This window comes from Musca vetustissima, unplaced genomic scaffold (assembly GCF_032173495.1).
Source record: "Musca vetustissima isolate MV318-11 ecotype Yass unplaced genomic scaffold, APGP_CSIRO_Mvet_v1 utg14742, whole genome shotgun sequence".
In the NCBI taxonomy this organism is placed as follows: Eukaryota; Metazoa; Arthropoda; class Insecta; order Diptera; family Muscidae; genus Musca; species Musca vetustissima.
In genome coordinates this window covers 3385-75473 of record NW_026872500.1, presented here as the reverse complement: position 1 = coordinate 75473, position 72089 = coordinate 3385, and the positions used below count along the sequence as shown (strand labels likewise).

Here is a 72089-nt window from a genome sequence, read left to right as displayed (position 1 = left end):
TGTCCTTCAGGAGTAAATATATACGCTATAGAATACCAATTTTGTCATTTTTCACACAAAAGTCAGGGTCCATTTGACCCGCTAAATATTGACCTATCTTTATCAAAACATGCATGCTTATTCTTTGGCCCGATCCCCTTCTCCATGCAAAATTTCACGATGTTCGGGCCATTATTGCGGCCTCTGGAGCGACCAGAAAAACCGACAAAAATTTAGTATTTGGTCCATTTCATCCCCTAAATATTAACCGATCTTTCCCAAAAACAATAGGGGTCTTCATTGGCCAGAACCCATCCTACATGAAAAATTTCGTGAAGATTGGTTCATAACTGTGGCCTGTATCGTGTTTACAAATTATAATGGAAAGACGGACGGACGGACGGACACACATGTCTAGATCGACTCAGCTAGTCGAGATATGACGATCGGTATACTTAAAGGTGGGTCTAGGACCAATATTTCGCGGCGTTACAAACTTTTGGGGCTGCACAAAGCTATAATACCCTGACAACATAGTTGTGTAGGGTATAAAAAATTACTAAATAAATGTTTAAAAAAAATTTTTTATTATTAAAGTTTAAAATATTCTTAGCCCCAAAGAATGAGAAACATTAAATATACTAACCTTATCATATTTTCCTGAGTGACATAAACAATGTCAAAAAAATTAAAAAAATTGCAACTTCAAAAAAAAAAACATATATAGGGGAGAGGGGGGCACCTTTGAACGTGGGGCACCTTTGAACAGCGCTCATAAAATCTTGGTTTAATATTTTTCCGACCCGCAACCACATTTTTGTATATGACAATCTTGTTCTCTATATGCCTAAACCACTTTGACTTGATTTTTCAGTTGTCGAAAAATTGTGCATGGGTGACCATGTTTTCTCAGTGTCATTGTAAACTTTTATTCATTTGGTTGTAAGGGCGCAGGAAGAATTCTGTGATTGTTTTCCTTCGCCAAGCAAATTTTTTGCATTCCAACAATCATTTCAAACATAACTAATGTAATTTCTTTCATATATATTTATTACAAAAAAAGTTATTTTAAATTTCCGTAAAATGCCATGGGTGGGGCACCTTTGAACATGCCCATTAAACTCGGGTAAAAAAGGATTTTTTAACTTTTCGCTTCGATTTATCAAAATTTCAAATGGGCAAATAAGATTACGAAATTAACTGTATTTTTCACCATATTAATTTTTGTTTTTAAGTCATTTTATGTTTAATAACTTTTGATCTAAATTTTTTTAAATTTGGAACATTTTTTATATATTTTTCAATGAATTAATGCATTTCTGATATGTATGAATAAAATACATACATATTTGAACATAAACACTGTAAAAAACTATGTCGTTCAAAAATGCCAACCCCTGTTCAAAGCTGCCCCCCTGGGGGGGCAGTTTTGAACACTTTGAGTTCGTCCATTAAAACAGTAATAAAATATATTTATCAAGATTATAGTATGTCATATGTATATTCATTTTAAAGGTTACATATGTACCTATTAGTTAAAATTTATAAGAAAACAAAAATTATAAAATAAAAAAATTTATAAGGCTTGAAAGCAAAAAGTGTTCAAAGGTGCCCCCCTCTCCCCTATATTTTTTTTGTTTAACAGAGTAGCTTAATCTATTTTCAACTAAAAAAAATATTACAAAAAATAAAAAACAAAATCTCTAAGCGCTATTAATTAAACGCCGCTAGATGAGCCTTTTCGCCCACTGTGCGTAGTGCACTTTTGTACATGGGTACGTATGATGCATGTGGCATGTATTGCATGTTGCGAATACGCAGGGTGGGCTGTATACACACATACATGAAAATGGGAGTTTTACAATTAGTTAACTACAATCAGAAAATAAAAACATAAAAAATGTTGTGAGGAATTTATTTTTCATATTTATTTGAAAAAATTCTTATAATAAATTGAGACTAATATGTGATTATTATTTTAAACCTTAATTGTGAATTTAAAAGCAAATATTTTTAAAACTTTGTATAAAAAAATATCTAAAAACTGAGGACAAATTGTATAGAAAATCGGTGCATAAAAACTAAAGAAATGAGTTTCTTTTAAAATATTTAGTCTATAGGGAGATTTTACTACATACCAAGTTGTATTAAAATAAATATTAATATAAACAGGAACATTTATCTAAAAATCTGAAGAAAGTGATTTATTTTTTTTTAATTATAGGTATTTATATCATTGTTTAAACCAAAATGGGATTGATTTTTCAAAAATGAAATGTAAATGTAAGAAAATTAATGTTGAAGAATCGATCCTAGTTATTAGCTACAGTTTAGTTTTGATCCGTCCCTTTTTGTGACATCAGTCATTCCAATAAATAGAAATCCGAAATATAAAACTACAGCCAACTTGGTTGAAAAACGTTCCCAAACTCCCCTTAATACCGAAATTTCGGAGGTACTGTTATATGGGGACTACTTTTAAAAATTGACCAATATTGACAGTTTCTGGCAGGAAGATTTGCTACATAATTAATACCTAAATTACATAAAGTCATATACAATGAGAACCCAAATTAGAGCTAATTCGCTTGAAAAACAAACCCTACATCCGCTCGTTTTTTTCACAAATCCATTTCTCTATCATTAGAATCCTATACTTCATATTTGGTGAAGCTTGCTTTTCGGAAAGTATTTAATGCCACTAAAATCGCGATTGCAGCCATAGTGCTATGGTTGTCTAATATTCTAGCCCTCCCTTTTGGAAGGAGGTCGGCAGTCACAAAAAAGTCAAAATTCAGATATTCGGTATAAGAAGTTATAAACGATATATCAAATAAAAACTCAACTGGACCGATCCAGTGACTTATAAAAAAGTTTTTGTTACACTGTTTTACTCGAGAACAATAAGACGGCCAATTCCGAGTGAAACACCATACTTGGGTTGCCTAAATTATTCGGAGAAATTTTAAATCGAACGTGAAAAGTCGAATCATTGTGCCCTGGAAAATGCGAGCTCATACAAATTGGCTCATACCTGAGCCTTTGAACCAGCCATAACGTGGTCATAAATATGAATAAAGAAATTGAAATTTAATTTATCTTCAAAAAAGTTATTGGTCAGAGACCCACCTTTTAGATACCGAGCTCGACTAGCTAAGTCGGTCTATATATGCGTGACCGCCCATATGTCCATTAAAATTTTCAAACAAATTACCAGTCGCATTTATGGACAAATCGTCGCGTAATTTTCGGGTTTTGAGCTAAGAAGACACATATTGTGTTTGTTTTTTTTTTTAGAAATGAACCATAAACTTTTTATACCCTTCACCACACTGTGGTACAGGGTATTATGTCTTTGTGCATATGTTAGTAGCAGGCAAAAGGAAACGAGATAGACACATGGTTCCTTTTAAGAATATGCATAGAATCACTTTCTAAGTCGATTTATGCATGTCCGTCCGTCCGTCTGTCTGTCTGTACAGGTCGCATTTATGATCCGAATTGGATGAAATTTGGCACAGCTCATTTGTTTGGCCCAAGGAGGAACCCTATTGAAATTGGGAAAAATCGGTTCAGATTTAGATATAGCTCCCATATATATATTTAACCGATTTAATGTAAACGGTCCCTATATATCTTTCGATTTGCACGAAATTTGGTACAGCCTAATCATTTAGGTCTAGAATGATGTCTGCCAAGTTTCGTGAAAATCGGTCAAGATTTAGATATAGCTCCCATATATAGTTTCGTCCGATTTCATGTAAATGGTGCCCCAAAGTCCCTATATATCTTTCGATTTGCACGAAATTTGACATAACGTATTGCATTAAGCCTAGAGTGATGTCTGCCAAGTTTCGAGAATATCGGTCCAGATTTAGATATAGCTCCCATATATAGTTTCGCCCGATTTGATGTAAATGGTGCACCAAAGTCCCTATATATCCTTCGATTTGCACGAAATTTGGCATAACGTACTCAATTGAGCCTAGAGTGATGTCTGCCAAGTTTCGAGAAAATCGGTCCTAATTTAGATACAGCTCCCATATATAGTTTCGTTCGATTTTATGTAAATGGTGCACCAAAATCCCTATATGTCTTTCGATTTGCACGAAATTCGGCATAACGTACTGAATTGAGCCTAGAGTGATGTCTGCCAAGTCCTAATTTAGATATAGCTCCCATATATAGTTTCGTCCGATTTTATGTAAATGGTGCACCAAAGTCCCTATATATCCTTCGATTTGCACTAAATTTGGCACAACGTACTGAATTGAGCCTAGAGTGATGTCTGCCTTGTTTCGTGAAAATCGGTTCTGATTTAGATATAACTCCCATATATAGTTTCGTCCGATTTCATGTAAATGGTGCACCAAAGTCTCTATATATCCATCGATTTGCAGGAAATTTGGCATAACGTACTGAATTGAGCTTAGAGTGATGTCTACCAAGTTTTGAGAAAACCGGTCCTGATTTAGATAAAGCTCCCATATATAGTTTCGTCCGATTTCATGTAAATGGTGCACCAAAGTCCCTATATATCCTTCGATTTGCACGAAATTTGGCATAACGTACTGAATTGAGCCTAGAGTGATATCTGCCTTGTTTCGTGAAATATAGCTCCCTTTTATTATAGATTGATTTTAAGTAATTGACGCACCAAGGAACCAATAGGAACAAAACGTTCTGAAATTAGTATAACCTAACCTGTGACAAGTTTGTTTGAAATCGCTTAATATTTGGATAAAGCTTCCATATATATTTTCGCCCGATTTCAAGTAAATTGGGCATCAAACTGCTCATGTTAGTCAGATTGACATCAAATTTTGCACAACTTACAAAATTGAGCATATAATTACGTAGTTGCGTTTTCTATAAATACAGATATAGCCCAACGGATGACCTATTTATATTTGTTTGAAGTCGATTTACATACATTTTTCCCATTGTAACAAACGAATGACATGTTTATGGATAGATCTAGGTAGATTCACATTTAGATAAATATCACATATTTTATTTCATCCAATTTCATGCTAATAGTCCTGTATACCCATAGTGGTGAAGGGTATCATATAGTCGGCCCCGTCCGACTTTACTACTTTCCTTCCTGGTTTAATCTGAAATGTTACATGTAAAGAACAGGCATGACTGTTTTCATGAATATTTAACGGGTCAAATAGATATAGACTTTTGTGGAAAAAATACAAAATATGCATTCATGACATTTATTTTTTATTAGAAAGTATATTGAATATCCATGAAAAGAAGTTGATATTAAAATTTATTTAAATTATATTGATTTATATCGTCATCATATCGGACGTAACTACAGAAAAAATCGATATTGACTTTTTGTTTGATAATTGTTCGTCTAATCAAACTACATGTTCACACAAAAATTTAGACATCTACGTTAAAAATAGTGATCTAATTAAAGAAATACAGGGCGTAAATACAATAGTAGGGTTTTATTAATGCAAATAGACGTAACTACATTCCTGTAAACAACTAAAGCTCGCAATATTGAATTTAGAAATTCTGAACTTCTATTAATGTTACTTCTGGAATATTAGTTATTGAAAATGAGATATATAGGCCAATTTTTTACATATCGCGGTATCCCAAATTTAGGGATTTTCCTCATTTTTCTTAACTAATCAGCTATAATTTGTATTTTTGTTTCCCACTGGGTGGAAAAGTACCCTGTGCAAAGTTTTATCGCTATCGGAGAAATATATAATGCCTTTAGTGCAACATTTAATAAAATCGGTACAAACTGTATATGGGAGCTATATCGAAATCTGAACCGAAACTTCACACACATCACTTTAGACTCAATTCTGTACGCTATGCAAAATTTCGTGCAAATCGAAAGAAATATAGAGGCTTTAATGCACCATTTACACAAAATCTGACGAAAATGTGTGTGGGAGCTATGTCTAAATCTGAACCGATTTCAACAAAACTTAACACACGTCACTCCGGACTCAATTTGGTACGCTATACAAATTTTAGTCTCAATCGGATAAATATTAATAACTTTGTTGTACTAGAATTGTGTTGTAGTTACGTCCTTTTGTTTCCGAAAATATCAAGTCAAAAGGACGTAACTGACATAAAATCTTTAAAAGCCAAAAAAAACTTTTTTTTTTTCAAAAAATAAATACAAAAATATTTCGAGCAATGTTCCATTTATATAGATTTTATACTATAAGGACGGATAGACCCATTGATCGAACATAAAATAAACTTTATAAAAATATCACGATGTGCAAAGTTTCGATCAAATCGAAATGTATAATATTCATAATAGTATACATTTACTTTTCAGCAACATTTTGAGACTTTTTGGAGCAGACACTAGATGGATTGGGCGATACTTTCAATTTTCAAACGTGATTTATGTATAAATATAGTATATTCAAAGTACGGATCAAGTCGATTATTACATGTGATAGTTATCGTCCACAGCGCCACCTGACAACTTCGGGTACAAATCCGATATTTTGAAGTTTATAAACCATTATTATAAATCAATATATCTACATAAAACTTAATATCTTATATCAGTTATAATTTTTAAATATTAGATCTCTTTTAGATATTACATTTTTATTTTAGACAAATTACAACATTTTAATAGGCTGGTGTGTTACCAAACACAATAATACACGCTAATAATATTACTGGTATTGGTTCAATCTAATTTAAACAGTATCGCATTATTTCAGAAATGTAATTATAAATCCCTATTCCATCGCACATACTGTGGCAAATAAAAGTGACACTAAATAATTTAACAGGCAGTTTCATTTTGAATGATACACTATTAGCTAACATATAACCAAATGAAGTTCGTTTTTTAGTTTGCACATAAAAGAAGTATATTTTTATTCAGAAATGAGCTGGAATTGTCGCAAATGTATATATTCTCATTTTTATAAGATATACAGTATGATGAACAAATCAATGGAGTTCTTTTATGTTCGTCACTGTACACATAAAAACACATGTGTATAAATACCCTTATGTGCACCACCTAGGCTACTAGAAGTAAATTAAAATTATTACAATTATGCCATGCCTGTAGTATGTCGGCTGTCATGGCGACAATAAAGATGCAATTTCATATTTTTCTATCACCTATGGCGTCGTAATGCTAACGGCAATCAGACATTCACGTCGCTAATATCATCATTGAAATAAACTTCTGTCTATGAAAATGCAAATAAGCACAAACATGTACATATTTATTTAAAACCTTGCTCTATGTAGTTGCGTTTTTTATTTTGATGTGAATAATGTTGAAAATATTGTATCACTGATGATTGCGTTTTACTGAAATTTTAACAAAGCGTGTGTTAGCATGTATTCACATTAGTGTAATAGTTTTTTCAAAATAATATTTTATACATATTCAATATATAATTTAAAAACCAGTGATCGGAGCAGTATAGTCGGACGGGGCCGACCATATGATACCTTACACAACTTCCACGAAACTATAACATTCTGTGGTTCTATACTCTTAGCTTGGGTAATCTTTCGCGATATTTGCACCCTCTTGACCGACTAGAGGTCATCAAATATTACAAATATTCAGTACAGCCCTTCTAATCACTTGTCCAGATTCCCTTCACCCTGGGTTGTGTTGTGATGTTCGGCTTTCAATTTTGGCCTACATATCGACTCGAAAAAAAACACAAAAAATAAGTTTTCGGTCTACTTCATCCCATAAATATTATCTAATCATCACCGAAAATTATAGGCGTTGTCGGTGACCATTACTTCAACCTCATAAAAAATTTCAAAGTCATCAGTGCTTTATTTCCGCCCTTTGGTGTGGTAATGGTTTTCTAAATAATATATGAATACGTAAATATTTAAGTGTAACTCCCACACCCGAGTACATACGACAATTGGTATCAAGTTAAAGGTCAACCACCCCTCTTGGATATACTATCAACTTCTTTACGCTATAGAACGCAAATTTTGTACTTTTTCACATAAAAGTCAGGGTCAATTTGACCGCCTAAATATTGACCGATCTTTATCAATACATGCATGCTTATTCTTTAGCCCGATCCCCTTCTTCGTGCAAAAATTCGCGGTGTTAGAATCATAATTGCGGCCTCTGGAGCGACCAGAAAAACCGACAAAAATAAAGTTTTTGGTCCATTTCATCCCCTAAATATTAAACGATCTTTTCCGAAAACAATAGGGGTCTTCATTGGCCAGACCCATCCTACTTGCAAAATTTCGTGAAGATTGACCCATAACTATGGCCTGTATCGTGCTTACAAATTATAATGGACAGACGGACGGACGGACACACATGTCTAGATCGACTCAGCAAGTCGAGATATTACGATCGGTATACTTAAAGGTGGGTCTAGGACCTATATTTCGCGGCGTTTATGTTTAATTTATCCAAATGTAATTTGGTTTGGGAAGTAAACATTGAAATGTTTATTACCTTGAAACTCGTAATAATCCTAATATCTGCGACGAAAATAGTTATCTACATTATAAACCCAAACCCGAAAATTAGTAATTCCAAAACCAAAACAAAATTGGCAAAATTGTGCAAAAATTAATTTTATAACATCATGCGAACGGACTATCCGATTTGAACCAAACTTTGTACAACTTTACCAAGCCTAGATCAAGTCCGAACATGGGATCCATTGGTGCACTATATTTACAAATCCAATATTAGGCGGATCGAATGTCTGATTTCAATCAAATTGTGATCAGCCTGCTATCTTTACATTGTCTAGATCAGGTCCAAAGATGTGACCCATTGGTCCACTCCATCTGGTACCTCCCCCACACATGGTCAAAATGTTCAATATTTATAAATCCAATATCAGGATAGTGGAATGTATGATTTGAACCAAACTTTGCATAACTTATTATCTTTACCAAACCTAGATCAAGTCAATTCCACTCCTTCCGGTACCTCCCTCAATAATTGTCAATATTGTTTAAACTTATACATTGAATTTGAAGCGAATTGAATATCTGATTTTATGAAAATTAAATCCGAAACCTTTTTGTTTTTGCAAAATAGTCAGGCTTAATCCCAATTTGTTGTTTTTATAAAAAACAACTATTTATTAGCTAATGATAAAATTCCCTGTTTTTGTGCCCCAGAAGCTATTAATAGCTTCTTTACAAAAAACCTTTCAAACCCAAATGTCTCTTGTGACAATTCAAAACCTATCAAGCTAATGATAAAATCTGTGTGCAATTCCGAAGACCTTCGCAAACCATACACTGAGGGTGTATATCAGTCAGCAACGACTACTGACTCTTTTTTACTTATTTTTTACATTTTTATGTGAAAAATGTTAACAAACCATTGAAAACATTGCATCGCTGATGATTACGTTTGATTGAAATTTAAAAGTGCGTGTGTTCATATCGTTATATTTGTGTAGTAGTTAGTTTTCATAATAATAGTTTATGTATATTCAATACATAATTTTAAAACAATGTTTATTCGTATATAGTACAATGTTTAATTAATAGGAATATGGGAAATATTTCTAATATTTGTAACGCAAATAGGATATTGTTGGGAAAGTAAATATTTAAATAAATTTATTTTGTTGCATTAAAAACTCGTTTTAATCCTGATATCCGCGACAAGAGACTGAACGGACACGAAAATAGTAATCTACATTATCAACACAGCTATTCATCGTGCATATTGAATCATTCTCGGTTTCAAGAAACAACAAAATATATATATTCTAAAAAATATTTTTTGCCTCTGTATATATGGCATGAAAAAAATTTAATAAGCAATAAACAACAATGTTACATTACGACATATTAAAAAATAATTTTATGTGCAGCGTTTAGTATTTCATTTCGATTTTTTCATTCCTCAACGACACTCTAGGGGTGCCAGAAGTGAGAATAAAGCACAACGAATAAAAGGAAAAAAATCTCCGAATGTTTAATTTCAATTTTATGGCATTTCGAATGGAGCTTCTCTGTGGGTATGTTAGAATACAAAGCAATTTGAATCAGAACGTCATTGCGCATTTTACCCCACCGGGAAATTCACATTGGGTATAACTTAAATTTGAATTTTTATTTCATTTGAAATATGACAGCATTGGTAGTTTCTTATTCTTCCAACGGAGCGGATATTTAAATGTTATATTTATGTTGAATAGAAAGAACAATAGATGTATGTTTGCTAGGAATGTGATGTTGAATGTTGTTAGTTTCATAATGGCCGTTAAAATTCAAATGATTTCTTTTACATTATATCTCGGTAATATTTGAATAATGTTATGTTATTGAAAAAAGGGTGGTAAACGGGATATGACGTTAAAAGATTTGAAAGGCAGAAATAATTCTTTAAATTTTTGTAATATTTTAAAACAAAAAATATTAGAAAAATATATACCTAACAACTGTCGAGACCTTTATATGGGATGCCTTTTCATTTTTATTTCCTCAGATAATACGAAATACACCGAACTTCAGTGGACATTTATACGCGGCCTTTGTCGATATAGCTGTAATTTGACATATTTTCATATCGATCGAAAAATGCACATTGAACCATCAGAATACATTAAATGGGGAGGGACCCTTACATGGGCGCTACAACAAATGCTAAATCTATAATCAATTTATTCTGTCGAAGATGTTAAGTACTCACTAATAATATGGAATGCCAAATTACAGCTACTTCAGTTGAAAATTCGTCAGGTCCCACAAAAAACTCCTAAAATTGGCTTCGGAAAATCAATTCCAAAGGTTATCGCAAATATCAAAGACGTTTTTCCCAACATATAATTTTATTCTGATCTATATGGACTTGCCGACGAACATTTCGAAGTGCTTCAAACGGAAATCGTTTTTATTATGTGGACCCATCGTATTGACAAAATGATCCTTAAACTTTTAACTCCTCCAATATGAAATTCACTTCAAATGTTCTATCAACTTTAATTCTCCGATCAATTTCATCTTGGAAGAATGTAAACTAAGAACCATAGCAAAATTCATCATAAAGTGGTCTGGGCGATGTCCAATTCTTGAAAACGCTATAAAATTATTTGATTTGACTCGTTTGCTACCCAAGTATCAACGTCATCGATAAAACGTTTAAATTTAATGTGTGAAGTCCTTTTTGGAAACCGTTTTATTGTTTCCGAAAGAGGAACATTTCAATGTTACTTTTTATAGTACCATTAAATGTGACCTATTTTTTCAGTCTTCGACGAACTTCATTCGGAAAACCTACATTTCGTCAGAATACCCACTTTAAAAATATATTTTTTATCCCATAATATTTAACAAATTGTTCGATTACTCATTTATTGTTTTATAAATCTCCATATTCCTTTGAGAGATTCATAAATTAACTAATTAAAATTCTATATAACTGCAATCGTCCATAATTGCCATTGATTGCCATAAATAATTTCTCCGGTATCCCCAAAAACCAATTTCATTCTCCAGCAAACACACAATTTCATTTATTAACCATAACATCATCATTTACTGGGAAAATTTATGGAACGTTTACTTGTCATTTGTCGCATATGAAGCGATTTGATAATAAAATATTTGGTCATCGATGCATGACACAATCGTAGCAACAACAACTGAGCATCCACCCTCAATATGTTCGAACACAAATTCATATTACGGTAGATTTCCTTACCAAAAGAAAGGAAAGGATAGGGAACCAAATTCTCTCCTTAATTATAAATATAACCAAACAGCAAAATCCCCAATCCTTCTACGAACTCAACCGACCAACCCTATAATAATATTATGACAAATAACCACACCAAAAACCCTTGGCCTATAACTTCATTGCGGTTGGCATACATATAGTGTGGACTTATGGCACTAAGATTAAGGATTTTAATAAACGGATTTTTGTGCAAATTAAAGCATAAACAAAGGCCAAGTGGTAGAATGAAGTACGGGGGTGGAGAACAACATATAGTATGAACTTGCACTTGGCTGTAACAGCACATGCTGGTTTAATATGCTTGTGTACGAAAAAGGACGAAGGACAACAAATCACATATTTTAACAGTTCTCTTTGTATTTCTGTGTGAGTGTGTATGTGTGCGTATGAGTGTCTGTGGCACAGATTCCGGCTATTACTTATTATGTGGCTGCAGGATAATATTTCGGTTGATATAAACATAAATACGTGCTTGTAATATAAGGATTTCGTTTGTCAGAAGGACTTATTTTGGTTTCGTAGTGTTTCTCTTTCCTTGCTCCATATGTTGTAGTAATAATATTTGCAAAATTATAAGTGTATTAAGTTCGGAATATAATAAGCGTATTCAACTAGTTTGAATAGTTACATATCAAATTCTGTACATAGGGGGAAAAATTATCATAGTAAGATTCCAGTTGCTTAACCCATTTAAGCCCAAGTTTTGAACACAGGCAACATAATGTCGCATATTTTCAATAGATATTTTGTTGATTGGATATGTGGGATTTAATGTTGATGAAGCAACAAAAGCTCAAGTTGTTCGCATTGGAATAATATGAGGAATACTTTTGAATAGAAACGTTTTGTGTTTAATATCGAAGTATACAGATGTCACATCAATTTATAAAATTATTTTGAAATCGATTCAGATTTAGATACAGCTCCCACATATAGTTTCGTCTGATTTTATGTGAATGATGCACAAAACTACCAAAATTTGTCCGATTGGTACAAAATTTTTCACAGAGTACTGAACTAGGTGCAAACGAATGTCTGCGAAGTTTTGTTAAAATCGGCTCAGATTTAGATAAGCTCCCATATATAGTTTCGTTCGATTTTATGTGAATGACCAAACTCCCAATATTTGTCCGATTGGGAAAAAATCTTGCATAGCGAATGCAATTGAGGAAAGAATAATGTGTGAAAAGGTTTGTTGAAATCGGTTCAGATTTAGATATAGGTCTTATATATATTTTCGTCCGCTTTTATGTAAATGGTGCACCGAAGAGCCTATGTTTGTTCGATTTATACCAAATTTGGCAGAGGGTATTATATTTAGTTTCGAGTGATAACAAAAACAAATGGTGTATGCAATGGTTGCTGAATTGTGTCCATGTGTTTGTATGTGGATCCCATACATAATTTTTCTCGATTTCATACAAATGGTACACCAAAGAATCCAAGTCTGCACATTTAATTTCGCCCGATTCCATCTCAATGGTCCTCCAACGATGTCTGTTCTATCTACAGGATATCGTATATATCATCATCATAAATGCAAACGGACGGTACTACACTTTGCTAATTTTACAGGAGAAGCAATTCAGTCTAGAGTGATGTGTGTTAACTTTCGTGAAAATCGGTTCAGATTTAGACATAGCTCCCACACATATTTTCGTCAGATTTTGTGTAAATGGTGCATTAAAGCCCCTATATTTCTTTCGAATTGCACGAAATTTCGCATAGCGTACAGAATTGAGTCTAAAGTGATGTGTGTGAAGTTTCGGTTCAGATTTCGATATAGCTCCCATATACAGTTTCAACCGATTTTATGTAAATGTTGCACTAAAGACATTATATATTTCTCCGATAGCGATGAAACTTTGCACAGGGTACTTTTCCAGCCAGTGGGAAAGAAAAATACTTAATTATAGCTGTTAAGTTAAAAAAAAAATGAAGAAACCTTAAATTTGGGGGGCTACCGTAAAAAAAAATTGGCCGATATATCTCATTTTCTATATATAACATTCCAGAAGTAACATTAATATATGTCCAGAATTTCTATCTTCAATATTGCGAGCTTTAGTTTTTTACAGGAGTGTAGTTACGTATTTTTGCATTAATAAAACATACTATTGTAGTAACGTCCGTTTGAATTTGTCCATGATTCTGGGATGATCTTTTAAAAGCCTTTTGAAGCACCAACAATGGAATTTTATGGGTGTCCTTCGTCTTTGAGCTAGCCATGGCTGAGAAAGTTATTAAAAATAATCGCACGGTAGTATTCGAGGTTTAATTCCATTTTTATCTTTCTGAATCGGTTTATACATGTCTGTCTGTCGATATAAAATCGTAAAAAAAGTACAGGTAACATTAATTGCCCGAATGATATGAAATTTAGTACAGCTCACTTATTTAGCCGAACCTTATTGTAATTCGGTTCACATTTAGATATGGCTCCCATATAAATTAAATAGCTCCCATATAAATTAAATTAAATAGTTCACATAAATCATAATTTTTGCCCGATTGACACGGAATTTTACATAACGTACCAAAATGAGTCTAGAATAATCTCTGTTGAGTTTTGTGGAAATCCGATCAGATTATGATATAGTTCCCACATATATATTTGTGTCCGATTTAATACAAATGGTGCACCAAAGGCCCGTAGTATGTCCGATTGACACAAAATTTCAGTGTACCTAAATATGTAGAATGACGATATATCTAATTTAGATATAGCTCCGATTTGAGCTAAATTGTTCCGCAAATACTAACGTGCGATGGCCTGTAACAGAGACGAAGATGGGAGTGGTAATCCCAACCGATGGAGATCTTAATAATTAAGATATAAGTTGCGCAGGCATTGCTAGTACTTCTGATCGCTTTTGCATATGAATATATTGATCCACTGTTTGGTATAGCCCCATATAACGGTACTGCCAATATGCCGTATTTGGATTTTGGGCATCTTTTAACTACATTAGCTGTTATTTGGTATTTTGTGCTGTGATTGTAAAACAAAACAACAATTATGGACCTTAATTTCGAGATTTTTAAGATTTTGGACTCGTTTCTCAAACGAATTGGATTTATTTCAATATGGTGATGCTGTCGAAAATTGATTGAAAAAGAAAATATGGAAAAACGGACTGTGGTATTTTGGATTCTCATTGGATGCCAAATATTACTATCACAATTTTTTCCCCCGTTTTAGTATATCCCCATAAATCGATAACCACATTTGGTATTTTGAGGATATATAAAAAATTTCGGTATGGTCATGACCATGATCCTAGTCAAGCGCGAGTTTTCTCCTGTAAGATTGATTTTAGGTCGACAACTTTAGTTTTTATTATAGAAAACTGTGTTTATACTTAAAATGCATTTCGACCACTACAGTTTTATATACTTGAACCAATTTATCATATCTATACCATTTACAATTATGTGACAATTTATTTTCAATTACTACACTGAGTTTCAACATAAATAAAATTATTTTTAATTTTAAATAATAAAAAACAACTACAATACAAAATATGTTATTAAATTCTTCACGCACCAGTACACACACACATTTTCCCATGACCTTTATTATCATCCTTTTTCAAGCGTCCTGTGTTAACGTACAAAAGAGTAATACCATCATTTTTTTATGTGCCCAAGAATGTTTTCATAATATTATTGTCTGTATGCGTTTATGTGTCAATATTTCTAATTTCCCTCCAGCAGAGAAATTCTTAGAAATTTCTTTACTGCAATTCAACAATAAAAGAAAAGATTTTCATGGCTCTCTCATCTTGGCATTCTTTTCTGACACATTTTTCATTTCTCTCATCAGCACATTTTGTGTTGTTTTGCAATTTTTTATTGTTGTTGCTTTTCATTTTTTTCATTATTTTAATGTTTTTTATTCTTGTTATTGTTGGTTTGTTTTATTTATGTCGCCATGCAAAAATGTTCACACATTGCAAATTAAAAAAATATATAAAAGAACAAACCGAAATATATTTGGCAAGTGAAAATTAACTACAAGTTTTGGAAAGAGAATTTTGTAAATATTTTTTAAAACAATTTATTTGTTTTAAATATTTGATTTTTTATCGAATTATTACCAAATTTAACGAATTCGGTTTTAAAACGTAATAAAAATTCACAAAATATCGACAATTGAGGAGTACTTTTATTTAGGTGCTACCCTAAAAAGGGGACCAATATTGATCATTTTCTATCCAATTAGGACCTACTGAATAAAAAACTTATCCTTAGAAAATCGTTAATTGGTTTTGGGGACTATCCCATACAAAGGTTTCGCTTAATTTGCAGTATCTTGAAGTTTCCAGTTGAGTTGACCAAACTAAGTGTCTGAAAGAAGACATTGACAAACATATTTAATAAAGCCATGCCTAAGAAAAAAAGGCCATGGGAAATATTTAAAATAGTTTAAAAAGTCATGCCTATCATAAGAAGGCAATGGAAAAATATTTTAAAAAGGCCAGGACTATCATAAAAACACATTGAGAAAATTTTTATTAAAACCTCTACGTCTACTACAAAGAAGTTTTGAAAATATACATTTAAAAATTTTATTTTTAAATATTGTAAGTCTTTATTCTTTAAAAAATAATCGCCACCATAGGTCTTGAAAAATATGTCTAAAAAAAGTATTATAAAAAAAAAATATATATATATTAATTTAAAAATCCACGACAGGATATGCATTGAAAAAATATTGTTTAAAAATACACGCTCGCCATAAACCAAGTAAAACTATTTTTAAACTACCCATCCTAAAACGGCTATATAAATATCATTAAAAAAATCCTGTCTATAATAGGCATAGAAAAATATTTTTTCAAAAATCCATGCCTATAATGGGATTGGTTGAAAACGGCGATTTTCAAAAAAAAATGTGTGTGTGATGTGTGTTAACTTTCGTGAAAATCGGTTCAGATTTAGACATAGCTCCCACACATATTTTCGTCAGATTTTGTGTAAATGGTGCATTAAAGCCCCTATATTTCTTTCGAATTGCACGAAATTTCGCATAGCGTACAGAATTGAGTCTAAAGTGATGTGTGTGAAGTTTCGGTTCAGATTTCGATATAGCTCCCATATACAGTTTCAACCGATTTTATGTAAATGTTGCACTAAAGACATTATATATTTCTCCGATAGCGATGAAACTTTGCACAGGGTACTTTTCCACCCAGTGGGAAAGAAAAATACTTAATTATAGCTGTTAAGTTAAAAAAAAAAAATGAAGAAACCTTAAATTTGGGGGGCTACCGTAAAAAAAAATTGGCCGATATATCTCATTTTCTATATATAACATTCCAGAAGTAACATTAATATATGTCCAGAATTTCTATCTTCAATATTGCGAGCTTTAGTTTTTTACAGGAGTGTAGTTACGTATTTTTGCATTAATAAAACATACTATTGTAGTAACGTCCGTTTGAATTTGTCCATGATTCTGGGATGATCTTTTAAAAGCCTTTTGAAGCACCAACAATGGAATTTTATGGGTGTCCTTCGTCTTTGAGCTAGCCATGGCTGAGAAAGTTATTAAAAATAATCGCACGGTAGTATTCGAGGTTTAATTCCATTTTTATCTTTCTGAATCGGTTTATACATGTCTGTCTGTCGATATAAAATCGTAAAAAAAGTACAGGTAACATTAATTGCCCGAATGATATGAAATTTAGTACAGCTCACTTATTTAGCCGAACCTTATTGTAATTCGGTTCACATTTAGATATGGCTCCCATATAAATTAAATAGCTCCCATATAAATTAAATTAAATAGTTCACATAAATCATAATTTTTGCCCGATTGACACGGAATTTTACATAACGTACCAAAATGAGTCTAGAATAATCTCTGTTGAGTTTTGTGGAAATCCGATCAGATTATGATATAGTTCCCACATATATATTTGTGTCCGATTTAATACAAATGGTGCACCAAAGGCCCGTAGTATGTCCGATTGACACAAAATTTCAGTGTACCTAAATATGTAGAATGACGATATATCTAATTTAGATATAGCTCCGATTTGAGCTAAATTGTTCCGCAAATACTAACGTGCGATGGCCTGTAACAGAGACGAAGATGGGAGTGGTAATCCCAACCGATGGAGATCTTAATAATTAAGATATAAGTTGCGCAGGCATTGCTAGTACTTCTGATCGCTTTTGCATATGAATATATTGATCCACTGTTTGGTATAGCCCCATATAACGGTACTGCCAATATGCCGTATTTGGATTTTGGGCATCTTTTAACTACATTAGCTGTTATTTGGTATTTTGTGCTGTGATTGTAAAACAAAACAACAATTATGGACCTTAATTTCGAGATTTTTAAGATTTTGGACTCGTTTCTCAAACGAATTGGATTTATTTCAATATGGTGATGCTGTCGAAAATTGATTGAAAAAGAAAATATGGAAAAACGGACTGTGGTATTTTGGATTCTCATTGGATGCCAAATATTACTATCACAATTTTTTCCCCCGTTTTAGTATATCCCCATAAATCGATAACCACATTTGGTATTTTGAGGATATATAAAAAATTTCGGTATGGTCATGACCATGATCCTAGTCAAGCGCGAGTTTTCTCCTGTAAGATTGATTTTAGGTCGACAACTTTAGTTTTTATTATAGAAAACTGTGTTTATACTTAAAATGCATTTCGACCACTACAGTTTTATATACTTGAACCAATTTATCATATCTATACCATTTACAATTATGTGACAATTTATTTTCAATTACTACACTGAGTTTCAACATAAATAAAATTATTTTTAATTTTAAATAATAAAAAACAACTACAATACAAAATATGTTATTAAATTCTTCACGCACCAGTACACACACACATTTTCCCATGACCTTTATTATCATCCTTTTTCAAGCGTCCTGTGTTAACGTACAAAAGAGTAATACCATCATTTTTTTATGTGCCCAAGAATGTTTTCATAATATTATTGTCTGTATGCGTTTATGTGTCAATATTTCTAATTTCCCTCCAGCAGAGAAATTCTTAGAAATTTCTTTACTGCAATTCAACAATAAAAGAAAAGATTTTCATGGCTCTCTCATCTTGGCATTCTTTTCTGACACATTTTTCATTTCTCTCATCAGCACATTTTGTGTTGTTTTGCAATTTTTTATTGTTGTTGCTTTTCATTTTTTTCATTATTTTAATGTTTTTTATTCTTGTTATTGTTGGTTTGTTTTATTTATGTCGCCATGCAAAAATGTTCACACATTGCAAATTAAAAAAATATATAAAAGAACAAACCGAAATATATTTGGCAAGTGAAAATTAACTACAAGTTTTGGAAAGAGAATTTTGTAAATATTTTTTAAAACAATTTATTTGTTTTAAATATTTGATTTTTTATCGAATTATTACCAAATTTAACGAATTCGGTTTTAAAACGTAATAAAAATTCACAAAATATCGACAATTGAGGAGTACTTTTATTTAGGTGCTACCCTAAAAAGGGGACCAATATTGATCATTTTCTATCCAATTAGGACCTACTGAATAAAAAACTTATCCTTAGAAAATCGTTAATTGGTTTTGGGGACTATCCCATACAAAGGTTTCGCTTAATTTGCAGTATCTTGAAGTTTCCAGTTGAGTTGACCAAACTAAGTGTCTGAAAGAAGACATTGACAAACATATTTAATAAAGCCATGCCTAAGAAAAAAAGGCCATGGGAAATATTTAAAATAGTTTAAAAAGTCATGCCTATCATAAGAAGGCAATGGAAAAATATTTTAAAAAGGCCAGGACTATCATAAAAACACATTGAGAAAATTTTTATTAAAACCTCTACGTCTACTACAAAGAAGTTTTGAAAATATACATTTAAAAATTTTATTTTTAAATATTGTAAGTCTTTATTCTTTAAAAAATAATCGCCACCATAGGTCTTGAAAAATATGTCTAAAAAAAGTATTATAAAAAAAAATATATATATATATATATATTAAAAATCCACGACAGGATATGCATTGAAAAAATATTGTTTAAAAATACACGCTCGCCATAAACCAAGTAAAACTATTTTTAAACTACCCATCCTAAAACGGCTATATAAATATCATTAAAAAAATCCTGTCTATAATAGGCATAGAAAAATATTTTTTCAAAAATCCATGCCTATAATGGGATTGGTTGAAAACGGCGATTTTCAAAAAAAAAAAAAAAAACTCCTAGTTCCGTCATTTTGTTAATTGTCGACCAAAGTCAATAATCCTAGTAGATATCAGAGCCAAATACGTAGTATTTCTAATTGCTTTGGAATTTCGAGATTCAGATGTTCCATCGACCGCCATCGAAAATAAGGACTTTACTTTAATTACAAATAAATAATCTTACAAATTTGGTTCCATCTACAGATGGAACCCACAAAAAACAAACTTTCCATTGAATTTTTTTCTTCATATAACCTACCTAAATATAAACCAAAAATGTTATAAAAACAACTATATATATATACTAGCATATGCCCGTAACTTCGTTAGCGAATGTAGGAAATATTTAAACATGTTTAACATTTTATTTTATTTTCATAGAAAACTGAATATTCCAGAAAAAAACAATCCACACATTATTATTGACCATACATTCAATTTGAGTACCATTTAGCACAAAATTTCATGATTCGAGCTCTTAAGTTTCACCCAAATGCAAATTTTATCAAATTTTCCATTTAGCACACATTATTTCCATAAGTATCCTCCTCAACCATTTAACAAAAATTCCTGCATATCCCGATCCTACACCGCCACACTGATTCCAAATTCAAATTTCGGGATACCAACTCTATTGGTTCTCCCACAATTTAAATTGCACCAAATTTAGTATACAGTAGTACGAATTTTCAAAACTTCCTACATGCCCCAATCCTACACCTCCACAGTGATCCTAAATCAAAATTTCATGATTTCAACTCTATCACTTCACCCACAATTTAAATTGTACCAAATTTAGTACACATTAGTACGAATTTCTAAAACTTCCTACATATTTTAATCTTACACCTCCACAGTGATCCTAACTCCATGATTCTAGCTCTATTGGTACCCTAAAATTCAAATGTTACCAAATTTAGTACCATTTAGTAACCATAAGTATTAATTTGTTAAACTGAATCCTGACCCTAATCCTAAATCCCTACAATGATCCTAACTCCAAATTTCATTGTTCCCACTCTATAGGATCACCCAAATCCAAACTGTCCCGATTATAGTACTTTTCGTACACATAAGTAACAAATTTCCAAAACTACGTTCATATCCCCATCCTACACTCCCACGATAATTTTAATTTCAAATTCCAGGATTCCAGCTCGATTTGTATTTGTACCATATAGTACTTTTCGTACACATGAATACACGCTTTCCAAACCATCTCTTTAAGAGGACCCTACTTCTCAACCTTAATTCACACTCCAAATTTCTAGTTTTTAACGCTATCAGTTCACATGCACAAATTTAGTACATTTTCGTACTTTTCGGATAGTTATAGTTCGAATTTCTAAAAACCCTTTGGTACGTCTATTCTGCACTCCATCAGTGACCCTCAATCCAAATTTCAGAGTTCTAGCTGTACTGGTTCTCCAAATACAAATGGTATCACATTTATTACTTTTCGTACCGTTCTGGCACGAATTTCCAAAAACCCAGCCTTATCTCTCACATTTGGACCAAGAGTGACCTCACCCAAAGTTTCAAGATTCTAGCTTCAGGCGTTTCGTCTGGGCGTTGATGAATCAGTCAGTCAATCACTTTACTCTTTTATTAGTATATATATATATATATATTTACTTCCTTTTTTATTGCCGTAAATTTTCCAAATTTATTACGTGCTATTAAATCAATAATAAAACAGCTTTCATTACTTTATCCATTTTCCCCACACACGTCGTCATCATATTCACACTCCAATAAACAAAAAACAAAAGAAAGTTTTGCACAAATTTAACAACCGGGCGGATACTTTTCATCATCATAATGTGCTGTGCTTCAAAAGAAATATGAAATCAAGTATACGACCATGTTTATGTCGATAGCCAAAAGAACACAAGATTGAACTACGTGTTCAGCATAAATTTCTCCCTATAGATCGCAGAAGTAACGAATTTAACTCAAAAAAAGAACTAAACTTTACTGTTCCCCAATGACGTCATCGTTGTCGTCCTGGTCCTCAGCTTCATCATCATTGCCAAAGGACCAAGTATAGCCGGAAAAAAGTTTCCATCACGCAATATCGAAGCGCTCAGGTGTGCACAGTGCGTACTCAGCTATGCAAGCCAATGTGACCCTTAAGATACATTTTAATGTAAATGGCAGTAGGTTTCTTTTTGTGAGATTGTTACTTGCCGCTTTTTTATAGAAAAACTTTTTCGTTTTCGTTACAACTTGCTGCCAAAGTAGGTGTCTGTTGTCTATTTGACTGAGTTTTCCTGTATCCATCCGGCGGGAAATGTGCAAAAAACTTGTGCGTATTCTTAGAAGGTTCGTTTACCAGCAGAGGGATACATTTTTGGGTAGCAGGTGTGTCAACTTGAACAATAGTATCTAGAAGACTTAATTAGTATCGTTTGTGTTTGGTGTTTTTGTGATAGTAATTGATTTAGAAATACCAAAAAAAATATTTCAACTAAATTGGAAATTACACTGTGCTACAAAATATTTGCCGGTGGAAAATTCCTTTGGGAATGCAAACTCTAAGCAAGTATATCGATAACACCATACGTCAAGATTTTCAGTTATTGCGTTTGCTGGTGACCCTATAACAGCTATTGCCGGATTACGATGACTAGTCATGCCTAATGAGGAATACTTCTCATAAATATATTCAACTTTTATCGATGAGAAGTTTCGGTTAAAAAATTAATAACACGGGAAATTGCGCGGTATCTTTATGTGATGACTATACAAAAACTTGGACCTATATGATCAATTTGTAACCCAGAATACCGAATTACAGCCACTGTAATGGGGTGTGCCGTTACTCTTTCCTTGAGGCTATATAAAACATGTACCTATATTCTATTACACATTTTCTGTTTATATTTATCTCAGCCTTCACGAACTCTTTATACCAAAAGTGCGACTTAAACCTTCAAAATATCCAAATTTTGTCGATATCGTTATATTGGAGCTATAGCATAACTTAAATTTGTTGTAGGAAGATTTGCTACCGATAAAAACTTGAAAAACTAAGTTAGATCCAATTTGATTCAAACACATGCCCCAAAATACCGGATAATGGGGATGTACCTTTATGGAGGCTATCCGGAAATTACAAAAAATTTAAGATATAAAAATACAGCCAATCACAGCCCCAATATATGGGAATACCCGAAAACATGGACTAATATTTTTTGGTAAGGTGATTTTTTATTCAAGGAGAATCTAAAATATAAAATTACTTTCAGATTCCCTTTCAGAAATAAAAGAACTATCGGGCTCGTCCACGTAGCTCGTCCACGTTCTTGAAGTTATACACAACGATAAACGTCTCACTAATTCCGTTAAACTCTTAAATGGGACAGTTTGTTGATCACTACTGATAATTCGATAAATCACTGATTTATTCATTGAATATTTCCGTCCGTCTGCCCATATCAAATTGGAACAGGTCACACTTATGATCCGAATGGCACACTATTGATTTTGAAAATATAGCCCCCATAAATTTGTCCGATTACACACTAAAGTTCACCCAAGTCACAATGTTTTACCGATTGAGACAAATTTTTGCGCAGAGTACTGAATTAAATACAAAATTTATATATAGCTCCCATATACATTTTTGTCCGATTTTATGTAAATGGTGCACCAACCTCCCAATGTTTGTCCAATTTAGACGAGAATTTTGCATATCGTATTGAATTTAGAAAAAAATGTGTTAAATTTTGTAGACATGGATTCAGATTTAGATATAGTTCCCATATAGAGTTTCCTCTAATTTGATGTAAATGGTGCACCAAACTTCCAAGATTTATCTGATTGAGACAAATAGTTGGCACAGCTAACCGAATTAAGCACAGATTGACAAATGTAAAGTTTTACTGAAATTGGGTCAGATTTTGATGTGGCTCTCATATTATTTGATGTGAATGGTACACCAAATTCCCAAAAAAAAATGTGTGAAGTTTCATTGAAATCGGAATAGATATACATTAACCTCCCATAGTTTTTTCCGATTGCGATGAAATTTTATACAGTTTCGTTTAATTCGGTTCAGATTTAAATGTAACTCCTATATATATCCGTCGGATTTTATGAAATTCTGCCCTATATACCGAACGTTTGTTCGATTCAGATGAAATCTAGGACTGATTTACATATTCCTCTCATACAAAGTTTGATCCGATTCACTATATAAATGTTTATGGGTTGATTTAAATTAGTATAGATATTTAGATATTTAATTTGGTCCGATATTTCTATATTTTTGACACATGTTTGCTAGAAGCTTCAAGATTTTTCTTTAGTATTGAAGAATATTGTATAAAATTATCATTTTTAAATTTGGTCCCAGAAATATGAACAAAAGCATTACAATATAGTATGTAAAATTATGTTGGAAAAATTATTGAAAATAATTTTCCGGAGTCGGAGTTGTGCCACAACCATGATTTTTTAGCATTTCATTTCATTCAGCATTTACAGTATGTGTGTGTAGCTTTGCATACACATAATATTAATTAAACCAATATTGTTAGTCACGTATATGTTGCATACATATTTCAGAGAAACTTTTCAATATTTTCAAAGTTTTTTTTTTTTATTTTCCACCAAACACAATAAAATTAAAAAGTATTCTTTAAAAAGCGTAAAAACGCTACTGCAATATTGTCGAAAGGACATTGCCCGCATTTGTGTCTTCGAATGCTATTTGACTGCCATAGTCAAAAGAAAGTGTGGATGCAACCAACTCAAACAGAATTCTTATTTTGTGGTACTGATGTTACCAAAAGATATTTTCCGTATTTTGTTTTTCCACTTCTCACTGAATATGCAATGAAGCCACGTATGAAAGAACAACAGGAAAAAAACACAAAAATTAACATATGTGAAAATTTGCAAGCACATACACACACCAAATAAAAAGGCGACACCAAATTTTGCATATATGCACTTTGATGCTGGCAAATAGAATGATAATATTTGATAGACAGGCGGACACACTGACAAACGTTATTATGCTATGCCACCAACATACGTATATTAGCAGGTTTTTGCTTTCCTTGTTGCTCCATTAAAATTGTTTTCATTTGCCGCCACGACTCACGTTACGTCGCTACACCAATTCCCGGCTATAATTAAATCTAAAACAAAAAAATTGACTAACTAAGCACAGAGTGTCAAAGGGGCTGGTGGCCAAAACCCCGCACGCAGTCGCAATCCCACAGGCGAGCTGTAATTAAAAATGTTAATTTAATTTTAAATACATTTTAATTAGATGCTGATGTGTGGATGTGTGTGTATCCAATTTTAGATGTATGTTTGTCTACATATGTCCAAAATTTAACAATTTCAGGAGAGACATGATAATCTAACACAGTGTGTGTGTGTGCACCACTGGTCTGATATATAAAAACACTGTTAACTATAAATTAGAAATGTCAGAAAAAAAAATAACTACCAATAATAAATATTTTAGAGGCACGTTATCTACATTCTGTGACACTCACATTGATTTTTATATCTATTTCCAATTTTCTCCACCGTATTCAAAAATATGTACATTTCAATCATCTGATTACAAAATCAACCACCAATGCATATTTTCTCTCGGTGCATCCTGAATTAATGTGTTTTTTATTACTTTTGTCTGGCATTTTCAGAAACTTGTGCACCATCTTCCTTCACATGCTCTGATGGAAAATGCATACCAATGCGTTGGAAATGTGACTCCAAACCGGATTGTGATGATGGCTCTGATGAAACTGTTGGTTGTGGTAAGTTTTTGTTGGCATTTTTGTTTTGGTCAGATGATATATTTTTATCACAAAATTTGTTATTACATTTGCTTCGCATGCAAAATTATGATAATCACATCTACTTTATAATACAAATCATTGCAATGGCATTTTGTAAATGTGTGTTTGGTGAAGTGGAAATTGAGCAAATAGTTTTATCTATTATTTTGGAAATTTTTGAATATTTTGTATAGTTTTATATAGTAAACAATTTAATAGGAGAGCTTTAAAGCGAAAAATTATTTTTAGATCGGATCAAATATACAAAATTCAGAGCATTTGTAAAAATTGATTTATACGTTCTACTATTGATGAAGAAATAACTAAGCGACTTGGAAAAGTGCAAAATATTTTACAATAAAAAATTAAAAATCGTACAACACCAAATCTTTCGTTACTCCACATTGTAAGGAGGGGGTATAAAATAAATAATTGTCGGAGATTCCATAAATTATGTATAATCGGAATCAGAATATAATTCTATATCGATTTATTGATGATAGAGTTTTGGCATACATATGCGAGCGAAATTATCAATTTCGGTCAATGTTTGGACATAGCCCCCATATAATGTAGCTGTGATTTGGCATATGCAGAAGATCTTGTACATAGTTATATGTTTTTACTTAAGCCCCATATAAAAGGTTTGTCTCATTTTCATTTTTTCTCTCAAACACCCCAAGAGCTGTTTCATCTGCTTGCGCAAATACCCATACTTTTGACCCACGTAACAGCACAGATAGTATCAGCGTCGTGTAGGGTGTGAGTTTGGTCTGGCGGGAGGTGGCCTTGTTTCTAAACTGCTCACTTAGATCATAGTAGCATTTGTTGGCCAACACTATTTGATACCAAAAATTTTTCAAAATGCTGCTTCTAGATCCTCCGCTGTCTGTATCTGACACCAGGTTTCCTTCTTCATCTCTAAAGGAAGATGTGCCTGCACCAAAGCCTTCGGTGTGATGTTTTACTAGTTGCTAAAATTTCCGGTCTTCATTGTCACTCCTGTATATCTCTAATTGTAATTCTACATCGCATTACATGTTGCTACTACCCGCAGGGTTACCCTATTCGCTGCGGTTTTTACGTCAGTAGCATTACGACTTTCGTGATCGTACCATGGGTTTCTTGATGGTGGTTTTTGGTATCCAAGTGTTGCTTTTGCTGCAGTTTGCATGGAGTGGGCAATTCTTTGCCATTGCGCTACTATTCTATTATAGGGACAAAAAGTGCTTTCGTCAAGCAGGTGGGCAAGTTGAGCGGAGTAGGCCTCTGTCACCTGTTGTGTTTGCAGCTTTTCGATGTCTAGTTTCCATGTTGTGTTAGATCGCACCTTTGCTGCTACATAAAGACGAGTGCGAACCTTGGCTGCTACAAGGTAGTGTTCCGAATCGATATTCGCTCCTCGTATCGATCGAACATCTAAAATACAGGAATGCCTTCCGTCTATCACAACATGATCAATTTGATTTCTAGTTGCTTGATCAGGAGAAATACAGGCGGCCTTGTATATATCGAGATGCTTGAATATGGTGCTGCTAACTACCATGTTTGTTGCTGCCACGAAGTCAATCAACCTCATGCGGTTGTCGGAAGTTTCTTCATGAAGGCTGAATTTTCTGACGGCGGGGCCAAAGATATTTTCCCTTTCGATTTTTGCATTAAAATCTCCTGCAGAGTTTTATTTCTGTCTTTGGTCGGATGGGCAGTGCGTAATCGTTCGATTTATTTACGCCTGTCCCTTTCCCTCGCATTTCCTGTAAGGCAATAATATCGACTTTATACTTCTTGAGTACATCCGCCAAAGCGAAAACTGCGCCAGTTTTGAACAAGGGACGCACATTACAAGTGCAGATTCGCTGATCGTGGTCATTTATACGTTTGCGGGGGTCGTCAACATTTGGGGGTTTTTATACCCTTCACCACACTGTGGTGCAGGGTATTATGTCTTTGTGCACATGTTTGTAACAGGCAAAAGGAAACGAGATAGACACATGGTTTCTTTTGAGAATATGCATAGAATCACTTTCTGAGTCGATTTACGCATGTCCGTATGTCCGTCCATGTATTTTTGTGAACAAAGTACAGGTCGCATTTATCATCCGATTTGGATGAAATTTGGCATAGGTCACTTAATTGGCCCAAGGACAAACCCTATTGAAATTGGAAAAAATCGGTTCAGATTCAGATATAGCTCCCCTATATATTTTCATCCGATTTAATGTAAATGGTGCACCAAAGTCCCTATATATCTCTCGATTTGCACGAAATTTGGCACATCGTAATGAATTAGGTCTAGAAAGATGTGTGTTAAGTTTCCTGAAAATCGGTTCAGATTTGGATATAGCTCCCATATATATTTTCGTCCGATTTAATCGTCGTCGTCTTTTGTCTACAGACAGGTCAAGTTCGAAGATGGGATATATCGGTCCACGTTTAGGCATATCTCCCATATAAGGGTACCCCCCCCCCCCAATTTTACGTATTTTGGGGTTCTTGAGCGCGTTTTTTAACCGAACTCGCTGAAATTTGGTACATTTGGTTCTTATTGGGTGCCAAATATCTCCACTAATAATTATAAAGATAGGTCCAATTTTTCTGGTAGCCCCCATATAAGGGTACCCCCAATTTTTGCTATTTTGATGTTCTTGAGCACGTTTTTCAACCGAATTCGATGAAATTTGGTAGTTTGTATTCGTATATGGTAACAAATTTTCCTACAAAAAATTATCGATATTCACCCCCTTTTGGGATAATCCCCTTATAACATGCATAAATCACTCTCTGAGTCGATTTATGAATGTCCGTCCGTCCGTCCGTCTGCCCGTCCATGTATTTTTATAAACAAAGTACAGGTCGCATTTATGATCCGATTTGGATGAAATTTGGCATAGGTCACTTATTTGGCCCAAGGATGAACCCTATTGAAATTGGGAAAATCGGTTCAGATTTAGATATAGCTCCCATATATATTTTCGTCCGATTTAATGTAAATGGTCAACCAAAGTCCCTATATATCTTTCGATATGCACGAAATTTGGCATAGCGTAATGAATTAGGTCTAGAATGATGTGTGTTAAGTTTCCTGAAATCGGTTCAGATTTATCTGACCAAATGAAAAATTTAGTATCGGTTGCAGAATGGCATGTTTATTGATCCAATTTCATTTTACTGGTATTTAAACGGGTGATGACTTTAACTTTCCTTACTGGTTGTTTTCTTTTTCTTTGCTTCTTCATAGTAGGAGGGGTTTTCCGAGTGTGTGCAACTAACAAGACGTCTCAACCCATTTTTTATAGTTCTTATGGGTGAACTCGCGGCACATATCAACTCACTATTTAAACGGGTGATGAAAATACCTACCCCAGGTGACACCACGGGGAGATAATAGAGATGGATGAGGGACCAAAATATGCCTGGGCTTCGCCATGTTAAAACCAATCAGAGCTGTTGCTTGGTATCTATCATCCCCTACGCCACCCTTCAATGAAATGAAGTATATTACAATATATTTAAAGGTAGAAAATTCTAGATAATGTAATATGGCCATCATTGCATGTTTCAGATATGGAGCTATATCTCCATTATGTATTTTCATTCGAGTTGATCTTTGGACAGGACGCTGTCCTGCAGCTTACCAATTGTCGCGCGTTAAGTTTATTTCAAATCTATGCACATTTGCATATAGCTTCCATACATAAGTTAGTTCGATTTCATATAAATGATACTCCAAAGACCTCGAGTCTACCTAATTTTACATAGATTTTGGAATGGCACGTGTATGACTTGATTAAATAGTTTATTTTATTTATATATATCGCACTTTATGACCGATTAGTACCATTCAATATAATATCAATTTTACTTGTTTCCAACTTTAAAATGACTTTAAAACTTTAATACGTTTGTTGTTATTTATAATGTTTATTATTTTGTACCTCATCTCTGTGGAATGCGATGCAAATATAATTCATAATATCGTATAAACTATTCTTTACACATTTTAAAATACAGCTGCAGCTTAAACTAATGGATTACATTTACTTATTAACAAATCAACATTATGTAACATGGATATCTTAAAAAGTTTCTTTAATTTAACTTAATTTTTTTGTATTATTTATTTTTTATACCGACAGATGTAGAAGTTATTGTATAACATTTAATTTATAAACATACTACGCAAAAAACAGTAAAATTAAATAATATACAAATCTACAAAAACAAAATCCATTAATTTTGTATTGAATTAATTTACTGCACTCCCCGAACATCTGACATAAAAACATATATAATAATTTCATATTATAATTCTTCATATAATTTGTATTCAATTAGTAATTTGTGCACAAATCCATGCTAAGCCCCTGAACTGTTGTTTTTTTTTTCAATATTTATAATAATATGCAATTGCATAATGAAAATTCGTTTGAATTCAATATCGAACCTTGACCATATGATTTTCTGTTTGTAGCTTATTTTATATATTTTGTGAATATGTATGTGTTGTTGTTGATTTTGTTGAGTTTTTGCATATTATCAATTTAATGAGTTAAAATCCATTTACATTTGATTGGTCGAGTATGCTTTTTTGTATTGATTCGTTTTTGGCAATTCAACAGAGAATGACAGAAAAAAAACTGTACTCGAACGAATAGAAAAATATATTCGACAAAATCATAATGACATTTTTGTATCTTGGTCAAGTAATTGATTGCATACAATTTTCTGTGCACAATGTAGGGGAAACTTTCACTCTTATGGATTTTGAAAACTAGAAACTGGTATAGTTGCTAAATTTGTAAGAAGTTGAAGCATTCAAAAAGCAATACTCGCATACACCACACTTTGGTACAGGAAAAGATATCTATTTGTGTATTTGTGTGTAATATTCAGAAGGAAATAAAATAGAACTGTACTTACTTTTAAGGATTTACAGAGAATCACTTGCTGGGCAAAGTACATGTTGCACTTCTTATTAATTTGGAATGAAATTTGGCACGGCCAATCAACCAGTGGGTGCCATACAGTGGCCCCACAATTTGTCGATAAAATAGGAGAAATGATTGATGTTGGCCGGCATGTTAGCAGTCGTAACATCGCCCAGGAGCTAAAAATCGACCATAATTGTTTTAAGTCATTTACACACAAAAAAAAATAATAATGTATTTCTTTTTTCCCAACCTTATATATCTTTTGAGCTATATCTAAATCTGAACCGATTTTCGCCAATTAAAATAAATGGGTCAAACTTGATCCAATTTGGATCATACATGACTCCAGTACTTTGTTTAAAATAATATAAGGACAGAAGTTGGGGCCTATTGGCCCAATCCTTCAGGTACCTCCCCCACCAAGGGGGGACATCGTTAAAATCGGTCCACTCCTTCTGATACCTCCTCCACAAAATAGGCAAAATTGTGCTGAAAATCGGTCCGGTGACTTATCGGCCCACCCCTTTTTTACTTGTTCGTCCTAAATTTCTTAAACCGTAAACGGGAAACAAATCCGCATCACTTAATTTTTTTATCCGGATTTTCAGATAACAAAACCGATTTTAATCAACAGGGTTCACGTTTTGGTATAGCTCCCATGTTTTATTTTATTTTAGTCTAATTTTCCGACAATTTTTTTTATTTTACAATTTTAAATTTTACAATACGGTATCATAGAGAAAAAAAAACACTTCTGCAGATATTGGTCCATGTTTCGATATAGCTCCCAAATAACGATTCATCCCTATTTTTGGTATATAGTTCAATTGTTGATATTTTTAAGGTTTTGTAAAGTGGCTGAAATTTGGCATTCCAACTTCTGTTCGTTCGATACAGGTACATCTTTTTAAAAATATAAATGTTCCGCACCATTGTACGGAGGGACCAAAAAAGTGATTTTTGCATATCCTCTTAAGTGATTATGGGCCTCTCTCGTTTTCTTTTGAATGATAAAACCTGTGAGCGAAGTATATTATGTCGGACCGTGCCGACCATATGATACCCTACACAACTTCCACCGAACTCTATGTTTCTGCGGATCCATATTCCGAGCCTGGAAAATATTTCGCGATATTTGCAAACTTTTGACCGATTAGAAGTCCTTTGCGGCATCTTTTTCAAATCATGTTTTCCGGGAGTCACTCCATTAGATTAAAATTTTGTTATTTTACACAAAAAGTTTTGGTTCATTTGATATGCCGTTAATTATCTGACAACCATTCCAGTAAGTTGGAAATTTTGTGGTGTTCGGCTTATAATTGTGGCGTCTAGAGCGACAAGAAAACCATACAAATATACATTTTTCAGTCCATTCCATCCCCAAAATATCATCTGATCATCATCGAAAATTACAGGCGTCTTCCTTGACCATAACAGAACCTCATGCAAAATTTTCTTAGCTATCAGCGCTACATTTCCGGCATATACTAAACAATCAAATTATACGCATACCCCCTTAAATATTTACGTATAACTCCCCTATCCAAGTACGTGCATCAATATAATTGGTATCAATTCGAAGGTCAACCCCTCCTCTTGGATATACTAATTAAAAGCCTCTAGAGCCACCAGAAAAACAGACAAAAATAAAAATTAATTAGTTTTCCAATAATCTTTGGTTCGAACCGAACCTACATGCAAAATTTCATGACGATTGATTCATAACTGTGGCCTGTATCGTGTTTACAAATTATAATAGGCAGACTGATGTATACTTCCTTTCAGCTAGTCGATATATGATATGATCGATATACTCAAAGGGGTCTAGGACCAATATTTCGCTGCGCTAAAAACTCTTGGGACAACACAAAGCTATAATAGCCTGACGACAAAGTTGTGAGGGGCATAAATAAAAATACAAAAACATAATGCCCTGCACAACATTTTGGTAAACAATCAGAAGTTTAGAATTTGGACACGAAACATGAAATACAAATAAAGTAAGTAAATTACAAATAAAGTAATTCCGAATTCCCCAAACTACAAGTGAATAACTTCGAAATTAAAATACAATTATAATAAAAGTTAATCAATTCGAAAGAAATATAATTCTCAATTTTCAAGTGATATATTTCGAATTATATAGGTGTTCATTCGAAATACAACTGAAAATTGTATAGTAAAAATACAATTTCATATCACAGAATCGTTTTCACAAACTGAAAATAAATTTGCATATTCATGATTTAATTACAGTTTATTGATACATATTATGTCAATAAATATTATATTAAAAAAATTTTAATTTTTAAATTTGGTCCATGACATGACAGAATAATATGTGTTTTTGACACATTAAGAAATTGAGAAATTGCTTCAATTACAAAAATTCTGTTGCAACATTAACACACACAAATGATAGATAAATTCACATAATTGCAATTTATTTTATTATATATGCAACCATATATCCAAAACATTTTATAAACATTTTACATTTAAATTAATTCATATCTAATTTTGGAATTTACTTATTTTATTATAATTTCAAATTCAGTTTTCATGTGATTAACTTTAAAGAAGATTATCAGATTTCTCTGTAGTTTTTCTATATGCTTGCTCTAAATAATTTTAAATTTAATTCAAAATAAACAAACCCCAAATTTTCACATCCCAACCATGCTAATGGAAAATATGTATAAAAAGACCAATTTACGATTTCTTGTTATTCTTTTTGGCTGTTGTTGTCATTATTAATAAACTTTAACGACATGCTTGAGATATTTGTGGACAGAAAATGTAAAACACACCACTCTGGCAGACCGACCGACAGACATACAAATAGACCATAATAAATGTTGTCAATTATTCCATGTATAGCAGCTGAAACTATATAACTGCGTGTGTGTGACTGCATATATTTCCATCCCAACCATGCGGCCGGGCAATTCCGCCATTCATCCAGCTAGCGAGCGAGCCATCTATCCATCCAGGCCACAACAAACATTGTATGACCATTCATTTGACATATCATTCTAATAAACTAAATTAAAAAATTCCATTGTTAATTTTTATTTTTGCAACAAAACACAACTCCTCGACACAAGTGGCAGAGATATTTGCATCTCCGCATTGTTGCTAGATGGCTAGCTGTTTGTCTGTGTGAGTGTATGCGTTTAATGCAGCAAAAGTCATCATCGTCATGCTGCATGCTGCATAAATATGTGACATGTGTTGGCATATTTTTCAAAGTTCCGAAAACACTTCAAAAGTGTGAGAAACAATTTGAAATATTAATTAGAATAAGAGAGAGGATACTGAACTTCTTAAAACACTTTGGAAGAGAATGGCCATTACGTTTCACTATTTCATTCCATAAAATAATATTTGATATTGTGTTTTTTTAGAAGAAGATGTTTAAAATAGTTTAAATAGAAGTTGCAGTCATCTGAATCTAAGTATCCTGACCCAATTTGAACTGAACTTAGTCTTAGTATTTTTTTGGATCAAAAACATGTAGACTTTCTCGAATCTTCATAAATTTTAAATATACTGCAGAAGGGAATTGATTTTATTCTGTAACTTTTTAACCACATTCGATATTTATTTTACAATAATTTCATTTGTTTCTTTTATTATTTATTTATTAATAGATTTTGCTTAACCATATTTTACATATTAAGAAAAATCGGTATAATAATCTATAATTGGCTAGCACAATGCTGTGAGCCATTTCAAATCAATTACAATTGCTGTAAACAATTTAAATGCAATGGAATGCATAGCCAATGAAATGCATAGTATCTTCATGAACATTCATGTTGCACATCGTGCAATTTCTGTTATTGTCGTTTCTGAAACATCTTGCATTTAAATTTAGTAAGCCGCATCTTGCTTTTATTATAAGACTAGCCGCTCTTGCAGAAAGTTTGGTTGTATGTAATGGTTGTAGGTTATAACTCAGTAGAGGGTATAAATCATGGTGTTGTGAGTTCAGAGCTTTTGTGCGAGAATCTTGACGTTCTTTAATTATGAGCATATCTAATATTTCATTTGAATATTTACAAAATGGTGATTTGTCATGTGTTTCTTTTTTGTTTTTACAATAACAAAAGAAATTTAAACAATATCGACAGTTGTAAACGTTACAGGATATGCCTACTGCAAGCCATTATAAATGTCTGACATGTTAGACACACCGTCATATCCTTGACCTCTCAAAAATGTTGAATCCAAACCCAACCTGATTATTGTGTTTGTTATGGGCCTCGAGCCCCCAGCGTACGTCCCTGTAATATACTTATTTTTCCTGTGTATAGATTTCCGTCCGATTTTAGTAAATGGTGAACCAAACACCTAATATTTGTCCAATTGAAACGAAATTTAACACAGCATTTTGAATTGAGTATAGAATAACAATGTTTAAAAATAATTTAAATGGAAGCAGCAGCCATCTGGGTCTAAGCTTCCTACCCCACTTGCAGCCATCTTGGTCTAAGCTTCCCACCCACTCGCATTTATGATCCCAAATAAATAAAATTTGGCATAGCTCACTTATTTGGTCCAAGCACAAACCCTATCCGTGCAGAGTTTTCTTATATATTTTCGTTCGATTTTATGGAGATGGTGCACCAAACTCCCAGGCTTTGGTGCCGATTGAGACGAAATTCAGCATAGCATATTGCGATTATCATAGAATAAGGGATGTTAAGTTTCATTGAAAACGGATTAAATATAGCTCGCATATACCAAAAAATTGAAAATGGCATTCACAGTTAATTGTACATGTACGTACGCTTTGAGACGATTAGAAATTCTTAAAATCATGAGAAAACCACTATTTTTCCATTTCATTAATATCACAACTATTTTCCTACTTTGATTTCCGACTTTCCACTCACTCTTACCGAACTCTTACGATACGTACAGCAAGCCCAACCTAATGTTTAACATTGTATATGATTGAAGCAGAACAAATAAGTAAATAAGAAGCAACGGGACAAGAAGACGTTTTGGGCAGAGTAGCTGCTATATATTTTCGTTCGATGCTATGTCTATAGTCTTCCAAAAAATAATACGTTTGCTCTATCGACATGATAGTATGTAGGAACATCTCTGTATTGATTCAAAGTGAAGAAGGGTATAATTTAGTCGGTCCCGTCTGACTTTTGAACTTTCCTTACTGGTTATAAAATGATCTGATTTTGCAGTAACGGAATAATATAATTAACAAATATATTTCATATTATCTTGTATAGAAATCGGCATTTATTAATCAAACAAATATAAGTATTGCTTCAATTAGTATTAAATGAAAAAGAGCATCATAAAAGGAAAACCTAAACAACATACTCCCTAAATAAAACTCAGCATTAAATTAATTAAACTTAAATTCTCCAGACGAAATACAGTTTGAACATATCCTGTAATCTTCAGGAAGCTCCTTCACCAAATAACGCCACTTAACACATACTAACCTTTAGCATGCTTCTATCATGTGCACTGTGCAAGAACACTACAAAAGTAGAATACTACCGGTTGGCTTTTGTTCTGTATTTTATTCGTTGCTTGGAAATTAATTTGAATTTTAAATAAGCAAAGAGAATTCTGCTGTTTTTTCATCATCTTCCTCTTCTCTATTATATACTACTGTCCAGCGAGAATGTCTCCTTCCGCATAAGGAATGTACGTACAATGATATCCCTCCCTAACTAGTATGCTTACACGAACACATATGCATGTACCCCTAGAGTAGTGTACTCTGTTTTGAATTGCTTTTAAGCAGTTAATATTGGGGTGGAAAGAGAAATAATAAAAAAAATGTCTAGATATAAAGGTAGTGTATTAAAAGAGGAAATTTAAACCGCTAATATTAGATTTGAAGATTTTTGGGGCTTACTTTGAAGATAAATCAAAATTCATTTTTTGACAATATTATGTTTTTTGACAATATTATGTTCCTAGCACTTTGATCAATGTTGATGTCAGGTCCACAACTTAGTATACCAATTAATTTTTAAGGTAATGGAACTGATATTACGTTTCAACCAATAGATCAAGCTGTTCATTTAATTTTGTGCGATTCTGCTATACGGTAGAGAAACCAGGCGCAAAAGAACCATATTCAGAATATTCTACCCCAGCACAATAAGTAACGTAGAGCTGTGAAACCTAACAAACCAGAACGCCATACAAATACAGATTAAACGTAGTAAATGGAGATAGATTTGCCACACCTTCAGAAAAAATGTCGATAGCTGAAATAGAATAGCGCTTGTAAGCAATCTATACTATTACAAAAAAACCTTACATGGAAAATAAAAATATCATCGACATCAAAACAGAAAGATTGCCATGCTTTGTTGAAGCAATTCCAAATAATTTGTTTAAAGGTCAGAACCTTTATATGGAGACTATGTCTTTTTAAATTTTAGTATGTTGTTTATTTGAAAAAAAAAACTCTCAGGATGGAAAACTGGCTATGAACTGTATTGTATGTGATCCAAATAAAGAAACATGGTAATAGATTGAAAACCTTTTGAATTGAAGAATTCACGAGAATCCAGAATGCTAAATTAGAGCTCCTTTGGCGAGAAAATTCGGCTAATTCTTTCAAAATACCGAAAATGTTACTGGAACTTTATGTGTGGCAGCTTTGTCATTGGGGTACCTTCGCAATGACGTTTTCCACATGAAGCTTTTATTGCAATTCACTAGCTTTCACAAAAATAAATAAATTCATATATATATATATATAAATATTTAACTAATATTTCAGATCAGAATAAAATTCTATGAAATCACGGTAGGGCTCTGAACTTTTGCATAGTCCTAGAATGTTTGGTATTGCAAATGGGATATATAGGTCTACGTTTTGATGTACCCCCATATAACGGTACCCCCCAATATTCGGTATTTTTTGGAATTTGAGCACGATTTCCAATCGAATTGTCTGTAATTTGGTATTTTGGGTATTTTGGTATTCATTGTATAGCACATCTCCGTACCAAAAATTATTAATATTGACCCAAGTTTCAGGTAGCCACATGAACATGTTTTCCAAACACATTGACTATAATTTGGTACTTTGGTTTCGCATTTAATAACACATATCCGCACCAACCTTCAGGGTATCCCCATATAATGGGGATACCAATGCCAATATTTGGCATTTTAGGAATTACGGGTACGTTTTTCCACCGAATTGGCTGTTATTTTGGTATTTTAGGTTCTCATTGAATAACACATATCCGTACTAAAACTTATTAATATTGACCAAAGTTTCTGGGTAACCCCCATATAACGGTACCCCAAGTATTCGGTATTTTGAAATGTGTATATCACATTTCCGTAATAAAAATGTTTAATAATTACCCACGTCCCCTACCAATATGGAGAATTTTGACATTTTTTTCAATCAAATTGGCTATAATTAATTATTGGAGGATACAAAATGTTCGCCGGACCGTTTTTACTTGTTATAATTAACTTTCAGAGGACAATAACCAGCCATACAAATTTTATATATGTTGAATAAGTACTGAGGTGCCGAAGCTGCCCCAGTCTACCTATTTGGTATGGAAATTCGGCTAAAATTTTCAAAACACCGAAAAAGGAAAGGGAACTTTTTCTGGAGGCTGTGTAAAAACATAAGCCCATACCAACCTTTTTCGGCAAAAGTGCTTTTTAACCATTTAAGAACATGAAATGACTTCAAAATATTATATATCGGAGCTATGTCATAACTTTGTCTTATATAGACGACTTTTCCGCAAAAATTTGTTTTACCCTCCATAAAGCCAAAATGGATTGTGACCTTCACACGAATGTTATATATAGCTATAGTGATAATTTTGTGCATAGATGTATGTCAGCCTCCAAAAATACCTGAAATGTTTGAAATACCGGAAATTGGGAGCCTAACCCTAAACATGGATTAACATTTTTATTAACAAGATATTAACAAGAAAATGTAAACTAACGTTATATGCGGGCTTCCACGAAAGTTTGACCAATAATAATGAATATTGGTAGAAATATTTGCTCCCCAACGAGAATCCATTTTATAGCCAATTCCTAAGTACCGAATATAGGGGGTATCATTATATGGGGGCTTTACCAAAACGTGTTTCGGTCTTCTAAGTCATTTGAAATACCAAACATCTAAGAGTAGCAATGTGTGTGTAAACCTTCAAACTCTATTTTAAACATTGTGAACTCTGTCGTGATTTTAACAGGCAGTCGCGCCTGGCCAAATCGACATAGAATTTGATATGCGATTCGTTCAACAACAAAAAAGCAATCTATGCATAATTTATGAAAAGAAATTTTATATGTATGCCACTAATATATTTATTCCACCCTATTACATTAAGCAAAATGTATAATTCCTTTCTATTGGTATCCTTCAGTTTGTAAAATTGCTATTTTGCATATCTAAACACAGAACACATTCAAAGTCATTTGAAAATTGGAGAGAGTTCAGTGTTTCTGTTTCTTTTTTCTCCTTTTTTTGTTTTTTGAATTACTTGTTTTAATTTTATTTTCTCTTTTCGTTGGTCATCTGGTTTCGTTGGTTTGGTGTTTTTGTTTAGCTGGCTTTAGTTTCCGTTTCCGCTTAAAATAAGTTCTTACAACTGCTAAAGTGGCTGTTTGTTGCAATGGGCAGCAAAATGACACTTCGGTATCTGAAATTGAATAGCTACTATACAGACTGTGTTTATTTTTTCTTTTGTATGTTTGCCTTCATTATATTGCTAAACACATTTAAAAGTCAATTAGATAATTAGAGATTAAGGATATTAGCTATTTGCTCAAAAATATACACATGGACATACATCTATTTGCTCATTCAAGATTTGGTTCCCATTTTTTCCGTTGGTGTTTGCATTTAATTTTTTGTTTAACCTCGCAGTATATCTGTATGTTTGTTCTTTTTTCCAGACAATGCCGCCAAATGCAATGAAGGACAATTCCGATGTAAGGCAAGTCATAAATGCATACCCAACAATTGGGTATGCGATGGCGAATTTGATTGTGGCGATTTGGATACATCCGATGAAATTAATTGTAAGTTCGTAATATGACTGCTGTGTGAGTTGAATAGCAATCCGACGTACCCATACAAATTCTTCCAAGCATAGTGACCCAAAGTGTCAAACATATTAACTGACTGATTGGCTAGTTTGTGGAAAAGTGTGAAGTGACTGGCTGGAACGACTTGTTGGTGGGAATGGACGCTATAAACCAAAACTCTTTGCCGTTATCCATTGTTTTATTGTGCGCTTTTATATGTTTTTTTTTCTTGCTTTTTTATTATTTCAGGTCCTTCGGATTCTTTAAAGTGCCTTTCATATCAAAGAGAATGCGGCAATGGCGTTTGTCTGGATATATCAAAGTTCTGTGATGGCAATTGGGATTGTGATAACGATGAACTTAAATGCGGTATGTATATAGCGTTGATAGCGTATAAACTTTGTTTTTCTTTTGTCTATATATGTGCGCTCACACACACACACGTACATACATTTCCCACAGATATATGTTCAATACTCTTTTGCATACTATTTGCTTCGAAAAATATGCAATATTTTTCCACCATCCCTTGAGGCAATGGTGGTGCAACAAACTTTTGGCGGAAACGTAACAATAATATGGAATACAAATGTGAAAATTTTCCACACCGCGAAGTATATCCATATGTTAAAAATTCGTAGTTATATTTATTCTTCTCATTTTTGCTGAAAAGAATGAATGTTTTGTCCGTTGGCAGTATTTTTTACGACAAGGTATACTTGCAACAAATCGATAAAGGACGATGATGCAGTAGTTGTTTTCTAGTAAATTGCACCGTGAACTTTATGATTGGTAATTGATCATTTTAAAATCCGAAATACGGGGGATATAGTTATGTGGGACCTACCCCGAAACTTCAATATTTTTGGTATTAATGTTTTTAACTGATGAGAATCTTAATTAATGCCAATTTGGTTGAAAACTTCCCAAAATAGCAAAATTTTTTATTATATGGGGGCTAACATAAAAAATAGTCCAATATTAATAATTTTTGGTAGAAATATATGCTGCCTCCTGAGAACCTAATATATGTTGTTACGGCCAATTCGGATGAAAAACGTTCCCAAAATACCGAGTATTAAACTTTTCATTATATGTGGTCAATTTTCAGTGGTAAAAATTTATGTGATCTATCTTAACATTGGAAGTTCCATCGTGATTTCAATAGTGGGACATTAATATATTTCGAAGTGTTACAAACAGACTGACAAGTTATATTTGTATGGTATTTTTTGTGGGGGCTATGACAAAACATAAATCCATACCAACATTTTCGGCAAAAATATTTTTCACCTTTCAAGAAGACAGAATACCTTCAAAATAGTCAACTTTTCCGCAAAAATTCGTTTTACCCCCCAAGAACCCAGAATGCCGAATTACATTCACATAATTACTAAAATGCGCCTGAAAATGAAAATACCGAAAATGGATCGTGACCTTTACATGGAGACTATGTTAATATGGACTTATAGTTATAATTTTCTGTGTAAGTATTTGCAGCCTCCAAATACACAGAATCCCAAAGCCTCTTTGGTGGGGAAAATGCAGCTGAAATGTTTAAAATACCGAAAATATTCAGGGATCTTTATATGAAGGCTATGTCGAAATATATGCTAATATTATTTAGGGTCAAGTATTTTATCCTTCGAAATGCCTCCTTCTAGCCATGTCACTTGAAATGTTATTTAAACACCTTCATCAAAGTGGACTTTTATATTTTGTCAAAATATGGACCTATATTAAATTTTTTTTGCAAAGAAATTGTAAATACACGAAAAACACGGAACGATAAATTACCGTCACTTCTGTTGAAAAATGAGTCTAGGACCGTTAACATAGATAACATTTTATACACTCCTCCAATATGTATGACAATCCTGATATATAAATCTAATGTGGCCTGTAAGGAAAAAGTCATCTTATGATAGGACCTTAATAATAATTTTTGTAGTGAGATTCGACAGTCAATGAGAATACAAAATACCAACTTATTCGTTTGGAAAAAGTGTCCAAAATCCCCAAAATACCGAATATTGAGGGGTACCGTTATATGCGTAAATCGGCATAGAATTTTATTATGATCAATAATATATTAGGTTGGGGAAAAGGAAATCCATTATTTTTATATGAAGTATATGTCTTTACTTAATATGCTTCGGAATATCCGATTTGTCCAAATATGTACCGTTTTGTTGTATGATTTGTTGCCATTTTAAAGGTGACTTCATAATGCCTCTCTCTCTCGTAGAAGTCCTGCTCTCTATTTGGAAAAAAAACTCCAGTAGTCGATTTTCACAATCCTCCCTGAAATTTCTGGCGAGTCACTGTAGATGTGTGTGGCCTAGCGTTGGCCTGGTGGAACATGACAGCTCTCCTGTTGTCCAATTCTGGTCAAAGCTATCTTTAAACGGCCCAGTTGTTGACAGTAGAAATCCGAATATAGCGTTTGGCCATATGGAAGCAACGCATAATAAATAATCCGCTTCCAGTTCCACCAAATACATAACAGAACCTTTCTGGCCGTTAGTCCTTTTTGATTCCAGCTTTGTGTAAATGGTTTAAAACAGTTTTATGGTCGATTTTTAGCTCTTGGGCGATGTTACGACTGTTAACATGCCGCTCAACTTCGATCGTTTCTCCGATTTTATCGACAATTTCGACGACCGGCCCAATGGATTTCTTTTTCCTTAACCTAATATATACTTTATGGGGTCTCCGGTGAATATTTCGAGGTGTTGCAAACGGAATGCCAAATTTAATTATTATTATAGTATACACTCCACCCTAATATACACCGCTTTATGGTGGAAGGTACTCTTATTTGACAATTTTCATGGAGAAGTATTTTCTTTACCTATAATCTGGAAAGTCATACCATTGGCGAGACCTTTATATAAGGGGGTTAGTCAAAACAAAATCCTAAAACGTCAAATTAGAACCTTTTCGGTTGGAAAATAATAATACGAAAATTGGGCGGACTGTTATATCGGAGCTGTACCAACTTAATTTGTAATACCAAACGTGGCTAATGATGGAGTCTATAAATATCGAAGAATTTGTAGATCAGAATCGTCCAATATATATATATATATATATATTGATGACAAGGTAGAATTTGTTTAGTGGACTTCCTCAAAGATGGGTCAACGAAACATGGATTGTGTTCACTATATATGATATTGAACTTCAGGTGACATTTTATTCTTCAGACATCTCTCCTTATGATATTCCGATCGTATAATCGCCAACAATGAGTTTTTCTGATTGTCCACAATGCGTTTTATTAAATGTAAATTCGCCAGAGTTGCATATGTTTTGACTCCGCTGAAATCGAGTTATCCATTTTATCAATAAAATTTACAGGAAAATACCAACAATTTCTGGGTTGACCTCTTTTTTAACTTCAAATAAAGAGATTACTACAAAATTTTCACATATGTTGCATATGTTTTGACCACCACTGTATATATATTATGTTTTGTATTTTTTCCCAAAATTTCTTCATTCTTTATAAATCTATATCAAGTGTAATTGTAGGTGTGAAATTTCTTCAATTTCAAAATATAGTACTATCACAATTTAGTTTCCAGTTTTTTACACCCAAAAAAATTGTATAACGCACATTTTTTTATGCTACCGGATATCGCAGTAGCTAACAGCAGTATATGTTTCTGTATCATAAACACTATAACTTTATTTCCATTCCACAATCAAAAAAGAAAACGTTGTTATTATTACTAAATGTCTATATGTGTGTGTAGAGCGTATGTTTTTTGTCGTTGTTGTTGTTGCTGTTCTTTTTATATAACTCTCATTGCCTGTTTACATTTCAACCATCATCCACATCTTCCATTCACACAGATAAACAAGACGCCGAATGCAGTACCTTAAAATGTTCATTCAACTGCAAGCTGACACCCCAGGGCCCAACATGTTATTGTGCGCCAGGACAAATGCCTGTCAATAATACGCAATGCATGGACTTCGACGAATGCACTATTGAGGGCATATGCGATCATCAGTGTCATAATACACCCGGCTCCTATGAATGTTCCTGTGCGCCGGGATATAGCAAGCAAAGAAATCGCTGTTACGCCATTAACGGTAAGTTCCGTTTTGTATGAAATTCCTGTTCTTGTTTTGTTACAAAAGGGGGTTTTGTTATTTTTTCTGGAATTGTTGATGCATAAAGTCGTATATATGTACAGCATTTCCTATGTGATTGTAGCTTTGAAAGCAGATTATATACTTTTGGAATGTCTTTGGTTTTTTGATACACAAATATGAGTAGAGTCAATGACATATTGAAGGGCAATTTGGACGATTTTTTATATAATCAATATTTATAAAATAAATGAAAATATATATATATATATATATATATATATATAATATCAACATATAAGCAAGTACTGCATTGAAAACATATAGTTGTGTCGATGGACGGGTAACATCGGCGGCTGCTCATGAGGATGGTCCACTGTAGTCATGAGAAAACACCCTGTTGCAGCGCCCCATGTGCTGCCAGCTAGTGACTTGAGGCATTGTTCCTACTTCTCAGCTTACCTTATAAAGCATTAGCTTGCGCAGAGGACTTGAAAAAGCTATCGAACAGGGAGTATCCCTGTTTTATCCACCCTGTTTTAATCCACACACTGTCGGAGATTTGTCTTCTCTATATCCTCGAAAAGCTTGGCATGGTTGATGGTATCGAAGGCCTTCGATAGGTCAAGTACCACCATAAATGTTCAGTTCGCTTCAAGTGTCTTTGCTACTGGAGGTAGGAGTGAATTGGGCCTGTACAATTCATCACTGCTGGCATCCTTGCCAGGCTTCATTAGCGGGACCAATTTTCCTGGCTTCAGGAACTATGTGGGTGGTTAACGACTCAGCTCGGAGTCCCCTTATGCGACGTAGTACACTTCTTTTGGCCCTGTCACTCTCAGGGTGCTCAATGAATTGCCGGTTAAAATAACACGCACCGCACCTTTGACCACAATTTACTTGTTCCGTTGACAATGTTGCATTGCATTATTTGTGCGACACGCAACATCGTTAAGGTTTAAGTAAGCATTGCGCATACCATCAAACTCAAATCATAATTTTTAATCAAATCACCAGAAACTTTTGATTGTCGATTTTGACATCCAAAATAATACTTACCACCCCAGATGACTTTTCGACGAAATTATTGATTAACAAATACAAAGCTTTACGTTTTGTGCGACGAACACGGATTTCATTTTTTTTCATCACTAAGGTTTCAAAATTTTTTAGTGAATTTTATAATTTGCAATGCGTTGTTGGAGCTTTTATCTTCCTATTGTCAAAAGTGTACTTTCTACTTGTCAGTTATCGAAAAATAAAGGTTTCAAATCTAATATCAGGTAATTGAAAACAATACCTTTTGTTGAAAACCCCTTTTTATTTTTTTAGAATCAATGAGTAATAACATAATCACCCATCCTGATGTTTTCTAATCAACAATTTTGGCTTGTTTTAGTATGTTAAGGCTTTGAAATCGATTAACAACCACCTGTACATATATTTTCTAATTACACATTCTCTATACCAAAAAACAAAAATCATTATATCCTTTATATTCTTTACAGTACCAAAAGATGAACCTGCCTCATTAGTTTTTATCACTCAAACGGATGTACGCCGTATTGATCCTAATAATGGCACCACATTAGCCATTGTCAATGCTGTAGATATATCGGCTGTTGAGATTTGGCATCGCAATAGAAGTCTCTGTACCGCAGAAGCCAGTATGTGGACAACGACAGAATTGAAATGCTATCGCATTGATGATATGAATGTAACATGGGCGCTGCCGTTGCCGGAACTAATTACAAGTACACATGGTAAGTACCGAATGCAATCATCATCATTAGAAGTAAAGCAGCAGAACAAAAACATGAACAAATCAACATTTTTGTTGTTTTTTTTTTAATCACTTCAAATCGTCGTCAGTCATGATGATGACACAAATATTGGACCACCAGAGTTTAAACTCATTTGTATGAAAAGGACATGGTCATTTGCCATCATCATCGCCATCGTCGTCATTGTCTTTATCCGTTTCGTTTATTATTGATGTGCTCTTTAAGCCATGTCCAATATTAGCCACAATGAACTCTTTCTTTTTGTTTGTTGCTGCTGATGTTGTTGGCATTGTTGTTGTTTTCAATGCAATACATACATGCATGTCCGACTTGCGAACGTGTGTTTGTAAACGTGGCTTATAACAATGAGACATTGTTATTTGTTATCCTCTGCCTGCAGTCCGTGCTGAATTAATTTCATCTCATCGTCATTGGCATCATCGGTCGTCGTCATCATCATCGTTCTGGTCGTCAACATCACCAGTCGAAACATTCTCTGTCATTGTTAGTGTATGTGTGTGTTGTGTTCATCATTTTTATGTTTCTTTTTTTTATATTTTTGCAGCCATCGATAAATTACGTCTCGATTGGATAACTGGCAATTGGTATATTTTGGGTAATGAGCCCAGTTATGTATTTTTGTGCACAAATACAATGGAATATTGCAGCATTATACTGAAGGATATTCCCAATCTATCATCGATGGTATTGGATCCAACAAAAGGGTAAGTTTCATCTATCATGGTATTGATTATTAAAGATGGGAGTAGTGTAATAAGTTGTACTCTAAATAGGAAAATACGAATAGTTTTAGAAATTTAAATATTTTAGAATGGCAAAAACAATTGTTGTTGTAATAGGTTGGCTGTCCGAAATTTCAGGAGAATGCTGGACTCCGCATAGTCATCGGCGTACGACACCACTGAAACAACTGGTGGAGGAATGGTCACATCATCGAGGGGACCGACGTGCATTATTTTGTGATGTCCTAGCTTTCACCTTCTGGCTGATGTAGTTAGAATGCGAGGAGAAATGATGGCGGTTATCGAAGACAAACCAAACATTTTTTTCACTTACGTCGTCAATGTTAAAGCCGGACGAAATAACCGCACAGTCATCGGCGTACGACACCACTGAAACAACTGGTGGAGGAATGGGGAGTTTCACAAGATACATATTGAACAAAATGAGAAATAGGACACCGCCTTGCGGTACTCTCATTTTGATCTTGCAATATTTGCATTTTTGGTCACGGAACTCAACGATGCCTTGCCGCACATTAAGGTAGTTGGCAAGCCAAAGCTTAATATCACTAACCGTATCTAACGCCTAGGACAGATCTAAAGCAGCCTCAATGGTCCGTTCAGGTAGTCGTCGCTGATTGAAGCCATTCTCAATCTTGGAAGTAATTGCTTGAACAGCCGTTGTTGTGTTATATATATATTTTCCTGAGACCTAGATGGTGGGTAGCAAGAACGAAATGCTGTTCCAGGGACGGAAGGAATAGAGGCTCTAAACCTTGGCTACTGGTGAAAGAAGAGAAATCGGGCGGTAGGATTCCCCATTACTAGTGGATTTATCTGGTTTTAGAATTAGAATAATCCGGGCAACTTTCCAAATAGAATTATCAATTGTGACATCGACAACTCGAGAATTTTGGTAAGATAACGTAGCCTTTAAATTCTTTGGCATCAGAATGTTGGATTTTTTTGAAGAAAATAGCAGGGAGATTAAGGTGTTCTAACCATTTAGAGCACCTATGCTCAGGGACTGAAGCATCTACTTTAGCGCTTAGCCTTGTCTCTGGTAGAGGATTTCTCACTGATGGAAGCGAAATCGGACTCGTCAATCTGGTTTGCAATAAGAATCATGGTGAGCTTTGAAAGCAAAATATATACACTGACAATTTCACAATCAACGGAGTAAACTGAAATGCGCCAAACCTCCAAGAAAGGAAGGAGAGGAAGTCAGGGTATATCTGACATTTGCTGGATAATGAATGCAAGTCCCCCCATTATCTCTATCCCTGTCTCGCCGAATGATGTTGTAATTCCCGGAGGAGGATAACTAACAAATGCTGGTCAGCTTCATTTCTTACAAGACAGCAATGGGGTTGTTGCTTTCATGCATGAAGTTTGTGATCTCAATTAGTTTATCCCTAAGATTGCATTGTCGATGCTTCAAAATCAAATCCAAATTCGAAACAAATGGTCACCTGTATCCTGGTAATGTAGCGACGGACCATTAGAGCAACGTAGGAAGGGCCTTTACAACACATTTCGGTTGCATGAAGACTTCCAAGTTATTCAAGAAATTAACATGCAGCACTGACCTGCTGTCCAATGACTTCTTTATATTTCCGCACTTTGAGAAAACATTCTTGGGCATCCAAAAAACTCCAGCCCTCGTATCATCGATCCCGCCACAAAAAATTGACAAGAACTTCGTTAAGATATGTCGGACCGAACTTCGTATATTCATATTTGTCCCCTTTAGAAAACGAAAGTTAAAGACACATAGGTTGGTCATTATATGGGGTATGTCAAAACATGGACCTTATTCTTCCTGGAAAAATATTTGTATCTACCAAAATCGCGGCATTCCAGATCCCAGCCATTTCCGTTAGAAAATCAAAATACCAAGTATATGGTGTTATCTTTATATAGGGGACTTCAATATTCAATTCCAACATTTGTTACACTACTCTCATAAAAATAATAAAACAAAAACATTATACTTTATGTCGCCGCCGCCACTTAAAATATTTATGTTCATGATTGGCGTGCAAATTATTTATGGAAAATATTTTAATTTATAATTTTCACTTCCAATTTCTTACTTCTTTGTCATAAATATATTTCATCAACGTCCTCTCTGTCTTGCTTTTTTTCTTTTCAAAAATATCTCTTTACAGCTTTATATTCTTTACCGAATGGAGTTCCAGTCTATCACGTGCAAATCTGGACGGCACAAATCATACACAGATAGTGACCACACGGATTTACTATCCCAGTAAACTGACAGTGGATTTGGCCAACGAACATGTCTATTGGCTGGATGTCTACAAAGATTTCATCGAAAGAGTCGATTACGATGGCGGCAATCGATGGGCCATGAAAAAAGCACCCGATGTAAGTAGTATTCCATCATCATGACCGGGCAATGCCATGCAGTCAGTTTGAGGCATTGATTCAGTCAAATGAATCCCTGATGAGGCGTTGAAAGTAAATACAGACATTCATAGAAAATATATCTCGTATATATGAAGAGTTTTTGTAGCTACTACCACTACTACTACAGCTGTTGCAGTAAACAGCTCGTTAATGGTCGTTGAATTGTGGCAATGGTGGTAATAGTGGTTATGTTGCCTCGTGATGATGAAAATGTAAAGTTTTTTTCCGTCCGGCGAAATCCTTGGTTTGGTTTTTATTTAAATTCACTATTTTTTTTTATTTCCTTACCAATACCTTGAATGTTGGCATATTTACGCATTGGCTGACGACTGCCTGGTCAGATAACTGTTCGCAATTTCTATCGGACAAACCACCGCCATTCGACTTTGGTTTGAATCACAGCTTATGGTCGATTTTTGGCCATTCATTTGCGTCACTGCCGAGTCCATAAACCAGCATTAAATCGTATAAATTTTAATTAACGCCGAGTGTAATTAAAACTGATTTTTATTGTACACAGTTGAATTGTTTGAAAGTTGAATACAAGAAAAAGGATTGCTTGTTGGCTGGCTCACTGGTTGGCTAGGAAACTGGTAGGGTATCACGTTTAAATATATCCTCTTATATGGATATAAATAATGAGAGGGCTTTAAAATAAAGTTTATGTATGATATACATATTAAAACGAAAAAATACGGAAATAAAAACAATTATTACCAGGTAGGGCACGTGATAGCCAACATGGTTACATTAAGCCAGAAATATTTATATCCTGAAAATATATACGGTGAGAATAAAAGGGATTAGTGTTGAATCTTCAGGACTATGGTTAACATTTATGAGTATATAAAACCATAGGTCAAATTGTTGTGCTATAGCGATACCATTTTATTATTATTATCTCTTTTTCTGGTATCTCTAAAATTCATGAAGGCTGTTGCATGTTGTTTGAGATGACATTTCTTCATTCAAATAGTATGTGGAATATTTTTGTAAAACCTATCCTCCGTTTATCTCGATTATCTCGAAATACCACTAGATGAGATTTTTGACTTCCAACATGATATTCGTATGGTTTCATCTTTTCTGGTCTGGCCTTTCTCCACTTTTACCCGTTTCATTCTCAGAAAATCGTATATCAGTTTTGTATAAGTTGTAGAATGAATTTCGTATAAGTTGTAGATTATACGTCAAATCAAAAATTTATTCGCGGTGCACACTTTCGGATCCCTATATTTTTAAACCGAATTTTTAGACAATGAAACCGGTTTTTGTACATCCGATTGTAAAACATACACATTGGTTGATAAGCAGATATTTCGACCAGACACATATTTGTCGTATAAAAGGTTATATACCTACTTTAGGATAAAGTTTAACTTATACCAATTAATGGAAAACATATCTAAACCATTGAGGAACTTTTAATTCTGGACGACGCTGAGGCATCATAGACGTTCTATACCGGTAATGTACCGAACTATATCAATTCGTATGGAAGGCCAATGAGATACAGTACCTTCATTCCGAAAAATAAAAGTCCAACATCAACAAAAGAAAATACAATATGGACGAAAAAATCACTTTAATTATTCTTTGCGTTCTTTTTTACAAGACTCAACAACAAATTAGAGGGTACAATTCGTACATTTCGTAGGAAGCGATTTAAATATTTTGGACTGTATACACAATTTGGTACTGTACATATTTTTGCACCCATCTATGTATTGAAAAGCACATAACATGACCAAAAATTTGAATTTTTTAAATTTTTCTTTAGATATGTGTCTTTCATAATCAGCTCATAACATATGTAATCCAAAAAATATACATTTATTTGCCGCGTATTAAATATAAGCTCTAAAACATTTTGTTGCCTGTGGGCAACATTGGGCCATAAAGGTTACGAGTCGATTTACATATAGACGTCTGTCTTGCTGGCTTGTGCTCACGATATCGCTTGAAGGAATAACTAATTTCATCAAATTTTACACACCATAATATTAAACTTAAATTAAGTTCGACGATGGAGAATATCGGTCCATTCCTTCTAGTACCTAGCCCCGTTTGATTTGAACCAAGCTTTGCACAACCTAATTGATTAACCAAACCTGTATAATGTTAAAAGTAGGGATAAGTAAATCGACTTTCGACTAATCGACTTTTTGTATTGAAAAGTCGAAGTCGACATTTAATCTATCATAAATACTTGGTTTATTATCACAAAACTCAAATTGCCCAAAAATTATACATACCAGAACTTTATTTTATATGTTCACAACAATTTATACAAAAGATTCAATTTTTATTGATTTTGCATAAGTCGGTAAAAGTCGAAAATCGATTTTGAATACGTTTGACAAAATCAAAGGATCGAAATGTCGACTTTTTAGTCAGAGGCTAGATAAAAGGTGATACTTATTGGTTCACTCCTTCAAGTACCTCTCACCCAAAGGGGCAACATTTGTAAATCACATATGAAGCGAACGGAATATCCAATTTCATCCAAAATTTGCACATCGTAATATTTGTAACCAATCTTGATCAAGTAAATGATTTTTCCTTATCCTCGTTTGGGTCTCCCCAAAATTATTTTGTGTTTATCCCAGCCCCTCGCTCCTGACCTTAGTTCTAGACGCACTAAAAGGCTTGGCATTATTTACATCTATTATCTCTTAAATGCCTCACGCACCGTTTGTCTATCAATCTTAGGTTCCTCGTATCTTTCCTCACTTAGCACCGTTATTTCATCAGATGTCGATGTGCCATGTGGGAAGTGAGCTTTCATGGGGATTCTTATTGTTTCTTCTGTTGTCACAATTCTGTTTCCCCTCGTCCACCATGTTTTCGGTTCTAGTGTGGGGTTTTAAGAGATACTTCTTTAATTCTCCCCTGTCAGCCTTGTTTTTATCAGCTTCATTTTGTTATATTCTTTCCTCTTAGGTGGCAAGATTTCCTATCTTGAAATTGACAACATTCTTCGAAACACTTTACAATTATATCCATTAAATTGTTGACATAGTCAGCGTTTTGGCTGTCATCGTTGGGTTGCCCTAACCAATCTTTTATCAATCTCCTGAAATTTACTCAGTTAATCTTAGACTTGCTTCGGAAGAATATTGGTTTTGGAGGTGGCCGTGAAATTTTAAACCTAATATATTTATGGTGAGAGAAAGAGTACTCTTGTGAGACTCTCTATTATTGATCCTCGTCAATTAAATTTTCTGAACATATAGTTATGCCTAATACCTCCTCTCTAATTCTATTAAAAAAGTTTGGTTTATTGCCTATTAGGACGTTAGTATTGATAAAATCTAAGAAGGTCAGACCTCTTTTTTAGTATTAGTACTATCCCACACCATTTGGAGTGAGTTAGCGTTACAACCGATTAGTTATCTATCGTTATCTACACTGATGCTAGGTAATTATTGTAATTTCCTTGCATCAGTAAAGTTCGTCCGATGTTGACAACTCTGTGTAAAAATGAAAAATTAATTATTCGTGACATATTATACAGGTTCAGGGTGCCTGTGATTACATAAAATAAACTACATAATTAAACCACTGAAATCTTGTGTTTTACTGTTCGAGGTTCCTGTAATCCCGACATGTATATTACCTTTTTTATTTTTTTCCATCAGAACCAGTGTTGCCGTTTCACTCCGATGGTGTTTATCTGAATGGCTTCTGTTAATTGTCCTCCATTAAACAGTCCTCTTGGGAGTCGGTTATCTTCTCATCGGCTCCCTCACTTTTGTTGCTAGGTGATTCTTCCTCGCTACTCTTCTTGGCATCTTCTTCTTGTCATAAGCTGAGTATTGAGGACGTATTAAATTTGGATGGTTATCTACATTTTCCAACCGAGTTGATTGTATTTCATAGTTGGAAAGCCTTGTACACCAGCGTTTATGCGTTCTCTTAACTTTTTTGGATATCAAAACAAAAGTAAACATTAATTTTTGCCGCAATTTTTTGATGAATTTATACTTAATCCTTCCTGGGATGTTATGTGTGTTTTAAAAATATTAAATTAATTAAATTCCACAGAATAATGTTGGGTTTTTTCCTTAAACATTTTTAAGAGAAATTTCGCCCACCATTGTTGTATTTACTTTTTACATTTCGTAGTGTATAGGGTAACGCCTATCAGTCAGGTCAGTAAATGTCAAATTAAAATTAACTTTACTTTCCGACTTTCGGTATTTTGACGATTTGGTTTTCTAACCCAATTTAAAGTTTTCTATTCACTCTGATTGGGTGACAAATAACATATTTTCATAACAAATGAATATTGTAACGATCACTTATAAATAAATGTAGCTTTTTATAATTTCCAAATTGTATTCCTTTTCAGGTACACATTCCATTAAAATCCATTCATGCCGTTGAGATTTTTGAAAATACCATTTACCTGGGATTATGGAGTGATGACATGATCATTGGCTTGGATAAGTTTTCTTTAAAAGGAAAAGAAGTGATAAAGAATGTCAAACATCCGCATGACTTTAGGATGTTTCATCGACAAAAACAACCTGAGGGTAAGTTCTCAAATTGTATAACCTATAGCCAAATATGTCAAAATTTATATTTACCTAAATCATAAAAATCCAATAATTCATCAGACGTTAAGCTCTGATCCCGAACTTAACAATACTATCATTTAATACTATGTTATATAATATATGTATATGAGTTTGTTCGTTTTTTAATAAACTGTAACAAATGCTTCTTTTTTTCTTCTTCGCTCATTTTTATGCAATGTTATCCAGTGGCACATCCTTGCCGCGTTAACAATGGCATGTGCAGCCAAATATGTGTTCCCATGTGGACAAAAGGATTTGCCCGAGCGACCTGCATGTGTTCGCCGGGCTATAAATTACGCAATAACACCGAATGTGAATTGTTGCGCTATGATAAATTCCTACTGGTGGCCCGGCAACGTTTGTCCAGTATAGCCGGCATACCGTTAAATGCTCCAGAACAAGCTGCCGAGGCCATGGTACCCATTTATAATGTCACATGGATTATGCCGGTCGACATTAATGTGCATCACAAGCAGGTTTATTATATACAACAACAAAAGTAGGTCAAAAAACAGAGCGATACCTTGTAGCTTTATTGTCTAAATATGGTATTAAATGACTTTATAACTAACTGATTTTTTTAGAAGCAGTTACACTCTGCATAGCAGGTCCACATATGGTACTGACCGTCGAACGCTGGCCAATGGTAGTGAGACTATTTCCGTATTGGCATATGACTGGTTAACGGGTAACATCTATTGGGGTGGTGCTGATTATATCTTTGTTGCTCCTGTGTCGAATATGTCGAAGGTCTTGTCCCTGCCCATGCGTCATGAAGCCATGTAAGTTTGTTGGTAATCGTTTTGTATTGTTTTGATCAATTATTGGAAATATTTATTTGCGTTTCTCTTTTTCATGTTCTTAGGAGTTTAGCCTTGGATCCTAGTAGTGGTTATATGTTTTGGGCCCATTGGACAGCTAATGAGAACAAAGCTTCCATTTATCGTGCCTGGTTGGACGGGTCACACAGAGAAGTTGTAGCAGAAACTAGCGCTGATAAACCAATGAATTGGCCATTGAGTTTAAGTATTGATGTACAGCATAAGAAAGTTTATTGGTGAGTGATGGACAAGATTTGTGAATAGCTATTATTGGGAATATATGTCGGATTTGATATTACTGGATAAAATAATTAAATTTCGACCGGACCGAAATTTGTAAACCCTTCATTCTGAAATATGTCAAAACATGAACATAAAAATTCTTCTAAATCTTCAACTTGGACCAAACCATACAAAAATATGTTGAAAATTACAACCATATCGGTTTAAAATACGCTTAGAACATCAGAATTGCTAAAAAGAACGGCACCTTTATATAGGGACAATTTCGGATCGATGTCATATAGCGCCACGTAGTTACAAATTTGCTATACTCAGAATCACTGACCCCATTCCGAGATTTATTAACAAGAGTCACCCAATTCCGATACTTTTTTCCTACTTCCATCAATTATTTATCAATTCTAACACTTTTATGACTCAAGTCACTTCATTTTTAAATTTAACTCGAAATAATATTGCCTTGCAGGTGTGATGTCAAGGACGGCACTATTGAACGTATGAATTTCGATGGAACTGATCGTGAAGTGATATTCGCTGATCCTGAATATCATCCGATTTCGATTGCCTATCACAAAGGTACCATCTACTGGGTTGATGCCAGAAACGGTACAGTTCGAAGTTTTTCAACACATCACCTGAATGGCACGATAAAAAATAATGACAGCTCCAAGGTGTTTTCATTGGAACGTGGTCGTAGTTCGAACTTAAAGGTATTCGATATCAGTACACAACCAATGTCTTCAAATAATGGCTGCGCTAAAAGCAAATGTCCGGGTATATGTTTTAATACGCCCAATCAATCGATGTGCCGTTGCCCAGATAAATATTCTCTTAACGGTACGGGTACCCAATGTATCCCCTCGCCTCAGGATAAAGAGGAAAAACCAAAGAATTGCACCACAGGATTTCAATGTTTGACATCGGATCAGTGCGTTTATGTTAAGGATTTATGCGATGGCTTCGATGATTGCAAAGATGGCAGTGATGAGAGCAGTGCTCCCGGTGGTCCTTGCGATCCCAAAAAATGTGATTTGAATGTGCATTTTGTATGTAATAATCGTTGTTATCAGCGATCCTTATTGTGCAGCTCGATCAGTTATTGTCCCGATGGTACGGATCAAAGGAATTGTGATAGTCATACCTGCAACAGTAACGAGTTCACCTGTACCAAAAGTGGCAAGTGTATACAAATGTCTTGGGTAAATGATGGTATTGCCGATTGTGGACCCGACGATTCCTCGGATGAGTATGGTGATGATTTGATCGATGATAAATGTCCGGAGTTTGAGTGTCGTAATGGGGTTTGTCGTTCGTTCTCCGAGGTTTGTGATGGCTTAGATCAATGTGGGTAAGTAGACCGAATCACAAAGATATCTGTTATTTGGGCACTGATGGGTCCCCTTCTTTTTAGTGACAATTCTGACGAGGTTGCCTGCGAATTCGAATGCGGTCCCAATGAACGTTACTGCATTCCAATTGGTTGCTATGATGAGACCCACATGTGCGATGGCATCAACGATTGCTTGGATTTTAGTGACGAGATGAATTGCAATGAGACCAAATCGGATCATCATTACATTGACTTGGGGGAGGCTCACTCGTGTGCACCCTTTGAATTCGGCTGTTCCGATCCGTTTGAGTGTATACCACATTTCTTCCGCTGCGACGGAGTGCCACAGTGTTACGATAAATCCGATGAGGTTAATTGTACCGAAATAAAACCAATTGTTCGAGATTATAACGAGACAGTGATATGCGAACCACCCGATCGTCACTGTGCCGAATCGAATAAATGTATTTCCGTCAATCAGCTGTGTGATGGTAATATCGATTGTGAAGATGGCACCGATGAGGGTTATCTTTGCTCTCAGAAAATGTGCGAGCGGCCTGATCCACAATGTTCCCACTATTGTCACAATGCCCCGGAGGGCTTCTTCTGTTCCTGTCCAGCTCATATGTATTTACTGCCCAATGGACGCCGCTGTAGCATGCAGCATGCCTGTGAACATTGGGATTCGTGCTCACAGATTTGTGTAACCATAGGCAAGGGTTACAAGTGTAAATGTTTCGAGGGCTATGATTTGGAATATGATCGATACACGTGCAAAAGTACAGCTCCTGATGACCCATATGTAATCTACACAAATCGCCAAGAAATTCGCGGCTTGAACCTGAAAAAGTCTACGTTCAGTAACTTCTATGCTTCGCTGAGAAACACCATTGCCTTGGACTTTCTCTACAACAACGTTTCCAGTCAAATATTCTGGACGGATGTTATAGATGACAAAATATACAGAGGACAATTGGTGGGAGAGTCTTTGCACAAAGTTGAGGCGGTGGTACATTCTGGTCTCTCAGCCACAGAAGGTTTGGCTGTAGATTGGATTGGCATGCATTTATATTGGATTGATTCGAATTTGGATCAAATTGAAGTGGCCAAACTGAATGGAAGTTTCAGACGCACTCTTATCGCCGGGGATATGGAAAGCCCACGAGGCATAGCCTTGGATCCTAGAGAGGGTCTACTATTTTGGACTGACTGGGATGACAACTATCCACGCATAGAACGTTGTTCGATGGCGGGAAAACATCGTCAGGCAATAACAACCACTACACAGGTATCGGCTGGTTGGCCCAATGGTCTGTCATTGGATTATACACAAAAACGTGTCTATTGGGTGGATGCCAAGTCCGATTCGATCTACACTGTGAAATATGATGGTTCCGATATACATTTGGTGCTAAGAGATCGTGAAATCCTATCGCATCCATTTGCCATTGCGGTCTTTGAGAATTATGTGTATTGGACAGATTGGAGAACTACATCGGTGATAAGGGCAAATAAATGGAATGGTACTGACATTGAAGTAATACAACGAACACATACCCAACCATTTGGTATACAGGTTCTGCATTCCAGTCGCCAGCCACAAGCTGAAAATCCTTGTGGAGATAATAACGGGGGCTGTTCGCATTTGTGTTTGCTAGAGTAAGTTGAGATGGATGGTGTCATTTGTCAATTAAGTATAATCTCTTAACTATCTCTCCGTGTATAGTGTCAGGAAAACCTATCAGTGTGCCTGTCCTCATGTTATGCGTTTGGATCACAGCGACAATAAAACTTGCGTTGCCAACGAACAAGTTCTACTTTTTATTATGGCCGATGAAATCCGTGGCATAGATTTAATGCAACCCAATCACCATACCATACCTACAATTAGACAATCTCCTCAGGTATTCCTTCGAAACTATCTTTGTGTGGTATGCGGAATATATTGATTTTTTTATTCTTATAGGTTTTGGCACCGCAACGAATTGATTTTACCGTAGAAGATAGCCGCCTCTATTGGTCCGACGTTCACTTGAATGAAATCAAAACAGCTGGCATCTCAAATGGCATAATCGACACGATTATCAATACCGATATTCACAATCCAACTGGATTTGCCATCGACTGGATAGCTAAGAATATGTACTTCTCAACTGGTAAAATTAGGAGTGACATTTGGGCGAGTAATTTGAAAGGCGAATACGTAACCGAAATATTGAAAGATTTGAATATGGTGGAAAGTATTGCCTTGGATCCAGTGAAGTAAGTATAACAAATAAAGGCCTTTAGAAACAATTAATTATCAAATTATTATTCCTGTAGTGGTAAACTTTATTGGATATCTTCAACACGCAATCTTCAAAAGTGGCAAATCGAACAAAGTAATCTTGATGGTTCGGAGAGAAGCGTCATCTATGAACACAATAAAACTCTGGCTTCGCTAACAATGGATTTCGATTCGATGCGTCTGTATTTTGTCTATGACAACTCGGGTATATCCTATTATAACATATCCACGAAAGACGTGAAAATTGTAGTTGCATCGAGTACGGTGATGACCATTAGCGCGGTAACTGTTTACAATGGAACTCTATATTTTCCGGAGAATATACAGGGTGTTATAATGTCTTGTGATAAAAATGCGTGTGCCGAATATTCAATTCTACGAAAAAATACCAAAAAGGTACAATATTTGAAAATGTTCTATGCTGAGGCGCAACAAGGTGCAAACACATGTGCTGGTCCCTTGAAAGGTGGTTGTGCTCATCTTTGCTTTGCAATCTCAAATAAAGATCATACATGCGGTTGTGCCATTGGATATCGCATAGATCCCACAAACCCTACTCAGTGCGTTGGGGTAGATGAGTTTTTGTTCTATACAAATCATGAATTGAAAGGCATTGAAATTTACGATCCCAGTAAACCAATCAGTGAGCAGGGACAAAAAATGGTAAGTTTTGGAAGTGATAAACAATTCTTTCTGTTCACTGCTAACAAATCGGTTTCATATTTTTTTCTAGGCATTGGGTCCCATTTCTCGCATATCACTGGCCTCCTTCATAGACTATCATGCCAAAGAAGATTATTTGTATTGGGGTGACAATGACAGTGGCACGATATCGCGCGTTAAGCGTGATGGCACCCAACGTCAAGTTATCATCGAATCTCCCGAATGGTTGGATAACAAACAAATGGATTGGCTGGGTGGCATTGCAATTGATTGGGTAGCCGAAAACATTTACATCAGTGATATAAAGCGAAATGTTATCGAAGTGGCTCGTCTGGATGGTTCCCATCGTCATGTCGTAGTTTCCAATGTGAAAAAACCCAGTGCATTGGCTGTTGATCCCGTACAGGGTTTACTGTTCTATGTGGCAGAAGGTGTTATTGGTCGCACCGGTTTGGATGGTTCACAACCATTTGTTTTGGTAAATCACGATAAGCTTGCCACTAGTTCAGTGCTGGACATTGATGCTAAGAAGGATAAAATTGTCACCAGTTTAGTGCTGGACATCGATGCAACAAAGGTGTATTGGTGTGAGGCACCCAAAGTATCACTTGCCCAACCGTCGATTATGAGGGTTGACTACGATGGAAATTTGAAGGAGGTTTTGCTCAATCATACTCTTGAGTACCCCACGTCAGTGGGTAAGCTTGATGATTACATCTATTGGACGGATAACAATTACAACAAGGGCACCTTCAAAGTTGCCCATATGGCCAATTTAAGCAACTATGTTGAGTTGAAACGTTTTGAAGGCAATTCGGTAAAGGATATGAAAATATACTCCAATAGACTTCAAAAGGGTATCAATCCATGCGCTGAAAATAATGGTGGCTGCCAGGAGTTGTGCCTCTTCAATGGAACCACACCCATATGTGCCTGTTCACACAGCCGTGTCGCAGCTGACGGCATGACCTGCGAACCCTATGACAGTTTCCTGCTCTTCTCTTATCATAGTACCATTGAAAGTGTCCACCTAACGGATCACGCAAACAAAAATGGCCCCGTGAAACCCATCCGCAACACCACCATGATGATGAATGTCATTGCCCTGACTTATGACTATGAGAATAGTGTTCTGTTCTATTCCGACGTCATATTAAGTACCATCAATGCTGTAAATTTCAATGGTAGCAATAATCGAGTTTTGGTTACACATCAAGGGAAGGTTGAAGGCCTGGCGTTTGATATTGTCAATGAAATGCTCTTCTGGACTTCGAACAATGATGCATCCATTTGTAGCTTGGATCTGCACTATATTTCCGACAACCCGGATAATAATACACAATTGGTGAACCGTATTCGTGTCTTAAATTCCAAAGACAAGCCACGGGGCATTGCCGTGGAACCATGTCTGGGCATGATTTATTGGACGAATTGGAATGAGGAAAGTCCCTCCATTCAAAGGGCTTATGTGACCGGTTTTGGTTTGGAGTCGATTATCAAAACCGACATCAAAATGCCGAATGCCATTACCTTGGATCTAGAGGACCAAAAGTTATATTGGGCTGATGCTAGAATGGATAAAATCGAAAGAGCCGATTACGATGGCACTCATCGCGTTCGCTTGGCCCATTCCACTCCCAAACATCCATTTTCCATAGCTGTTTATGGCGATTTATTGTTCTGGTCCGATTGGGTTTTAAAAGCTCTGGTAAGAGCCAATAAATACACTGGTGCAGAAATGGTTTTCCTGCGTGATCATGTTGAAAGGCCCATGGGTGTCGTTGCTGTTCAGAATACGACCGTCAATTGTGATTCGAATCAATGTAAGATCCTAAACGGTGGCTGTGAAGATGTGTGCATTTTAAATAGCAACGGAACAGCAAGTTGTCAGTGTACCCGCGGTATTTTGGCGCCCGATGGCCGCAGATGTCTGCAACCGTTAAATGTGAAGTGTGATAAGAATCAATTCCAGTGTGGTTCTGGTGAATGTGTCCCACTGCACTTGACATGTGACAGTATAGTTCATTGTTTAGATGGATCCGATGAAGCACGAAGCTATTGTATTATACGCGCTTGTCCAACTGGTTTCTTTATGTGCAATAATCATCGTTGCATTCCCCAGTCGCAAACATGCGATGGTGCACACCAATGCGGTGATGGCTCCGATGAATCTGAGCTTATATGTAAATGTGAAGCGGATAAGTTCCGTTGTGGTAGTGGTGAATGCATCGCAAAACAATTTGTTTGCGATCATGTGCGTGATTGCAAGGACTTTAGTGACGAAAAGCACTGTCCTGAATCTGAATGTCCAGCTGGAGATGCTGTTTACGAGCACTGTCCCAATTCCACGGCTTGTATAATGCCTATGTGGCGTTGCGATGGCGACAATGATTGCCCCGACGGTAGTGACGAGCTTGATTGTGATCATGTGACGAAAGTTGCATGTGGCCCCGGACAATTCCAATGTTCCAATGGACGTTGCATCAACGAAAAGTGGCGTTGCGATGGAGAGAATGACTGCAAGGACTCGGTGGTTGGCAATTTCAGTTCCGATGAATACGGTTGTAAGTTGCAGTGCAAACCCAATGAATTTAGATGCGACAACACCTGTATTCCAGCCAGTTGGCAATGCGACTCCAAGCCTGACTGCGAAGATGGCTCGGATGAAGGGGCCCAATGTCCGAACCGTGTATGCCAACCCCATATGTTCCAATGTAAGTCCTCAGGCCGTTGCATTCCACAAAAATGGGTATGCGATGGAGAACACGACTGCCCAGCTCCAGGTTTCGAAGATGAAGGAGATCAGTGTGCCATTGCCACAGTGCCGCATATTCCCGATTGTGTTGCTCCATCATTTCTCTGTTCGAACGGCTTGTGTCTGGATCGGCGTTTGGTATGTGATGGTGATCACGATTGCCCCAACGGTGATGACGAATACGAAGATTGTGTACCGTTCAATTTTACCCAAGTTTGCGTGGAGGAAGTGGAATTCCAATGTCATAATCTTGAGTGCATAGCTAAAAATCTAACTTGCAATTCGAGGGCGGATTGCTCCGATGCATCGGACGAATCCGTGGAATTGTGTGGCGAATCGACAATGACTTGTGGCCAAAGTCAATATCAATGCAAAAATGGCGCATGCGTTTCGGAGGAACTGCTGTGTAATGGTCGGAATGATTGCGGCGACTTTTCGGATGAGTCTTTGTGTAATATTGATGAGTGCCTCAATCCGGATATTTGTGAACACAAGTGTATTAATAAGAAAATTGGTTACGAGTGTCAATGCCATCCCGGATATAAGTTGCATACCAACAATCACCATTTATGTGATGATATCGATGAATGCAATGGTCCGCATCAGTGTTCGCAAATATGTGCCAATACCTATGGCTCATACAAATGTCTGTGCATGAAGGGTTACGAACTCAAGGATGACCATCATACTTGCAAGGCCACCAGTAATGAGACGGCTAAACTTATATTCTCCAATCGTTATTACATCCGACAGGTGGATATGCGGGGCAATGGCAGCATACTTATGCACCAGTTATCGAATGCCGTAGCCCTAGACTTTGATTGGTCTTCCAAGTGCATATTTTGGTCAGATGTAACGTCAACAATGGCCATGATTAAACGATATTGTCCGGCGGAAAATAAAACCACTACTCTACACCAGGCAATGCTGAAGAACCCCGATGGTTTAGCGGTGGATTGGGTGGCAAAAAATCTGTATTGGTGCGATAAGGGTTTGGATACCATTGAGGTGTCGAAATTGGACGGCAAATATCGCAAGGTATTGATAAATGAACATTTGCGTGAACCTCGTGGTGTGGCCTTGGATCCCTTTAATCGTAATCTTTATTGGTCCGATTGGGGTGAAGATCCACATATTGGAAAAGCCGGTATGGATGGCTCAAATGCCAGAATTATCATACGTGAAAATATGGGTTGGCCAAATGCCCTGACACTGTCGTTTGAAAGTAATCAATTGTTCTGGGGTGATGCCCGGGAAGATACAATATCCGTTTCTGATTTGGATGGCAACAATGTTCGCATCCTGATGGCACGCAAATTAAATCCTCATCTGAATTTGCATCATATTTTCGCCATAGCTGTGTGGGAGGATAAAATATATTGGTCAGATTGGGAAATGAAGTCGATTGAGTATTGCAACCGATTTACAGGACAGAACTGTTCAACTTTGGTGACAACCATACATCGTCCCATGGACTTGCGAATTTATCATCCATACCGTCAGCAGCAGCCGTACGGTGGAAATCCTTGTGAAAATGCCGAGTGTTCTACGCTGTGCCTACTATCGCCAGACCCACCGTTCTACAAGTGTGCCTGTCCCAATAACTTCATACTGGGCGATGATAATAAGACCTGCATTGCCAATTGTACGGCAGCTCACTTCCAATGTTCGCAGACCTACAAGTGTATTCCCTTCTACTGGAAATGTGATACCCAAGATGATTGTGGCGATGGTAGTGATGAACCCGAAAATTGTCCACCCTTCCACTGTGAACCGGGCCAGTATCAGTGCAATAATAAGAAATGTATTCATCCAGCTGCCATTTGTAATGGTAGCGACCAGTGCGGAGATAATTCCGACGAACAGAACTGTGATAAATTTACTTGCTTTGAGAACCATATGAAGTGTGAGGCTACTGCCAATACAACCGCGTTCTGCATTGAGAATCTGCAGAAGTGTGATGGCGTTAAGGACTGTCCTAATGGTGAAGATGAAGTGGGTTGTACGCCACTGAGCTGTAAAAAGGATCAGTTCCAGTGTAATAATCGTTGTGTGCCCCTTGTGTGGGTGTGTGATGGAGATGCAGATTGTCCCAATAAATCGGATGAAATGAATTGTGATAAAGTCACATGTGATTCCAGTGACTTCCAGTAAGTGTCGGTGGTAGAATAAAGGGATTATAATCTGAATCCCTTAACATATTATTTTTTTCTTACAGGTGCAGTTCCGGTCGGTGCATACCAATGGCCTGGCGTTGTGATGGGGAAGATGATTGCCCGGATGGCGAAGATGAACCAGCCTCCTGCCGTTCACTGAAGGAGGAATGTGATCCCACATACTTTAAGTGCAATAATTCTAAATGTATACCCGGCAGATGGCGCTGTGATTATGAAAATGATTGTGGCGATGGTAGCGATGAACTGAATTGCCAAATGCGTAACTGTTCGGAAAGTGAATTCAGATGTGGAACTGGTAAATGCCTTAAGCATGATCATCGCTGTGATGGCGAAATACATTGTGATGATAGCAGTGATGAACTGAATTGTAACATAACCTGTAAGGCGAATCAATTTAAATGTGCCACATTCAATACCTGCATTAATAAGTAAGGAAAACGGATGACCCTGCGAAATATTTTGTGGATTAATGGAATTCCTATTATTCTTCTAGGCAATACCAATGTGATGGCGACGATGATTGTCCCGATGGCAGTGATGAGGTTAATTGCACCTGTCCCTCGGATCATTTCACCTGCGGCAATGGTAAATGTATTATGGCACGTTGGAAATGTGATGGTTGGGATGATTGTACCGATGGCAGTGATGAGAGTTTGGAGACCTGTGCCCATGTTCACTGCCATGCAAATGCCTTTAAATGCTCGAATCTCAAGTGTATACGCAAATCTGCGCTTTGTGATGGTGTCAATGATTGTGGCAACAATGAAGATGAAGCTGATGAGGTATGTGCCGCTCTACCGAAATGTCGACACGATCAATTCCAGTGTGAGAACGAGGATTGTATATCGAAAATATTCCGTTGCGATGGTCAATATAATTGTATCGATGGTTCGGATGAAATGAATTGTCAACCACCGGTTTGTGGCTTTGGAACATGCTCTCAGATATGTATAGAAAAGAAGGCGGGACATTACAACTGCAAGTGTACGGAGGGATATTCCAAAGGACCGGCGAAAAATGATACATGTTTGGCATCGGGTGAGTACTAGCGATTGTTCATCATTATAAAGAAAGTCTATAACAAATATTTCCGCTTAGGTCCCGATCAAGTTCTTTTATTGGCATCCGAACAAGAATTCCGTTTTATATTACCAGCAAAGCAAGAGGGCACCACAATGGTTGGTTTCTTCCACACGGATATCTTAAAGATTGATGTATTCGACATTTTAATCAGAACTAAAGACACCTTGCTCTTCTGGATCGATTCACATCATGGCAAGGTTCATACCATGAAAATAGCTATACCCCAAACTGAAGCCATAGCTGTAAGGGTAAGGCGTGATCTCAAGGAGTTGAAAGCGTTTGATGTAAGTTGTATGGAAATTTAGTTGGTATTTGGTGGTCTAATTCAAAAATGTGTTTCTAGATTCCCGTATTGGATGATCCGAAGTCCCTGGCCATTGAATGGATAACTCAATTGGTGTATATCATTGATTCCAAGCACAATGAAATTCTGGTTACCGATATTGATGGCAAGAAGTATGCTTCCCTGGTGTCAACTGGTTTAAATCCCACCGATATTGTTGTGGAACCTGAGTCACGTATTATGATTTGGTCCACTCTGGAAAATGGCATACTCATGGCCTCATTGGATGGCCAAAATAAACGTAGCTTAGTGGAACGTGATGTTGGCTGGCCCATAAGTTTAGCCATTGATTATCCAACGGGGCGTCTGTATTGGGCAGATTATCGTAAGGGTACTGTGGAAACGTGTCGTTTAAATGGCAAGGAACGTAATGTTGTGAGAAAGTTCTCCAACAAAGGTATGTGTGGGAATGTAATGGTCATCATGATAGAGTTTTATATAAACATTTTATTTTCTTTCATAGAAAAACCTCAAAAAATTGATGTATTCGAGGATTATTTATACATAAAGCTATATGACCAAAGCATAATCAAAATGAACAAGTTCGGTAATGATAACGGTACCTATTTGCTGAAGGGCTATAGATCATCTGACATTGGTATCCTACATCCTTTGAAACAAAATCGCAACAGTAAGTGTCAAATGAAATATTTGGTATTAAAAATATGTAATATACCCTCTCTTTGTTGTAGTATCGAATCCCTGTGCCAAGGACCCATGTAAACAAATTGGTGCCATTTGTTTGATGACCACCGAAACCAATAGTGGTTATAAATGTCGTTGTCCCAATGATTTCCATATGGTCGATGGTGTGTGTGTAGCCCATCAAACCATAGTTCCCGATTATTGTCCCCTGAAATGTAACCTAGGCACCTGTAAAGTTATCAACCATGTTCCAAAGTGTATTTGCCAACCACAGTTTGAAGGAGAATTCTGTGAACATTATCGCTGTTCCAATTATTGCATGAACTATGGCTTGTGTATAATTGCACCACAAATACCTGGCTCATCTGAACCACCACCACTAAAATGTAGCTGTACACCGGGATGGTCGGGACCACGTTGTGAAACTTCTGTACCGGAGTGTCAGAGTCGTTGTCACAATGGTGGCTCATGTCGCATTGAAGATGGCAGTATGAAGTGTACATGTCCGCCAATGTATGTTGGCGAACAGTGTGAGCATTGTGTGAATTTGACATGTACAAATGGAGGTATTTGTCGCGAGACTCTGTCGGGTACAACACAATGTGAATGCTCCGATGGGTAAGTAGTCATTTCCTTGTTTAGTGTTGGCTATAATTAATTATGAATATTTGATTTTTCCCTTTCAGATTCACTGGCAAACGTTGTGAGGTAAATGTGTGCTCTGGTTTTTGTAAAAATGGTGGAACATGCGTCATTGGTTCCAAGGGTGGTCCCCAGTGTCAATGTCCCAAAGGTTATTATGGTGAAAAATGTGAATCAGATTCATGTGCCAATTATTGCCTAAATGGTGGCGTGTGTAGAGAGAAACCAGGAAAGCTTTTGTGTTCTTGCCTGGAAAGATATGTAGGAGATCGTTGTGAGACGGATCTATGTAAAACTTCCAATCCACCAGCCTGTAAGTTTTATAAAATAATAAATTAATACTATATTTAATTCATTCTATTGTATTTTCCCAAAGATTGTGATCCCGCTGAAATACCACAACGTAATCCATGCACCGGCCTCATTTGTCAAAATGGTGGCACATGTCATGTCATTAAGGGGGTAGCCATGTGTAATTGTTCCGATCAATGGAATGGTGAATTCTGTGAACGACCTGTATCCGATGATAATCCATGTATCAATTATTGTCACAATAATGGTGTTTGTCATTTGGATCCCTATCAAATTCCACAATGTACATGTATAGGCGAATGGGAAGGACCGGCTTGTGATGTACCGCCACCATGTGTGGGTAGCTGTGGCGTCTGCCAAACGGGAAGTTCTATAAATGAATGCAAGTAAGTTGGACAAAGAAAATATTTTTAACAACTTATATTTTTAAATTAATTGTGAATATTTTTTATTAAAGATGCGAGGATGGTCTATATACAACATGTTTGGCGGACACTGCCAATGCCCTGAGAAGTGAAACAGAACACTCGGCCAATGTAATGTCAATATTGGCCATTATTTTGGCAATAGCTATTTTAGTACTGGCCCTATTTGGAGCTGGTCTGTACTTTTTGAAGTAAGTGTACTTTTATAATTTATTTATATGGCATACATGTTTTTACCCTCCACGAAAAGGTGGAGTGTATATTCAATTTGTCATTCCGTTTGCAACACATCGGTTTTCGTATACATGTTATTGTTGAACAAATATTAATTATATATTCTTGATTAGGATAAAATTCTACGCATGCCCGTCTGTTTAAATCACAATAGATATGGCAATATTTAAGATAGAGCTTCGAAATTTTGCACACACATTGCTAGTACTCCTAGGTTGCTTGGTATTGGGATATATCGGTCCACGTTTTGGTATAGCCCCCATATAACGGTATTGACCCAAGTTTCAGTGCAGCTTCCATATAACGATCCCCTGCAATATTCGGTATTCTAGGGATTTTGGACACGCTTTTTCACCAAATTGACTATAATTTGTTTTTTTTTGGGTTCTCATTGTGTGTGGGTTCTCCGTACCAAAAATTATTTATATTGACCCAATCTGATTGATTATGCTTTGATCGAATCGATTTTCTTATTTTATGGTCTTTGGATCATAAAATAGAGATTTAAGTTGATGTAGATCAGAAATAAAAACCGATAATTTCTAAAAACGACATCCAGGCGTAATTAAGCTATAAATATGAAACCAATCTCTATTTTTTTTAGAAAACATCGAATATCGCAACCATTTTCCCATGCTCGTCTCACAGAAAATGTGGAAATAATGCTTACAAATCCAATGTATCGAGGCGATGCCGATGAAACGCCGGCCTTTGTGCACGAGGATGATAAGGTAAGCAACCGATGCATTTTATTTAATATTTACAAAATTTAACATTCTATTTTATTCAGGGTAACTTTGCCAATCCCGTATACGAATCAATGTATGCCGATGCGATTGTGGAGCCAGCTGTGGTGCCGGAAAATGTTCTGGCGCCGGATGAACGTAAGGGTCTGCTGCAACATTCACACGATGACAACAATACACCGGATATTCTCTGATGATTAACGTCAAACGAAATACGCTAAGAAGGAGATAAATTTGTATGAAAGTCAAGATGTATTAACGAACAAAAGCAAAACCTAATTGTAACAACAAAGCAAAATAAGAATTTAAGCCATAATTATAGTCATCATTTATATAAGGAAAAAACTATGAGCATAACAACAAATTAACAAAGACAATGTAAATTTTTCCAAACCAAAATCACTATCCTCTAACACTTTCCCCATAAACATAAGAGTAAAGTAAAAACACATAAATTCTCCTGAAAAAAAATTAATGCATTAAACCAAACGAAACGAAAGCATTTCTTAAACAAACGAAAATTATTTTCTATTTCTTGAAAAAAAGGAAACTAAATAAATAAAACGTGAAAAATTAATTATTTAACGCAACAACAAGTAACAAGAAAACAAGGACTGATAGTTTAGTCATTTCTAAAGAAAAAAACAAAAACAACTAAAGCAACAAAAGTAACACTATATAATATTCTTGGACTAATTGCAAGAATATATTTGTATGTGTGTCTGTGTAATATTTTTAATGATTTTTTTCTATATACATATTTAATATTATTTATAATCAACAAATTTTATTTTAAATATTTAATTTTATTGAAATGAAAAGCTTTTTTAGAAAACAAAGGATTGTTTTCACAGTACATCGGGAGAATATTAATGATATGGAAATTTGGATTAAAAACTATAACTCAAAATTTAACAAATTTAGTTAGACTACCTTATTAAGAACATTTGAGAAAAGGAAAATTTGAAATTCATTGCGAAATTATTGAGAATTCCCAAAACATTCCTTTTGAATAGGAAATTCCATTTCCCAATTCCAATGTTTTTAATAGGGGTGATTGTGTTTTCCCTTGAATCTCAATTTTCAAGTTGTTGATATAAATTAAATATTTTTTATTGGAAAGAATTTATATAATTTTTTGCAATGATATATTTGTTTACATGTCCAAAATGATGTTTATAATTGAGTAGTTCTTCTCTAACTTAGTAATTTGTATTTTGTTTCTAATTGACATTAGACGCATTTCAAAGTACGAGGCCTCTTGATTTAGCCCCTAATAATTATGATGGCCTGTGGTATATTCGGTTTCCTGGCAATTAGATCAAATGTCGCTCGGTATGATAAAAACTCTGAATTTTCATAGCGTCATTTTTTCAATAACAATCTCGTTAACTTACCAAATGTCTATATTACCGATATTATTAATCAGCATTTGCAACTATCGATAATTGCCAATATCTCGGGTTTAAAAAGATTTTCTAAATAATTAATAATTTTTATTGTGCCATAAATCATTTATGATTGCTTTTAAATCTGTTCTACATTTCAATGTTTTTATTTATAAAAAGAACAAAAAAATGTGTGCCATTCTCAATCCGCCCATTCTGTATCCAATATAAATTATTTTCTCCATAATGTACTGTGAAAACGACCCTCGATATATATCTCGTGAATAACTATAGTTAATAAATAACAAAAATGAATATTTCTATATATTTAATTTACAATATTCCTTTTTACATTAAATACATATTTGCTATGTATTATTTAATTAAATGTATATGGTATTGTATACTCTCCCCAATGCTCCTCATTTATAACAAACCACATTTTTATATAATTTCATATGTATACTCATATTTATAAAAACAAATAAATAAATAACTAATAAGCCACATTTTTAATTTATATTCAAATTGTAATATAAGCCGACAAAGAACAAGAAAAAATTGAAAATAATAAAAACAACTAATTACGAAATAAACAGAAATGCAATATAAAAAAAGTTTGTTGTTTTTTAATTCTGTGGTTTCTGTGAACAAAGAAAAAAATAAAACCTTTGTAAAACAATGTAAATCTCACCTGGATATAGATGAAAATATTTTATCTTCGTCGCAATTTATTTTTGGTTTTAATCGAAATTTATTCAAATGTGCATTAAACTGTTTAAGCCATAATGTTTCTTTTTATATTTATCGTACGTATCGTTTTTTATATATATTTAATAAACAAAAAAATGAACATGTCTGTATATTGTATTCTAATGTATATGTAGTATATATAAAAATAAATCTATATAATAAAATTTAATAAAGAAAATATTTTAATATTAAGTAATTTTACCTTAAAATAAAACATAAAAATACCAACAAAAGAACAAAGATATTAAACATGCAATTAAAATAACAAAAAGTAAACAAGAATAAATTGCATAACACGAAAATTAACAATTTCAATAAAATTCAATTGTACACATTAATTATAAATATGATGTTTGATTGATATAAATATGAATGAATGGGTGTGAGTGATTTTACTTTGGCATAAAAACATAATTTTTAATGGGAAAGCGATAAAAAAGGACATACGTATTTAAAGAATACAAAGGGATCTTATTTAACATAGTTAAACACTATGTTTTAAGGTTTAAAGTAAAGCGACCATAAGGTGAAATGTCTTAAATTTGTCATCCCGTTTGTAATATTTCTACATCGTTTTAACGATGTCCGCCTGTCTGTCCAAACCACGATAGGTGACAAAAACTTGGATAGATCGGACCAATATTTGGTATAGCCCCAATATAATGCGTATTGAAATCTTCATTCGTTTGGTCCATAAAATCGTTAATCTACCACCAATTTATACCTCACAATAGGTCTTGCAAATTTCATTATTTTCGCATATAAAGTCGTTTATAATCAAACAAATTCGATGAAAATTTGTAGTTTACTTCCAATTAGACCTATAAAGCAAGTGACGAAAACAGGATAGATCAGAACAAAGTTTTGGTATACCACCCATACAATGGGTCTTGAAAAATTCGTTGTTTTGCCCTACAAATCGTTATAATTTGGATAAAGACAGTATTAAGTGTTGCAATTTAGATGTTGGTCAATGTTTCAGAACATATACCATTTAGTATCATCCGTGTTATTATTTAGGACCTTTATTAATTGAAATACTGAATAAAATCCTTATTTTATAAGTATAATCTTCAAACCGACCAAATATAATTCAAAAAGCTATATTTTAAAACTAATTTTACTATATCTCCTCTTCTTATAACATTTTATACAAGTAATTTCCAATTTTGTGTAAAATATTGTATGATTAGTGTGTTCTGAATTATTTGCCTCTCAATATTTGGAATGCAAAACATATTCGATCCTTAACTTCTAACTATTTCATGAATATGTCATATTTATACCCTACATAACTATATATTGTCAGGGTATTATAGCTTTGTGTAGCCCAAAGGTTTGTAATGCCACGAAATATTGGTCCTAGACCAACATGTAATGCCACGAAATATTGGTCCTAGACCAACATGTCTAGATATTGCATATAGATCCGGTTCTAGTCTAATAAGACCAAAAACATTATATTTGTCTGGTTTTTTGGTCGCTCTAGAGGCCACAATTTTTACCCATAGAATAAGAAAAACTGTTTTGATGAAGATCGGCCAATATTTAGCTGGTCAAACTCAGACTTTTATTGAAAAAATTACAAAATTCATATTCTGTTTTGATGAAGATCGGCCAATATTTAGCTGGTCAAACTCAGACTTTTATTGGAAAAATTACAAAATTCATATTCTGGGCCGTATTTATTTACTCCTGAAAGACATATACCCGAGAAGTTGATAGTATATCCAAGAGAATTGGTTGACCTTTGCTGTCTATGTGTTATGATATTGTTCAATATTTCTATTGCCTCACTAGAGGGCGTAGCGCTGATTGCTTTAAAATTTCACATGTAGTTCCGGTTAAGGACAACTCCTATAATTTTCGGT

General features: G+C 34.9%; 1 protein-coding gene across 1 annotated transcript; it reads left to right on the top strand.

The window, feature by feature from the left end:
• Positions 1-25592: 25592 nt before the first annotated feature.
• LOC133325296 (low-density lipoprotein receptor-related protein 1) lies at positions 25593-68351 on the top strand. The gene is made up of 28 exons (XM_061534117.1): positions 25593-25700; positions 39596-39721; positions 39977-40096; positions 43589-43831; positions 45340-45594; positions 46181-46340; positions 48530-48746; positions 53143-53326; positions 53558-53870; positions 53956-54153; positions 54237-54428; positions 54902-55783; positions 55847-57424; positions 57492-57669; positions 57732-58027; positions 58088-58715; positions 58786-63620; positions 63689-64075; positions 64141-64685; positions 64746-65014; positions 65074-65470; positions 65537-65704; positions 65766-66336; positions 66405-66673; positions 66737-67058; positions 67130-67288; positions 67936-68062; positions 68122-68351. Exons 1-28 carry the CDS (start codon positions 25637-25639, stop codon positions 68269-68271), a joined length of 13833 nt encoding a protein of 4610 aa, XP_061390101.1. The 5' UTR covers positions 25593-25636; the 3' UTR covers positions 68272-68351.
• The last annotated feature ends 3738 nt before the right edge of the window (positions 68352-72089 follow it).

Bases quoted from the DNA above. Each gene is read 5' to 3' on its own strand.
- LOC133325296 (XM_061534117.1), top strand. From the start codon at position 25,637: ATGCGTTGGAAATGTGACTCCAAACCGGATTGTGATGATGGCTCTGAT. The intron at 46,341-48,529 runs GTAAGTTTCATC...ATCTCTTTACAG, and splicing joins GTATTGGATCCAACAAAAGG to CTTTATATTCTTTACCGAAT. The intron at 53,327-53,557 runs GTAAGTTCTCAA...AATGTTATCCAG, and splicing joins TCGACAAAAACAACCTGAGG to TGGCACATCCTTGCCGCGTT.